This window comes from Lynx canadensis, chromosome E1 (assembly GCF_007474595.2).
Source record: "Lynx canadensis isolate LIC74 chromosome E1, mLynCan4.pri.v2, whole genome shotgun sequence".
Lineage (NCBI taxonomy): Eukaryota > Metazoa > Chordata > Mammalia > Carnivora > Felidae > Lynx > Lynx canadensis.
In genome coordinates this window covers 36226073-36294056 of record NC_044316.2, presented here as the reverse complement: position 1 = coordinate 36294056, position 67984 = coordinate 36226073, and the positions used below count along the sequence as shown (strand labels likewise).

Genomic DNA, 67984 nt, shown 5'->3' with positions numbered 1-67984 from the left:
AGCCCAGACTGTTACGAGTTTACCGAGTGTCTCTACGATTAAACATAGCCCATGATACTAATCACGTGCAGAGACATGACCCTTTGTAGCCCTGGACCCAACCCAACGGGCCCATTTTAGTCCAAAAAGACCATCGTTTGCTGAGTCGTCTCTCCTCTGGGAGGCCCCGGTTGCTTGCCGGTCCAGCAAGAGTGGAGAGACCAGGGCATGACCCCACGACCGGGGCCCTTCCCCTCCCCTCTTCTGGCCTCAGCAATCCCCTGGACAGGCAGCTCCACCAGGGCTGGGGGTGGGGGGCTGCTAGCCATTTTAGGGCTGAACTCTCCATGAACCAGGAAAGGAAGGGGGGGGGGCAGCAAAGCAGAGCCAGCAGGAGCAGGCTAGGGAGGCCAGGCTTCTGGGCAAACCTCTCTGGCTGGGTAAATATTGAGCTGCCTCATCTCCAAGGTGGGGGTTGAAATGGAGCTGTCAGACCAGAGTAAACTGAAGGGAGCTTCAGGCCCCAAAGGAGCAGAGAGCACATGCTTTGTGGGGCTCCTTCCCTCCTAGGTTCTCTTGCAGGCAGAAAGGGCTGCAGGACTGAGAATTGTCTGGACTCAGGCCAGTGATCTTGAGAGCCTGGAGGAAATGGACTGGGGGTAGGAAGAGAAAGAGTGATTTTAATTAGCTCTAACTAGGCCAGTAGACTATATCCAACAGGATGATTCCTCCACCCACCCTCCCACCCTCCGATCCCCCCACTAAGCTTAACATTCTTTCTTACTTATGTCTTCTTCTGTCCTCAGATGAAAGGATGAGTCAAGCTGCAGTGGGATAATCCAATTTACATCAAAGACTGGGAAAGCAGGCCCAGAGAGACCGGGTGACTTCCCTGAGGACGCACAGGAGTCTCTCGATAGAGTAAACTTGCGTCTCCCGACTTCTTACAAAATTCTTTCTTTCTCTGAAGTATCTGACCCGTTCATTTCCTAATGAAGAGAACAACCGTGGACAAGGGCCAGGAGGCCTTTGAGCTAAAGTCTACAGCTGCTCGAGCCTCTCTAGTCTCCCAAGAAGGGACATTAAATAGCTTGCATCTCCAACTCCTGTCCCACCCAGGACTGACTCTGATTATTGAAAGCATTGAGAAAGCCAGGGAAACAACAAAGCTGAAGCCTCTGGAATATTGCGATTGAGTCATGCAAAGGAGGTCATTCAAGGAAGTCCTGAGACTCCGGACTGAGTCATCAGACAAAAAAAAAAAAAAAAAAAAAAAAAATCTAGTACAACTGGAGAGGGTGCCAATGTCGTGGAGTATAGTGAAAATGTGCTCCCAGAGTTCTGCAAGAAGGCTATCCTGCCAAGAGCATGGCTCATCGTGACACTGAACCAGTATTCTGTGGGGCTACCCTCAATCCTTTTGTTCGTAATCATTCTATTCCCTCACAGCAAGTCTCGTGGTCATGGTACCAGGTGGGTCTGTGGGTGCAATGCAGGAGGACCACGGCTGGAGGACGTCTGCTCCCATCATGCCAAGACCAAGAACAACTCAGCGCAAGAAAGTAAGAGAAAGGTCTTATGCGAATAGAAACATAACACAGAAAATCTCTACTGAATCCACTACCAGGCAGTGTTCTTTTTTATTATTATTTTACTTGAGAGAGAGAGAAAGAGAGAGCTGGGAGAGGGAGAGAGAGAGAGAATCTTAAGCTGGCTCCATGCTCAGCGGGGAACCCGACGCGGGGCTCAGTCCCAGGACTGTGAGACCCCAACCTGAGCTGAAATCAAGACTCGAGACGTTTAATGGATTGAATCACCCTACCAGGCAGTGTTCTAAGTAGGTCTCATATACCTCCTTTATTCCTCAACAGCCTCCATTTTATAGCTGAAGAAATGGAAGCACAGGGAAATCGAGTGACCAGCAATAGCTCACCCAGCTAATAAGGGGGGAAGGGGGGGACCGCATTGAAAATGAAGTGACACTTTAGAACCCTTGCCCTCCACCAGTGTAAGTCGGGAACTCAAAATGTCTGCCTTCTTCTTGCCCAGCCTCCCATAATGGGAGGGAGAAAGGTGCGGAGGCCGTGAGAACTGTCCCCCTCCATGGGGGAGTGCCCTGAGACCTGAAGGAAATGAGGGGGTCTTAGTCAGGTCTGCTTGAGCTGTTCTCAGCTGCTAAGGAGGGAATCCCTTCTATGGACCCATAACTTGCCCTTAGACCCCTAGACGTATCAGGGATCCAACAAGATCCGAGTGTGACAAGTAAGCGTATGTGTGTGCAGTCCTGAAGGTCCAGATGTGCCCTGGAATAGATTAAGGACCATAGAAGTGGGAGAGGACATGGCCCTTATCATGATGACAATTACTATTAGAGCCCACGTTTATTTATTAGGGACTATTCCAAGTATTTTTCACATATGAACTAATTTAATCCTAACATCAACCCTGTGCGATAGGTACAATTACAATCCCCATTTTGTAGGCAGGGAAACTGGTCGCAGGGAATTAGACAACTGGCCCGTGGCCACCAGGCTATGACAGGCGAGGTTTGAAGGAGTTGAACCCAGGTATCCCAGACACTTCCCCAAATCCTCAGCCTTCCTTCCAGACTCATCTGGATCCCCACCCCCATCTGAATCATCCCGAGATGCCCCCAGCCTCCCCATCCCAACTCCCCTCCAGCAGCCCAGCGGTTTGGGTGCAAAGGAATGTTCGTAACAAAGAAACTAACTTAAAAGTAAGAAGAACTTCAGGGTTTTTTAAATCTCTTTTTCTTGTCTCTCTTGTGCAGGAGATCAAAGGGCCTCATGTTGGGAGAACAAACGCTGAAGAAGAAGGCAAATGAAAGAAGAAAAGTTCACACTTGGGGCTGAGAAACAGATGGTGTGGAGGGAGGCTTGGGTGGAGTGGGAAGGCTCCACCGCCCCCCTCCCCCGACAGTGGGGGAGGGGTGCGGAGATGCTCCTCCGAAGCCTTAACAGACTTGCAACCAGCCCTGAGAAGAATTCTGTCTCAGGTGAGGAATCAAGGGGAAAAAATTCTCTTAACATTTTAATTTTCGGGGCGCCTGGGTGGCTCAGTAAGTTAAGCGTCTGACTTCGGCTCAGGTCATGATCTCGCGGTCTGTGAGTTCAAGCCCCGCGTCAGGCTCTGCGCTGACAGCTCAGAGCCTGGAGCCTGCTTCGGATTCTGTGTCTCCCTCTCTCTCTCTCTGTCCCTCCCCTGCTTGCGCTCCATGTCTCTCTCTCTCTCTCTCTCTCAAAAATAAAGGAACATTAAAAAAATTTTTTTAAGATTTATATTTTCAAAACAGGAGATTTTTCTCGAGTTGGTCATGGTAAATGGAGGTGTGGGGGTGGAGGGCTTTCCAGTTCTGCAGAAAATGCACTTTCAGATCTCCTGGTGAATATAATTCTCCTCACCCCCTCGAGGGCTGTGAAAAACCCACCTTTCTGAAAGCCACAGAGGAATCCATAAGTAAAGCAGTTTGGTATCTATTCTGGAAAGTTTAACAGTGAAAGCCATCAACATACTTCAATAGCGGAAAAATGTGTTTCTGTTTGTGTTGCCGTCCTCCTCCTCTGTCAGTTTTGATAGGAAAATGCACAGCGACCTTTTCTTTATCCAACTAACTGCCTTCTGTGTAGACCAGTCTGGAGTCCAAGTGGGATTTAGGGGAGCGCAAAGTGGGAACCATGTTTGCACCTAAGGAGATAGGAGACTCAGGCTCATTGTGGATTATTTTGAGGCGCCCCGCTGTTAACAGAGAATCAATTTGCCCCTCACCCTTCCCCGGGGGAATCTGAGGGTTCCTTCTGCTATGACCAAAATCAAATGCGCCGGCCTTCCCCTTCCCTCCTGTCTCCTCCATCACGCTTCCCTCAGGACCTGTCAGCCCCAGTCTGAGGTCCAGCTCCACCACCCCTGTGGCCCTGCTCTAACCACTGCTCCTTCTCCTTCCCTGCATCCTTGCTCATTTGCTGGCCCCAAGGTTGGAGGGTCCACAAATCCCTCCACCAGAAGGCTCTACCGGCTTACAGTAAATGGCTCCAAGCAAGGGGAGTTTTGTTTCCACAGACACTTGCTCTGTCCCCTCGGTCAAGGTGACCCCCTTTGGGGAAGCCAACCTTGGTGGCAATTTCAATTCAATGCAGAAAAGCAGTTAATAGATTTGTTTAAGGACAGAGGGCAAGACAGCAGCCTCTGGGAAAGCTAAGCACACACTTCCCTTCCCCTCCGGCTGGGCTGTGCAACTCTCGATAACGTTGCCGCTACTATAATGGCATCGTTTTCATTAGGAAGCAAATGCTCAGCGTTTCTTACGGACGCTCCTAGTCCTTTTCGCAGCCTCTCCTCCTTTGAGGTCAGAATTAAGTAGATGGGGTGGATAAGACAACCCCTTGGTCCCGCTCCCCCACCCCCATGCCCAGCTGTCCAGGCTCCGGGGCCTTTGGACTCCCCGGGTCACCGGAATCAATAAACCGGGCCGAGCCCGCAGGCCGATGTCAGCTCGACGGCACTGCGGGGCGAGTGAGCGATGGCGGTTTGGTGGCCGTCGCGGAGCTTCCTGAGCCCCGGCCCCCCGCCTCCGCCGACCAAAGGTTTGTCAGTGGGACCGGCCAGGAGACAATAGCTGCCCCCGCGGGCTCGCTGTTGGCTTGTTTGGAAAAGCCCAGAGGCGCTTCGAGGTAAAAAGGTCAGCGCGGGATTGGGATTTACCTCGGGGAGGGGGGGGGGAGGGGGAAGGGCCTCTGCTCCCCGCCCCCAGGCCCTCCCACGTCCTCCAACAGGCCCGCTGGGCGCTGGGCGGGCTACCTGCCCTTCTCCCGAGCCCCACCCCTCCCGCCCCGGTCGTGGCCGCCTCCCCTCTGCCGTCCAGCGGCCCGGAGACCCGGGACGTTCACCTTGAGCCAGGGAAGGGCCCTTCGGAGGCGGGCCGGCTAGGGCCAGAGTCTCCCAGCTACCCTGGCTTCCTTTGTCCCGATGTCCCCATCCCCGTTGGTTGGGGGCTTGCGGGTGGGAACTGCGGGCGTTAGGGGGTAACCCGTGTGCCCTTCTGGAGTTTGTCAGCGACCCATCCTCTTTCTCTGAGCAAGAATTGATTGGGAGGGGGCACCTTACATAGCTTCCCCACCCCCACCTCACTCCTTCAGCAAACTTTCAGTGTGAAGGCCCACTCCATGCCAGGCCTCCCTCTGGGCCTGGGGGAGAGAGCAGGGGGAGGGAGGGGGTAGAGGGCCTTTGCTTTCCCCCACACTGCCTCCTCTTTTTTTTTTTTTTTTTTTTTTTAGCACCTTTTCTGTTCTCTTCAAATAATGTTTCTCGCTTTTCCTGCCTCCCTCCCTCTCAGGACCCTCTCCGGGCGATTTCCTTCCCACTCTCTTTTTCCCACCTCTTTTCCTGGCTGCTCCAATGACCCAAGGACTGACCACAGTCAGACCTGGAGGCTGGGGCCCAGTTCTGCTTTGGTCCCACCCAGTAAGTCCTCTTTATCCAGCTGAGGTCTTCCAGCTCAAATCTTTCCAGCCCAACCAGCATTCACCAAATCTTCCCCCATGTCTCCTCAGGGCTCTTGGAGTATGACGCCTCTTCCACCCTGGGGAGGGGGGGGGGAGGTGGAGGAGCAGACGGAGTCGGGAAGAGGGAAAAACACAGACTTTATTGAAATGAGGTAGCTGGAGGTACAGAGAGAACCCGGCTCGCTTGGGGCTCAGGTTTCCAGAAACTCCCGTGGCACCTCCACTGTTTCTAAGGTTCAGAGAAATGCTTGCTGCTTTTGGGAGCTCTCACTGCACCTGGGCCTCCCTAGGCTGCCCCAGGGGTAGAGGTGGATGGGGAGGAGGGTCCTGGAGGCAATAAATAGGGGAGGAACTAGTGGGGGCGTGCCAGCGCCTTCCGGGTAGAGGCTTGCTGGGGGCAGGCCTCGAACAACGTTCCAGAAGTCTCCGGGAGTACCAAGTTCCAAAACACTTTGGTGGCTTAGAGATGAGGTCGCCGGTGGAAGGAGGCAGGTCTCAGAAAACAACTTCTGGAGGCTGAGTTAGTGCAATACAAATGTGCCAGGAGGGGACAATAAGGTTGGGGGGGCAGTTTTTTTGGTCTGTCACAAGGCAGCTGGTGCTGTTGTAAGGTCTGTGGTGACTGGAGAGATTAAGCATTGGTAACAGGCCTGCACCCAAAAACCTCCCTCAGGAGAAACTTCAAGGCCTTCCCTCTGTCCCGGCCTAGAAGGGAGAGTTAGGAACCGAGGGCTCCGGAAGAGTCCTTGAGACTCAAAGGCACTGACTGAACACACGGAACTTGGAAAGAAGGGAGAATTCAGGAGGGTGTGGCTGGCTTCTACCCCACCCACGTGCTGGTCCCCAGATGAAAGGCGGAAGGAAGCCCTTCCCTCCACAGTTGACACGTTCCGTGTCTCCCATGCCTCTGGTCCTGTAGGGTCCCCAGCCATCAACACCCCGCCCGGACCAGAGAAAGGCGTTTCCCCAGTCTCCCCAAAAGCAGCTGTAAACGAGCGCCCGGCCTTGGTGACGGGTGGCTGGAACGATGAAGTCGAGGCCTGGCTTAGGGAGAGCGGAGGAGAGGGGCTGGACTGAGGCGCTCCAGAGCGGAGGAGCCCCGACGGTCGGTCGGAAGGTTTCATTCAGGAGGTGATAGAGCTGGGCGAGGCCTCCGGGGAGGTGCACGTCGACTGGTCGGAAGCGTCTCCAGCCGCCTCCTTGGGACAACCCGGAGGGGCTGGGGGCACCCGGCTTCCCTCCCGCTCGCGCTTCTTCTGCTTCATGCGCCGGTTCTGGAACCAAATCTTGACCTGCGTCTCGTTGAGCTCTAGGGTGGCGGCGATCTCCACCCTCCGGGCCCGGCTCAGGTACTTGTTGAAATGGAACTCCTTCTCCAGCTCGGTCAGCTGCCGCGTGGTGAAGTTGGTGCGGAGGCCGCCGGGCGCGCCAAGGCCCAGCTCAGACACCTTCGCTAGGGGGGGCGGGGCGGGAGAGAGAGGGGGCCACGTCAGTTCTCTCACCTCTTTCTCCTTCCCCTCTCCTCCTCCTGGGTCAGCTCTAGCTAACCCCCCCCCCCACCGCTTCCTTCCAACTTCAGCTCTCAATGTGCCCTTGGATCACCAGACACCCCCAAATTCAGACCAAGCCCCCTTCTACCTCCCCCATCTCCCCCCCCCCCCCAACATAAGCAGGTCCTGGGTCTGTGCTGGGCACACAGATCGAGAAGCAGGGGAGTGCGGGGGGAGGGGGGCGGTGTGGAGACTTACTCCTAAACGTAACCGGGCACTTGCTGGGCACTCGCTGGGCAGGGAAACCCCAAGTGACCTGAAACTGGGCGGAGCGCTCTTACCTGCCTCTACTGGACTGCTCCACCTGTCCTGCCGTCCCAGGCCTAGGACACCCTCAGTGCAGGAGAAGCAGAGCTGTTTGGGGCCCCGGAGAAGGGGTGGCCACGCCTGTCTCATACCTGTCTTGGGTGGGTTCCTCTTAACCTTCATCCAGTCGAAGGTCCGGGCTGTGGGGGTGCTGGGTTCTGACGGGCAGGGCGATTCCTTGTCCTCGGAGAGGAGATCAGCATAGGCCGATGCAAAGCTCGCCGTCTGCTCGCTCCCGAAAGGGGGCTGCGGGGGAGGGTACGGCCCCGGGCCCGCTCCACCGGTTCCGTAGCCGTCCGACAAGCCCCCTAGCTGGGCCCCGTAACTCGAAGGATGGTAATAGCCTCCGTCTCCTTCGGGTTGGCCCAGAGGGTAGTACTGAGAGGGCCCGTAGCTGGGGCTGCAGGCGGCCGGGGCGTACCCCGAGGTCGCCGAGCTGGGGAAGGGCACCCCGAGCGCAGAAGGCGGCTGCTGGGGGGGATAGCCTGAGTTCTGCTGGAGCGCGGGGCTGGGCAGTCCCCCGCCATAGCGGGTCTCCCCTGCGTAGCTGTCAACAGCCGGAGCCGAGCTGGGGGGGAAGGAGGTAGGGGCGCTGTGGGCGCTGTGGGCGCTGTAGGCGCTGGGCCCCCGGTTACAGAGTGGGTACTCTAAGAAGGAGTTCATCCTATTATAGTCCATGCGTGGAGGCCGCAGGAGGGTCGGCCCGTCTGGGGGAGACACCCTCTTGCCCTACAACCTTTCGGCAGTATGTCACAACGCTGAAGCTTGCATCCATGGCCTGGCCCAGCTCGCCTGGGCCAGGGCTCCCCCAGGAAGGGGGTAGGGAGTGGGGGTGGAGGGGCGCATGTGATCTCTCCCAGGCCAATGGGCGCAGCGGGCCAGAGTTTGGCAGCCCCAGCGCCCATCCATCACCCCCCAAACATTAGCATGACAAAGACACTTCAATCACCCGCAGCCCATCCATCTGAGAGCGACGTGGAAGCGTCAAAAACATCTTTCTTCAAAGACTTTTGGAAAGAAGGGACCAGAGGGAGAGGGGGTAAAAGTTAGAGGAATATTCAAGACTTTCCTCCCCTCCCAACCCCCAAGGCCTTCAATAGGCTCCTGGGTTATTAGATTTGGACAAATTCAACCCAGCTGCCCCTCACTCTTTCCACCCCCCCAAAGGAGCCTTGCCCCCCCACCCCCAAGGCTGTAGACTGGGAGGTGGGGTATCTAGCCTCCTTACTTTGCCCAGAACTCCCACTCCTGGTCTCTGTCTCCCAATTTATCTTGGGGTGATGAGCTAGGACAGCGGGGGGTGGGGGGGGAGGTATGTTATCTTGGGCCAAATGGATACCTGTGAAGGAAGGGGGTGCAAAACACCTAAGGGCGAGGCAGGGCCTAGAGTCTAGAGGGAGAATTCATTAACCGAGAGGTGGGAAACGCATTTCAGGGAGCAAGACAGGACGACAGAAATGTGCAGAGGGGGGCGAGAAACGCCCCATTTCTCCCTCCACGTCTCCGCATAAACGCTCTCTCCTCATTCACACATCCATTCCTCTCCCTCAGCCTCACTTTATATTCTCTCTGTCTCAATCCATCTCTCCATTCGTCCGTCTCTCTCCATATTTATATTCGTTCCCTACCTATCCATCACCTCATCTCTCTAGATGTATTTATCCTCTCTCTAGCCATCCATAGCTGTAGCTGGCTCACTCACTCAGACTCAAATAACTCCTTGTATCTCTCCAGAGAGCCACAATGGGCACAGAGCTAGGTGATGTTTACAGGGGGAAGAGGAGGGAATTTTTATTCTCTCTCTCAAGTGTTCGAAACTAGCGTAGCTCCTGTGTTCCCCCTGGTTGCCTCCTCCCCCTCTCTCCCTCACCACCTTCCATCCCCTGTCCCTGCCCCCCCACCCCACCCCCACTCCCCCACCCCACTCCCATCCCCCCACCCCCCACCCCCCCCACCTCCCGCCACCGCCTATCCCAAACCTCAAATTCCCAAATTCAATACCAATTGCAGCTTAAAGATTAGTCCAGTTTTCAGGGAACTTTCTAGAATAGGGCGAGGGAATTTGTTTGGAGAATGGGAGAATCAGTGTGGAGGTCCTGAGGTTCGGGAGTGGAGTCTCACCCCTCGCTGCTCCGTGTCTGTCGGGTTAGGGTTGGGGGAGGGGAGGAGAACAGGAAGTGCCTCCTTCTCTCTCTTCAGACCCAGATGGGCCTGGAAGCGAAGCTCTTAGGTAGACCCCATTGATTCTCCTCCTCCAGACTCGGAGGACAAGAGCTTGGCGCAATCCAACACCCACACTCATTTGTAACCTGTCAGGGTGTCTGCCTGACCCGAGGCCTGGGGCCGGGGCTAGGGCAAGTCCAGGAGGGCAAGAGTTCAGGGAAGGGATCTCTGTAAACAACTGAATTCAGGAGAGGAAAGGAAGCAAGCAGGTGAGACAGGTCCAGAGAGGACCCTCAAAACTTCTCAGGTTTCCCCAAGCCTTAAAGGGCAGGGTGAGTACTCATCCTTTGCAAAGAACTCCAAAGCTGGGTCTCTCTCCCAGTCTCTGTCTCCATATTTCTGTTTCCCATTTCCCCTCACTTTGCCTGTGCCTTATGGTCCCTTCTCCCGCTTTCTATCTTTATCACCAGAATCACACTACATTTCTCTTCTCTTGATAACACTTCATCACTGCATCGCTTAGCCCCCAACTATGAAAGAGCTCACAGGCCCCTTGTCCCTTTCCCTCCTTACATGTACTCTGCTTGGGACCCTGCTTCAGACCAGAACAAGTTGGGGGGAGGGGGACCAGCTGGTAACTTCTTTAAGGGAGATACAATGGGGGAGGGGGAGAGAATGTTCACTGCCAAAGGGGTGAGGGCAGACAAAGGAAAGGAGAATCCGAGATGGGGGCAGGGGTGGCCTGCAGGGGGGTTGAAAAGAAAAGGAGTGTGGAGGTGAGAACAAGCCTATTTTTTTCTGTTTTCTCTTCTTGGGTCTACAGATGTCCCTCATGGTTCCCTCTCACTTTAAGATATTCTCCACCGAGACCTTTGCAGAAGAAGGGTAGATAGAGGGTTAGGATTTCTCTTCTAACCCCAAATCTGATTGAGGCCTGTGTCTGACCTGGCTGCCCAGCCTCTGAGAGTTGTCACTTCACTCTCTACCTTTCTCCCTCAACCCAGAGAGAACCCGCTCATCTCGTCCCTTGCTTTTCCAATTAAGGGAACAATTTGAGGTCTAGGGGAAGCAGTGAATTCCAAACCAGTTTAATAAAACAGCAGAAATCTGTCTGGGAGTTGGGGAAACGCAGCCTCCCTGTAACAGCCCAAGTGACCAATAGTCTATCACTAATGACAAGATGAAAAGGGTTGGGGAAAAAGTGTCTCAAGTGAAACCGTCGATTGCAGAGATGGTTTTGGCCTTAGCTCTCCAAATTCAGTATAATCTCTAACTCATCCCTGAGTCTTGCTCCCTTCCCTTGTGTAGCAGAGAGATTAAAACTTCCTCAAATTCCTGCTGGCTCTCCCAGCCCCAGCAGAAATGACTGGGGGGAGAAAAGTAACTTGGCTCCCTATGTGTTCCCAAGTCCCTTCCTCCTCAAAAGAAACCGCACCAGACTCTGGCCTGAGGAGAAGGTCTATGAAGCCTGAATTCTTTGCTAAATTCACAGCTGATTATAAAACAAAACAAAACAAAACAAATGAACAGACATAATCCATAGCTGGAAAAAAACCTATGGGTGTAGGATTTTCTGATTGACCAAACTCAATTCACCAGAGAAGTTCTGGGTAGACCCAACACGAAAGTGAAATAAAACGGATTGATTTCCTCTTTTATATACTGTGTGTCTAAATAGTGGAGCAAGGGGAACATAGGCATGTTTAGAGCTGAAATTATCTTTGAGAGGTGCCCCTCCTTATCACACCCAGGATGCAGGCAGGGGGGCCATTCTAATCAGAATGGGAGGATGTGTTAGAAGTTTACACCTGATTCTGGCCTGTGTGTGTGTGTGTGTGTGTGTGTAGGAAGCTGCCTTTGCTGGGGGTTAGCAGGAGCTATCTGCACAGTTTTTTCATAAGGTCCCCAAGTGTCTCTCTGCCTGCTCTCCCCAGCCCAGTTCTTGAAGGCCAAGACCAAGATCAAAGGTTGGAACTTAAGAATTAAAAGGGTTGTTATTTTTTTTTTTTTCTCTATAAGAGATGGCTGTTTGAGGAGAGGTTGGAGTCTGAATTCACTGGTGTTTCTTTTAATACAAGCTGATTAAATTGTCACAAATCTGGTTGAGAATCATAGACTGTGGGCAGTACCTATCATAAGGGGGAAGACTACTAGTTTGGGGGCTGGAATACTTGGGTTCAAGTCCTTGCTTGGCCATTTCTTAGCATTATGACTCCGGACAGATTTCTTGGTCTCTCTGAGTCTCAGCCTCAGAGAAGAAGAATGGGTTTAATTCTACTGACTTCACTGCATCCTTGGTGGGATTAAAGCAAACAAGAAAATATAAACAATAGAGAACTCTATAAATGTTGATATTAACATTACATTCACATTCTAAAATACTATGAGACAGTTTTCTGCTTTTTACTATAACTGGCATATTAAAATCTGGACAGATGTGATAGGAAAATAGCATGTGTGCTATATTTTCATGTAACGGATCACCATATATTATACATATGTATTTTATCATATGCAAATTTCATCAAGAATTGAGAAGTTTGGCTCTATTTAGGCACAGGATTCTCTTTTAAACTGCAGAGTTCTTTGGAAACTAAAGCCTAATATTATATAATCTACAAAGAACCCAAAGGATTAAAATTGTAGCAGGAAGGTGAAGTTCGATATTAGCAAGAATTTCCTGATCTTCCAAATATTTGGAAAAAGTTTTCTAAGGAGGATGTTATCTCTCCTTCCTTGAGGAATGTAGCTTAGAAACTGCCTTTCTGGGTGGAGTAGGGGTTGAACCTAACTTCTGTATTCTAGATAGATTTCATCTGGAATGAAAGGTAAATCAGAGAGTTGGAATCTTCCTAAAAGGAAAGATTAGAGTGACACAAAGAATTGAAATAATTTTCTCCTTAATTGGGTTTCTCCAAGTGCATTAGTTGTGGCCAAAATACCCACTTCGAAAACTTTATAGAACAATGACCAAGATGAATTTGTACCTGGATGACTGTCCAGACTTTTTCTATAGTGTTTGGGAATTAGAGAAGGTTTGAGGAGGGCTCTTTTACTTCTGACTCTGTTCTCAGGAGGAAGCGGTTTTTTAGATGTCCTTCAGGCACTAAATATCTGCTTCCCAGCTGAGTGTGAAGAGGGGGGTGGGGGTGGGGACAGGAGGGCAGAACTAAGCCGGAGAGGTCAAGGGAGGATTTGGGCCACACCAACCACAGGAGGTGGAAGGGATCCCATGGGGGCTAGAGGCCACTTTCTGCAAACTGAGGACATGTATTTGACTAGAAAAAATACATCTTCAGGAAGATGTACAGCACGGCCACGGAATGCTTGTCAGAAACTTAGGGGAAAGGTGGGCAGGTGAATTCAGCAGGGCTATTTAAGGAGACCCAGAACTTGTACCTGTGCTCTGATGCCCCAGCACTGAGACAAAACCTGTCTAAAAGGGACTTTTAAGATCTAGTACACCGTGTCAAAGAAGAAGTTTGGTGGCTCTTTTTGTATAAAATGTCCTACTGTTTTTGAAACAAGAGGAAACATAACCAAATGTTGGGGAAGGTGACAAGGGACGAAAGTCAGAGGAAATCTTGGTTAGGACATTTTGGAATACCCATGTTTATTGAAAACTTGACACATAACACTATACCCAATTCATGCTTGCTGAAAAGGTTTCTTTCTCTACTAGTTTAAGTAATGACTGGCAGGGGGGTGCCTGGGTGGCTCAGTGGGTGACTGGGTGGGGGACTCTTGATATCGGCTCGGTCGTGATCTCACAGGGCTGGGATGAAGCCCCACGTTGGGCTCAGTGCTGAGCACAGATCTTGCTTGGGATTCTCTCTTTCCCTCTGTACCCCTCCCCTCCTTGTGTGGAGGCGCGCGCGCGCGCGCGCACACACACACACACACATTCTCTCTCTCTCTCTCTCTCTCTCTCTCTCTCAAAATAAATAAACATTTAAATAATAATAATAATGATTGGGGCATGATGGTTGGTATTAAGTCACAAATTCAAAATTTGTTAAAAGGGTCCTACCAGATACTTGGGAGGCGGGTTATTGTCAAACATCAAAAGTCAGCACCTCCATTTGAAAGCACGTGACACCAGCCATCATAAGTACTTCATACGTTGTTCGCGAAGACCAGCAAGTATTACTTTGGTCGGATATTGATGCAGAGGATATTAGAACGCATCTAGCTCTTCCACTTATTGTACAGATGGAGAAACTGAGGTCTGGAAAGTGGAAGGGACTTGGCCAGGCATAAGTTAAATTTTTTTGTCAATGACTCCGGGTTGTCATGATTGCAAATAATTCCTCAGTCTAATGGTCGTTTGCTTTCACCATAATATTGAGTCATTCGTCTTAAGAAATGACTCACCGAGAGCAGGGCAGACTGATCCGCAGTTTTGGGGACTGCACTGAAACCTTCCCACTCCAACCACAGCCAATATAGAACTAGTCTGTGCTCCAGACCACTCACAATGGTCCTGCCCCAAGAGGAGCCCTGCCCCAATCAGAATGGGATAAGTGAGTGTGGCTGCCTGGTATTACCTTCTAGCTTACCATCACTGGTGGTGGGGCAGAAGGGGGGGGGGTCCGGGGAGAGGGTCTACTGCTTTATCTGGGAATCCCTACCCCTTCTCCTTCCTTCTCCAAAGCCAGCTGGGAAATCTCAGGCTAAATAGGATGGCCGCAGAGATGAAATAAGGAAAAGGAGCTGATCTGGGACACAGGGGTCCCGAGTACCAATCCTTTACGAATCCCAAATTGCCAGACATTCCTTTGATTTTGAAATTGGGTGGGGAGATTGAAAACACGAGTCATTTCCTTCTGGAAATGCACTGTCTCTTTGTTCTGCTGGAGGGGCATCAGAGACGGTGAATTTTGTGAATATGGAAAAATAGAGACAGAAAGTGTCCTGGGCTGCCTGTGAAAAGAGTTCCAACTTCTCTCTAATAATCAACCAGGGGAAATGCTGGCAGTGCTCCTGATTCCCTGGATTCATTGCTTCCCACTCTCAGGATACACAAAGTACCTAGATCTAAACAGGTAGATCCAGCCTTTGGCTGGACTCCCCTGGCCCTCCACTCACTTTGGCAGGGAGGAATCAGGACTGGTGCAGCCTCAGGAAGGAGCTGAGATTCCCTATCCTTTGGTCCACTGCTTTGAGTTGGGGGAGGACTGGGAGGGATCAGCTGGGTAGAGAGGATCAAAAATTCTTAAGCACGGGAGGAAGGCAGGAAGCAAGGTGGCACTATGATCTAATAGTGCTTCTCAAATTTTAATGTGCATATAAATTACTTGGGGATCTGCTAAATTGAGACTTTGCTGCAGCAGACTTGAAGTGGAGCCTAAGATTCTGCATTTCTAAGTAGCTCACAGGTAGTGCTGATGCTGTGTGTGGGTCCATGGGGCAGCAAGGCTCTAAGAGAACGGAAGCCTCAGAGGCCCCAGAGTGTTACAGACCAAGCCATGATCCCAGGATGTGAATTCTCTCCAGCAGAGCAGATCCTGTATTTTTGGCATTGATGAAGGGTGCCCTCCTTTTGACCACCAAAGAAAGCTGGAAGGTGGGAAATTAGCAAGATCCTTCTGGTAGTCTTGATCCTTGTAACAACCTGCTATAGCTGAAAGAGCATTTTTAATTAGACCAAATTATCTAGTTTGGCTGTCCATAGAAATCAAAGCCCCAGCTGAAATGTCTGTTTCGTTTTGTTGGTGTAGAGATGTCTATGTGCTGCGATTTTTAAGATGTTAAGCACTGCCTATGGGCATATTTTATGGAGAAATAAACACACAGCCCAATGAGATGTATAGTGTGGTTTTAATATATTGTATATTCACTTATTTATGGGGAAAATAAATACACGAGCCAATAAGCTGTGTATTATTACTTTAATATATTGAATTTATTTCATACCTATATATTTTATGAGGGAAAATAAACTAATAAGATACATGATATTATTATAATAACACATCTAATTGTTCTATATTAATTTATTTATGAAAGAAATAAGTGCAACTTAACATGACATAAGATTATTTAATGCAGGAGATGAATTCTATATTAAGACAGTTTAAGGGATTAAATTCCAGCTGAATAAGATGTGTGCACTTCCCACACTGAGGGGCCAGTTAAAAAAATATGCGAGAGCCTGTCTAGTCCTATGTGTCGCGACCTGTGTTGGCTCCTGGCTTTTCCTGACAGTTGTTGCCTCCCCGTGCCTGGTACTCCAAGTCCCCGTCCTGCTGGTCCAGGGGAAAGTCTGGGAGGCCCAGGAAATAAACTGCTTTTCGAGAATGGCAGCATCTGCTGGGGAGGTAGCCCTGCGGTGTCTGTTTCTGAGCCAGAGAAATATTAAGTAAACCTAAGAAGGATGGATGGCTTTCCAGGGCCCTTTAAATCTCCGCGTTCCCCGGAACGAACCAGGAGGCAGATGGGGGAGATCGATCCTGGCTTCCCCGCTCGCCGGGTTTGCAAGCAGCCGGGCCGGGTGCGGTGGGGGATAGGAGACAGAGCTGAGATGGCAAATGAAGCTGTCGGTAAGACAGGTAGGCCTGCATCTGGAGGAAGCGGCGGCCGGGCTTTAGATCCAGAGCCAAGGGTGCACAGTCAGACCCCGCGAGGCCGACCCGGGCCTGCAGACCCGCCGCTCACCCCTGCGCGGCTCACCCCTGCGCCGCCCACGCCGCGCGCACTCCACGTCCCCCGCGCGTCCTCCGCCTCCGCTGGCCTCTTTTTTTTTTTTTTTTTTTTTTTAATAACACAAAAACGAAAAGGAGGTTCCTGGCTCCCTTTCCTCAGGGGGGCCTGGAAGGTCCGGAAAGGAGAAGGAGGGCGCGGGGACAGAGCCCCGAAGCGGCTGTCATGGCGGCCACCGACTCTCCCCGCGCCCTCCCTGCAGCCCGGCCCCAGCGCCATTTTGAGCATCTTCACGGCTGTCCTGTCGCCCTCCAGCTCTCCTCGCTCCTCCTTCCCGCCCCCGGAGGCCTAGCGCCTGCAGAGGCGGCGCGGGCCTCCCCGGGCTGGCGGCCCCGCCGCTCCTCGGACGCCCTCCCGACCCCGAAGCCCTAGAGTGGCTGCGGGCACCGAGGAGCACTGGGGTCCGGGCCTCGCTCCATTTTTCCGCGAGCCTCCTTCCTGACCCGTTTGGAAACCTGCTTCCCGAGAACACCCCCCAACCCCCACGCCACTCGGCCCACGACCCCTGGCCTCGCGTCCCCAGGCTTCTTGTGTTCCCGAAAAAGCCTTTCCACCCGGCTTGGGGGCACTGAAGCCAGAAGCTTGGGGAACCCTAGGAGCCCTCCCGCTCCGGCTAAACCTCTGCGCCCCCTGCTACGACCCCCGGTCGCGTCCCCGAGGCCTCCTCTCCCTCCACCCGCCCACCTAGATCTCTAAGCAGAGCCCCGGAACACCGACGCGGGACCCAAGGCCATCTGTTGGAGGGTGTGCAGGTGACATAATTCCAGCAAACTCCCCACTCCTCTCGAGCTGCGGGTCGAGAAGCGGTGGCCAAGTAGGGTCGCTTTTGTACCACCCGGACTTAGCCGACGCGGGGTCGGGCAGCCTCGCGCGGGTCCCGAGGGAATGAGGGCGGGCCTAGGGAGGTGCGGGGCAAGGGGCTGGGGTTCCAACACAAACACTCGTTTTCGTATTATAAAGACATTTATTTAATCTATGAAAATAATGTACAATAAATACTTTCCCCTTTTCCTATTATTAAAGAATTTCAATAAATAATCTACGGGTCTAAAACTTAAAAAGAGAGAGAGGAAAACAAGTTCCTCTAGTTCTTTTTTAAGAAAGCCCCCCCCCCAAGAGTTTAATTATTCCTGAGATTTCGTTGGAAGGAGTCTACCGAACGGAATTTGTCTGTGTGTTTTAAAAAGACACCCGAGTGCCCAATATTTTAGAGAGGAACGAAAGGAAATGGATTAAACACGAATTCAGTAATACCTGAATTTTAGCAAAACACAGAAAGAAGTCTAAGCGACTTGGGGGAGAGGGGGGTCCTCGGGTTTTCCAGCAGACGGGACGAGGGGACGGGGGTCGAAGCGGCCGGGAGGAGGAAACAGGTTAGGGGAACTGCAGGTCGATGGCACAGAGGGTGCTGGTGAAGAAATCCAGCTCTTCTTCGGAAAAGGGAACCGGGCTGTCGAGCGAGCCCTGCAGGCTGGGGGACAGGCCTCCGGACAGCTGGACACAGGAGTCGGCCGCGAAGAAGTTGAGATCGGGCAGGAAAGGCGAATCCTGCCGCTCGGGGAAGGCGTCTTCGGGCAACGGCTCGGGCTCCAGCCTGGCGGCCGCGCGCAAACTACCCCCCACGTGAGCGGTCAAAGGCTGGGGGCCCGGGGCGCCCGGGAGGGCCGGCGCGACCTCGGGCGGGTGACAGCAGGCTTCCCGCGCCGGCCGGGAGGCGGAGGGGCGGCGAGGGCTGGCCGCGGGCTCGTCGGCTGGCTCGCCGGCGTCCTCCAGGGCGCCTGGGCAGGCCGGCTCCCCGTCGGGCGGCTCGCGGTGCTGCGTCTGCCGCTTGTGCTTCATGCGCCGGTTCTGGAACCACACCTTGACTTGCCTCTCGGTGAGGTCCAGCAAGGCCGCGATCTCCACGCGGCGCGGCCGGCACAAGTACTTGTTAAAGTGGAATTCCTTCTCCAACTCCAGCAGTTGCGTGTTGGTGTAAGCAGTGCGCAGCCTGCGCGCCCCGCTGCCGGCGGCCTCCGGCAGTCCCGGACCATCTGCAGGGAAAGAGGGCTGGGTGTCAAAAGCGGGCGGTGTCCCCTGCTCAACCTCATTCAGCTTAGGTGAAGACCACCCCAGCCGCCAAAAACAGTATCAGCAGCACCCCCCCCCTTCCCGCCTACCGAAGCGGCCCGCTCTCACGGCTTTTCCCGTCCCCCTCTCGCCCGCAGACCCTGCCCGGGTCAGGGCACAGCATTCAGAGAGCCGCCCACGGACCACGCAGGGGGTAGGGAGCGGCTGCCTTTTGCCCCCAGAACCTCAGAGCCTCCATCCCGAATCATTGGCGTGGAGCCCTCAATTTGGCATTTTCGAGCTTAACCCAGAGAGAGGGGGTTCATTAACAAAGATTATTCCTCACCTCCTGTCCTCCCTGGCTTTCAAATTCCCCTCTTTGAGAGCAGGGAGAAATGGGATTGAATCCCTTCCTGCGCCCAGGTTCAATCCCCAACACCGCTTTGATTCCTCCGTACAGATAAAGGTGAAAAGCTAAATCAAATCCTTTTTCTAACAGAGAAAAGGCTCTTCCCCAACCAGCCTCCAAAATCTGCTATAGTGTTAAGAAAGAAAGAAAGAAAGAAAGAAAGAAAGAAAGAAAGAAGAAAGAGAAAACCAGGCCTGAACCCCAGCAGTGTATTTTTCTTGTTCATCCCTGGACTGGATGGGGCAAGGATCCCCAACAGGCTCGACACCCTTTTTACCTCCCCCATCGCTCTTTCTCCCCCTCTCTTCTAGCTGCCCCTCACCCCACCCCTACCCCGCTAACCGACCTGCTGGCGATCCGACCCCGGAGGCCGAAACGGAGGAGGCGGCTGGAGGAGACGAGGCGGATTGGCTGGGTTTCTTGGCGGATTTCTTCTCTTTCATCCAGGGGAACTCGGGGACCAAGGGGGCGGCGGGGAGCGGCGGCGGCGGCGGCAGAGCGGGCCCATCTTCGCCTCGCTTTTGGCTCCTGGGTCTCTGAAGGGTGGAGGCGCCGGGCTGGAGGCTGGGGAAGGTTTGCTCGAAAGGAGGAGGAGGAGGAATTAATGTCGACTCCTTGATTGATGAAGTTTGAAATGTCTCCAAGACAGCGGGGAAGGAAGTCAGACACTCGGCGAGCGATGGCTGGCTGTTTATAAACCCAATCTCCCTCTCAAATTCAAAATTCATGGCTTTCAATGGTGGGGGAGGGGGCCTGCTGGGGGGGGCGTCAGGAGGGAGGATCGGAAGGGACCCCCCCTCCTGCCCCCCCCAGGTTTATGTGATGGAGCGATTTTGGGAGGGGGAGATTTCGCTCTTTCTCTCTCTCTGTTTTTGTTTTTGTTTTTTATTTTTATTTTGGGCCTTTATAATTGTATATTGCTGATAAATACAAGCGTATGGGGACTCTCTCTATTAAACCCAGGACTCCGGCGAAATTGCAGGGAATTCATGGTCACGGGACTGGCCTCGGCCAATCGCTTGTCTGGGCCTGGTGGAAAACAGAGAGCATTATTTGCTTTAATTGATTCAAAAACTCTAGAGAACCACGACCTGGACACCGTGAGCCCCCAGTCCTACACTCCCTCTCCCCAGTGCTTCCCTTTCTCCAGAAAAGCTAGAGGAACCTTTCTCTCACCCCCTTCAGAAGATGGGAGGCTCCAAAAGGTGGAAAACAAGAGAATCTAAGGGAGAAGTCTTCCTCTCTTCCAAATATTTTTAATAGAATACATTAGTGCTTTCTTTATAATGCCAGCCGTATTATCTTCCCCACTCTCCCCCCATTAAAAAAAAAGAAAGAAAGAAAGAAAGAAAGAAAGAAAGAAAGAAAGCTGAGTGAGGATCTCAGAGTGAAAGAAAAAGATAGTAGAAAGAGACTTCCATCCTTTGGGAAAGGTCAGTGTTAAGGTGCAATAAGGAAGAGGAGAGATTTACAATCATCAGCACCTCCATCCCCATCCCACCCCCCCAAAAGCAACAGATAAATCTTAGAAAATCGACAGACACTCCCAGGCTGACACAGAGGAGTGAGATAGATGGTGAGGGGCTCTTTGGGGCCTCTGGCAGCCAAAGCTGTGTGGTCTCAGTTCCCTTCTCTGCCCAGTGTTTGCAGCACTTGTCCACCTGCCTTCCTCACCTGGAGCCATCTCACTCCTTTTCAGGACCCCACAACAGCCAGGGTGTAAAGTGCCTATGCTCTCCCTCAAGCCTCAAGCCCGTATCTGTATCTATATCCAGGGACATGAACAAGAACCAAGGTAGTAGGAGATTTAACTTAGAGCACTCTCAAACCTCAGGCCAGTGTTTGGGGGGAAGGAATCCCCGCCCAGGACAAAGAGAATCCCCCTTCCTATTTTTGCCAGTGTGCTAGTTTTAATCATCATCATCATCCCTGGCAAGAAAGAATTCTCTGAGCACGGAGAGGGTGGCAACAATGACTACTGAGATTATATTCCATTTAGGGGGCAGGGGAGGATTTTTTTTTTTAATTTTATTTTGAGGGGATCAAGACAGTCTGAACTTTAGAGAGTATTGTAATGTACTGGAGAGAGGGGACACAAGACTCGCCCCCCCCCCACCCCGGAGCAATTGGTGGGAAACTAGATCTCAAAGCAGAAAATGAAAAGTCGATCTGGGGGAAGATTTTTAAATAAGTGGGTCAGAGGGACCGAGAGGAGATGAGGCGATCAATCTTAGCCCCCTGACAGCTCCCTCCGATGGCATCAAAGAATTTGGCTCTTTGGGAAAGCCGAGGGAACAGCCGAAATTCCACATCCCTTTAAAAGGCCTGGGGGTGGGGGTGATAGCAAAAGAGAAAGGTGATTCTGGGAGAGCAGGGAAACAGATGGGCAATGGGGACAGAGGGAAGGACGCTGAGTTGGGTGGAAAGTTTGTGTGGAGAACTCCCACGGCTCTGGCCTCCCCTCCCCCTCCTCCTCTCGGCTGCCCAGCAAGGAGGAGAAGGCTGGTTAGCAGAGAAATGGCAACTCAGCCGGGAGCTGGAACTAGAAACTTTCTGTCAATGTAACAGCCGCGTGGGTGGCGGTGAGTATTCATCCGCGTGGGTGGCGGTGAGTATTTAAAAAGGACCGAGAAGGCCAGAGGAGAGCCAGGAGAGAGAAAGGGGATTTGTAGGTGGGGGCTGCAGGGACGGGAGGTGGACCGCTGCGGAGGGCTCAGAACAGAAGGAGCTGCTCTGAACTGGGCAAACTGGCCAGAGACCGTTGTGTCCAACTCCACTCCAAAGAAGGCACTTTTCGCCATTTGGGGGGGGCGGGGGACGTGGTGTGGATGGGGCGGGGGAGGGGAGGTGGGCACAGAAGAATCCGAAGAGTAGTTGTCTGGAAGTTGTGCAGGGAGGCCTGAAAGAGGGTTCTCCCTCCATTCACCCCCTTGAGAAGCCCTGGAAGTTTTTCCGCAGCCTCTCCAGCTGGCTGCAGAGTAGAGCGCTTCTCTCCGCATCAGTTCAGGCCGAGACTGTCCCTGCAGGAAATACGGCTCTCTTTAACCCTGCTGACAGATTTTATGGCCAGATTAGAGAACAGCAGAAAAGTTGGGTGTTAAAAGGGGCCAAGAGAGCCCTCCTTCCCAGAGACACCGCTTCCCCGCCTCCTGTTATGCTGTGAATCTTACAGCACAGATATTTTCCCCCACGACTTTGGCTGCTTAGCTAGAGCCTGGAAGCCCGCAGAAAGAAGGGCGGAGGACACCAAAGCCAAGTGGGCCCTTATTTTTCGTTTGCAATTCCAGCTTCAGGCCAAAGCTCTGTTTTTCAAACTCAAGCTCAATTCCTTCTCTTGGCCTGCCTCTCTCGTGCTAGATAAATAATCAATCCACTCCACCCCCAGAGCCAAACATGGCGCTCCATCTAGTTACATCATTCAGAAAATGTTATTCAGGGAAGAGGAAGAGAGAAAGACAGAAAGAAAGAAAAACCCTTGAGCGTTATTTGATCCCAATCAAACTTTGCACGCTCTTATGCCTTTAAATTATAGCCTGACCCGATGCTAAATTGCTTGCTGCTTGGATGAGCCGAGTCCAGTTAAAACCCTACTTGGTGAGGGGGGGGGGTAGAATTCAGGTTGCTTTTTTATTGTTATTTATTGTTGCATAAAGACTGTAATTACTAACCTTGGACTGCCAGGATGCAACATAAAAATGAAAATCAGCCCTCGCTTTAAGGCTGAGGGCCTGGAACGATTCTCACTGACACTGCCCCCCCCCCACCCCACTACCACCAAATATATGCTCCTAATTAAGCAATGCGGGCGCATCGCTTACAATTAGAATTATGCATCTCTTCAGCAAGCAGCCATCGCTTCTCTTTCAACGAATTAGCTCCATATTTCAGCCGCCCTGTCTCTTCGCTCTTATCGGCTCCAGCGACGCGGCGGTGACATTTCATCTTTGACAGACCCTCTCTATCCTCGCTCCGATGTGATAAAACTTTTATGGAACCACGACTAAGAAATGAAGTTTTCCCAAGGATCGTGGAAACGGAGCTGCACATTTGCCTGGGGACCATTTTATTTACGCTTGGATCCCACCGCCTCGCCCTCCCTCCTCCCTCTCTCCCCTTTCCTTGGCAGGGAAAATCTAAAGCGCCTCCTCTCCCTCCGCCCCGAGTTTTATTTAGTGATTTAATTTCACTTTAGTTTTAAGGTTTGACCTGAGAAGTCTAGGCCTCAGATTTTTTTTTTTTAATCATTTTCCTTTGTTTTCATTTTAGACCCAATGGTGGTTGGGCTTCGGGTCACGTGACGACTTCTTTGTAGCTCCGGAAGAGAACTGTGAAGTTTAGGTTCCTTGGAAGAAGCAGTAAACGGCCAGATGTTGTTGTTGTTGTTGTTGTTGTTGTTGTTGTTGTTGAAGGTGTGGCCAGGAAGTTGTGGCCAAAGGCACGAGAGGACAAAAGGTCAATGAGAAAAACGGAGAGGCCAAGATAGGGTCTTCGACGTCCTTCTTTCCTTGGGGGAAGTTTGGCAGTCAGCAGCCTCCCCCTGCTATGTAAATCGGACCACCAGGACAAGATAAAATTGATAACAGAAAGTTTATTCAAGAATTGTTTGACAGACAACCCTTTTAAGTGAGGAAAAAAGTAACTACGGAAGAACAAAGAAAGTTTCGAGAGGGAATTAACTCTAACTCTACGAATTCAGGACTATACAATGACAATAGGAGCTGAGTTCATGCCTTTTAGAACTAATTACAATTGCTCATAAGTACGCGTTTAACATAAATCTACAGCTCTTTTCTAGAGTACAATAATAACTAAAATAGCTGGTTTTACATGACAGGAAACACAACGTCCTTTATAACAAGTAAATACTAAAAAAGTACAATTTGTCATTTTTTTTCCCTCATATAAATACATAATGTGGGGGGGGATAAATAATACAAAAAAGAAAATATTTTAACAGGCTATAACCAATAAATATATATGAAAATGTTCACTAGAACACACACTTCTTGAGCGATGCCGGACTCCTGCAGACCCAAGCATCTCTCACAGTTGTTTTTATATCCATTAAAATGTAAACTCTAAGTGCAACAAAAGTGTCCTGACAGGGGGTTGAGCGAGGCGCACAGGCCCAGCTGCAGCCCCTGCCTGGGACAGACAGTTTGTTAAAATATACCCTGTTTTCACGTTAAGTCAAGAGAGCAACAGAAGAAAAGAAAAGTGTAGAACCTCGTGTCGCCCGATTGCTTTCTGTGGAGAGAGGGGGATGGTCCTGGAGCTGAGATGGGAGACAGCAGAATGGACAAAGCTTCAGTCCTGACACCTTGCCTGCTCTGACCTCCCAGCGTTCCATAAAAGAAAAAATATATATATATTTATAATATAGACAGCTCTGACTTTCAGGATCTCTCGCCATCCCTGAGCCCTCTGAAAACTGTAATAGATGGGGGCGGGGTGTAGACATGAATGTCCTAAAGCAGAAACTATGGGGCTAAAAATGGAGGGAGCGCCCCCAGAAACCTCACATGGGTGGGAGGAAACTTGAGGCTTCAGGAAAGTGGGAGGGGAGCGTGCTTTGGGCCCTTGGTTTTGAAATGGGCTCTCTTTTTTTGTTTGTTTTTTAAAGGAGAACTGCAAGGAAAAAAAAAATCAAGATTTGGAGGAATTACTCACAGAGATGGAAGGTAAGTTGGTTGGTTGGTTGGTTGGTGATGGCCTAGCCATCTTGTCTGCTTTTTAAAATGTGCTTCTCTGCCTTGTTTCCCTATCTCCTAACTGGGTATTGCTGGAGGCCTAGGGTTGAGGGGATCATCTCCACAGTCGGCTGTGGATTTCTCTCCAGTGGGTTGGCAGGCGGACCGAACAAGGACTGGAGGACCTTACAAAGCAACTTCTCAGGCCAGGGGGAGGGGAAGGGGCTCCAGCCCGGGTCTTCCCAGCAGCAAGTGTGGCTCTCGCCTCCTTGCCTCCCTATTTCAGACCTCCAGGCTGCCCCCTCAGAGCGCACGGCCTGCGCCCCTCATAGCTCTCACCCACCCCAAGACCTCGCCCCTCCGCCACCCCGGCCCCCCGGCCCCTCTCCGATCACAGGTGTGTTAATTTGGGCGCTTCTTGGATTCTACCCTGAGGAGGAGGCGCATGGTGAGAGGAGAGGTCTGTGTAGGTAGGGTGGGGATCGCAGGGTCCGTGGTGCTGGTTGGGGGCCATAGGGGGCGCCCCGTTGTAGTCCAGGTTCCCCGAGGGGTGGTGGGAAAGGTGGTTGAGGCCATAGAGGGAGGGGCCGGCAGGGGGCGGCAGCGGATCCGCGTAGCCGCCCCCGCCCACGTACACGGGGCTGCCCTGCATGGTGGGCGTCCCATAGGCGCCCCCGTTGGCTTGGAGGACGTGGGGCTCGTAATCGGCCGCCGGAGTCGGGGGGTACTTCTGCGGGGCGCCGCAGCCTTTGAGAGGGGGCTGGTAGTTGGAGGGCAGCGCGTAGGCATTCTGGTGGGCTTTGCCGAAGGCGGGCGGGGACGGGCTCTCGTAGCTGGGGGTCATGGAGTGTAAGGCGTTCATGAAGCCGGCCGTGGACTGCATGGGTTGCGGGGGGCTGCCGGCAGGGGAGGGGCCCCCGGACGACGAGGCCAGGCCCTTGGCCTTCTGGTCCTTCTTGTACTTCATGCGCCGGTTCTGGAACCAGATCTTGATCTGCCGCTCGCTGAGGTTCAGCAGGTTGGCCATCTCCACGCGGCGCGGCCGGCACAGGTAGCGGTTGAAGTGGAACTCCTTCTCCAGCTCCACCAGCTGCGCGCTCGTGTACGCCGTCCGCGCGCGCTTGGACGCCGCCGACCCCGGGGGGCTCTTGTCCCCTCCCCCGCCGCCGCCGCCGCCGCCCCCGCCGCCACCACTGCCGCCGCCTCCGCCGCCGCCTCCGCCCTCCGCTGGATCCGAGGGGGAGGGGTGGGAAGGGGACAAAATGAAATAAAAGATAATTACTGAACACGCCGAAATTGAATGCATGGTTTCTTAATAAATCCAGGCCTGGACTCGGAGCTCCCGCCGCCCTCCCCTTCTCGTCCCCGCCTCCTCCTCACCACCCCCCCAACGCCCGTCGCATTAGCGGACACTCTATAATAGTGGCATTTATTAAGAGACCTGTTCTCCTCTTGCTGCCCCAGCTTATGAAAATTTGATCATGTCACGCAGACAGAGCCGCATGGCCATTTATTTAGAGCTGGGTTTTCTCGCGCGCGCTTTCTTCCCCCATCACCAACTCCAGGTTCTGGGAAGACACCCCCCCACACACACACACAAACTTCCTGCCGGGGTCCTGTGGACTAGGTGGGCGGCCGAGGAGAACCCCTGGGGGAATCTGAACATTCGGGGGCAGGGCTCCGAAGTGTGGGTCGAAGAGGCTGCCTTGCCTGGAGGCCGGGACCCCGGGCGGCCCGAGCGATTGTGATTAATACCCACAGTAATCATACTTAATAATAATCAATCGTTGGCGACTCTGCGTCTACTGGCAGCGTCTCGTGGCTCTGCGGCCTTGCAAAGGGCTGAGTCCGAGCGCCTGGCCTTCTGGAGCTCTCGGCAGCTCAGGTGAAGGAAGGGTGGCTGGAGGGAGAGGGTGTTGGCGGGGTCAGGGGTCATCAGGTGGTGGGGGCTACGGGAAAAGCGCCGCTGCAGGGCCGCCACCTGATATTGTTCCCCGGCCGCCGCCTGGGCGCCTAGGGGCTGGGTGCTAGAATAACAGTGACATTCCTGGCCTGGACAAAAGCTGACGACGAGGAAGGCAGAGAGCTGGTACCTGTGCCGGGGGAGCTGTTTTTCAGCTTGGACGTTTGCCTTGACTCTTTCATCCAGGGGAATATCTGTTTGGTGAGGGTGGAGTTGGAGCCAGGAACGCACTTGGGGGTGCCGGCTTTGCTGGGCCCGCCCCCATTATTGCTGTTGCTAGTGGTACTGGTAGGTGCGGCGCTGGGCGGGGGTGAGCCGGGCGGGGCGGGCAGGGGCTCGGGGGCCAGGCCGGGCCTCATGCAGCTGCCGTTGAGCTCCTTGCTCTTGGCATGCGGGGCGGCGTTGCCCAGGGACTGCAAGGAGCACGCCGAGCGCTGGTAGTCGCCTTCCAGGTGCGTGGCGGCCTGAAAGGGGGGTTGGGGGGGACCTTCGTAGCCGAAGCCATTGCTGCCAGGGTACGAGGAGTAGCCTCCGAAGAGTGCTGCCGCGGCGTTGTCGTAGTAGGTGGCTTTCTGCATCGCTGAGCGAGGCCCGGGCAGTGGGTGGCAACTTGCAAGAGCCTGATACCCTCACGACCGGACATTGGCACCCGCGGGGGTCACGTGAGGCGCCGGACCCCCCCCCCTCCCCTTTCTGCCCCCCTCCTCCCGAGTCCGTTGGGAGCTGCTGACCTGTGGGGTGAGAGAAGAGACACAAGGGGGAGAAGAGGACTGGGGCTCGAATCCATCTTAGGAGCTGAAAAGGGAACTGACATCAATAGGGTTTTTTCTTCTCCCCAACCCCAACATCTTCAAAGCAGATGCTGAGGCCACTTTCCTGACCTGAAATGGATTTTTCTTATTTCAGTGCTTTAATTAAAAAAAATTTTTTTTTCCACTTCAAAAATAAGGATTCTACTCCTTCGGGGACTGCCTAGGTACACAATCTTACTACTGGAAGGCCATTGCTTCTTTCCTGCCTGCAGGCTAGTCCCTGACCTCTCCTCCTCCCTCTCCCTATCTCCCCCTACTAACTCTGGGATAGGGTGGCTCAAGGAGGGGGGGGACTAGGAGACTCCAAAATAAAAACATCATCAACACCCTCCTGTGAGCTGAGAGGCCTCCTGCCTGCTGTCTTTGCCTCCCTCCAGGTCCATCTAGGTCTGTCACCCAAGCAGAGTCTAGCCTGGAGAAAAAAACCCCAAGGATCTCCAAAAGAGACAGAAAGGAGAAGCAAGTTGAGCAGGGAACCTTCTCCTGTGAGGGATCCTCTCTTTCCCTACCCACCTCACGAAGAAGACAACAACAGCCTGCCCTAGAAACTTCCTGAACATTTTTAACCTCCAGAGCCAGCAGAACCGAGCCTCCTCCCTGGCCCTGGAGGAACCACCACCTCCAGTCTGAGTCTTTGCTCAGCCAAGTCTGGGACCCAGCAGCTAGCAGCTAGCGGCCCCCATGGGGCCCCCAAATGGAGCAGGATTGTTTCTATTTCCCTGGCCAGACGGATTGGTGCAGTGACCATTTGGCCCAGGTCTCTCCCCGCTCCATTTTTTTCATCAGACCTAATTTTTTCCCACCCTTTCCTTGACAGTCTGTGTCCTTTGATTTCCCCAAAAGAAGAAGAGAGAAAAACTGTATAACTGCTGGACTTTACTACCAAGAGACGCAAAAGTACTTCCTAACTGAGGACATCTTCTCCCAAAGGAAAAAAAGTCCACAGAGCAATTAGAACAATATTATTCTCTGGGTTGGAAACAGGGTACCTTGTTTACTGAAGTTTTCTGAGGCAAAAAAAAAAAAAATCATTATTTTAATGCAGACGCTTAAAACTGTGCAGAAAAAAAAATAAAGGTTCGTGCTGTCATAGGATTTTGTATATTTCTTCTAAAAGTTCTGACTGCATTTTTTTCCTCCCTGTCTTCCCCAATTTCTCATCATCACATTTCATAAAACCTCCAGAGTGACCCTCTCTTCTGACATGTGAGTTTAGACTACTTAAATCTCATTCAGCCCAGCTGTTCAACCCCAAAGAAAACTAAAAATAGGCAAATAAAATAAAAGGAGTGCAGGTGAAGAAGTCCCTCCCACACATAAATCCCCTTCTTAATGGCACAGATACACATTCAAAAGGGAGCCGGGGAGCCCTGAGTTCCGATTGGTTTCTGGGAAGAATTTGTTTCTGGGAAATACACATGGGTCTGCAAACAGCAGGTCCTTCCAGGGAGGAGAACTGGAGTTCAATTGACCAGGCTGACCCAATCCCTTTATTATTATTACCATTAGCCTCTGATGATTTAACCAAAATTAGCTTCAGAGCAGCCCTGGATGAAGGGGGAATTAATTAACAGGCATCAGTTGAGTTTGTTATTAATAGAGAAGAGAATGAAATAAAAACGTTGGAAGGGGTTGGCTGGCTGGGCCCTGGCTTTATTTAGTCTAAATGATTGTTACAGCAGTAATGATGATGATGATGATGATGGTGATGATGATGATAAAGCAATAATCTGACTAGACGCCTGGGGCCGAAATTCCTGTCGTTCCCCCTGCAATAAACCTGCAAACCATCGCAGGACAGAGGCCAGGCGAGTGTGGGAAGCGGAGAAGCCAGAGACGTAACAGGAAAGAATGGAGACTCCGCTGGCGGCGAGAAAGGGCCGGGAGGTTTGTGGACTGAGCTAGCCCCTGGCTGCCGCCTCCGGGCTGTCTCGGCCACTGCTGCCGCGGTGGCTGGTGACTAGCTATGCTGGCCCAAGGAGGCGAAGAGAAAGCGTTCAGGACGCCTCAACGGCTAGCGGCGGCAGGTTCCAAGCACACCGGGCGGAGGGCAGCAAGTTTGGGCGCTGGAGGTAACCGAATTAAAAGGCGCCTTAGCAACTCCGCTCTGGGACTTTGCCAGGCCCGGATCGACCGGAGGGCGCAGAGGCCTGGCTGGTGGGACAGTGAGAAGAGGTGAAGGTGCTGAGGGGATCTGAGATCTGGGGATCCAGGAGAAGAGGGGGTGGGGAGCAGCTCTACCAAGCCAAACATGTCTATTTCCCTTGCCTCCATGTTGGAAAAATCCAGGCTCCATATGGCTTCTCGGGAGAGAGGGAGGGAGGGAGACGGTGGCTCCCGGCTTCCCCCCAGGGTCTCGTTGGAGGAGGGCGGTGAGCCACCCCAAGAACCCCACCTGTCCAGGCACACCCCTGAAAAGAGCCGAGGACAGTAACAATAGCTGGGGAAGCCCGGAGAGAGGGGATAGGCCACCTTCCAGGACTTAAAAAAAAAAAAAAATTAGTGGAAGGAAGAAAAATAAAAGAACAAGAAAGGAAAGGAGAGAAAGCTTAGGCTCTTCTTAGCAGCCGGGGGGAAATTCAGCGCTGGCTCTGGCTGCTGAAAGAAAAAAGAGGAGAAAAGGAGAGAAGAAAAAGGGGGGGGGGAGAGAGAGGGAGAGAGAGAGGGAGGGGGGGAGGGGGGGGGAGGGAGAGAGAGAGAGGGAGAGAGAGAGAGAGGAGAGGAGAGGAGAGTCGCTGCGTGGAAGGAAGCTTAAAGCTTGTGAACTCTTCTTGAACCGAGATTGGAGTCATATGGGCCATAAATCATTGAGACATACTCTCCGCCATTCACAAACTGATAGCCTATTTCAGTCCAGCTTACCTTAGCCACCGACGAGGGGAGAACAGGCAGACATAATATATATTCACATCGAGCCCCAGCGCGAGCGGCAGGCGAGAAATCTCCCCTCCTTGAAGGCAAAGGAAAAAAAGACCACTGTTTAAAGCTGCGTCGCCCCCCCCCCAGTAGCCACCCCGGCTGGGGAGCCCGAGGGGCAGAGCGGCCGGTGGAGCCGCGCGGCGTCCGCTTCAATTCACTCGGCTTAGGAGCGGGGGTGCGCAGGAGGGAGGGGGGTGGGGGAGCGGGGGAAAAAAATAGAAGAAGACCGAAAGGTGCTGGAGCGGCTCAGCTCGCTGAGAATCCAGCTCCGGGCTCCGGCTTGGCCAAGCCGCCACAGTGTGGTTGCCCTACAAGACTGGTACGCCCTACTCTCCGTAACAATGGCCTCTGCTTTTGCACAGGGAAAAAAAAAAAAAACCACACACACACACACACACACTCACACACACACTCACACACACACACACAAGCTCACACACACCCCCACCACTCCCCCTTTAGTAAGCTTAGATGCCAGATAAGGAGGGAAGGTGGTGGTGGTGATGGGGGCCGGGGAAATTTTTTAACGCCCCCCCCGGAAAAAAAAGTGAGAAAGGAAAGAAGGCAGAGATTTTTGTTTGTTTGTTTGTTTGTTTGTTTAAAGAACAGGTAAATTTTTAAATTGAGATTTTGGCGGGGGAGGAAGAGGAGAGCACGGGCAAGGGAAAGCTGGTGGAGTTCACAGCTCCCCCCCCCTCCCGCCCCGCACCCCACTAATAAGCCATTATGCTAACTGAGAAGTAGGTGGGGAGGCCTAGTCAAAGGCACCCAAGGTGTCTGGGGGTGGGGGTGCTGGGTGCCTCTCTGCATTCATTGGCAATGGCAACACCAAGGCTTTTTTTTTTTTTTTTTTTTTTTTAAGTAGTTTCACTCCTCTGGGACTGGTGGCTGGGTCTCCCGCCCTCTCACCCTGGCTTCCCCCCAACCACACTCTGAGTCTCCCAGTCTGTCTCTTCTCTTCCCCCACACCCTCCCTACTCCTCTTCTCTCCCTGCAAGTCTCCAGGCCCAGTTTCCAACCGGTAGGGGGGACAGCCAGACGTTTTTTAAAAAACACCCCCCCTTTTTTGAGAACAGACAACAAGCGGTGAGTGATTATTTTAAAAATCCGGACCATCTTGCAGCAGGAGGGGGGTTGAGGAGAGGGTGACAAAAGGGGGACTCTGTTTAGCTCGAGCTCCAGACACGGCTGGCAATAGAGAGGCTGTAAGAACTTAACAGAGAAGTTTCTGTTAAGATTGTCACCTCGGGATAGGCAGAAGGGGCTAAGAGGTGATAAGGACATTTGTACTTCTGAGAAGGTGAGAAGAACTACCAAAATGGCTTCATCTTAAATGCGCTGGCAGAAGAGAAGGGTGGTTATTAGTATTGTTCCGAACAAACCTGTTTGTTTCTCTTAGCTCTGCAAGATTTATGACTCTTGGCACAAATGAGGAAGACTACAAAAGCTAAACTTTTCTTAGGGTGTGTTTGAGAAGGGCAGGAAAAGGCAAGGAGGCCTGTAGGAGGGAGACAAGAGCCAAGAATGTAGGTGTCTGCAGATTTGGGGCGGGGGTGGGGAGAGCCATTCCCACTGGAGGAAAGAGACAAAAAAGAAGACCAGGACGTTTCCCAAAGCAGGAGTGTTTGCAACTCTGCCTAACTGCTGAGTCGGGACTTAGGGGATGAAATAGAACGCAGAGAGTCTCTCTTTTCTATAAAGGCAGCTTGGAAAACTTGTTCTCTTTAACTTGGAGTAGACAGAGCCAGCCACTACCCTGTGACCTCCTGGTTAGAATGCTTGCCTTCTCCCATCTGGACGCACCAGAGGAGATGGGACTGGGAGAACAAAGGTGAGAGATGGTTCCAGCTATTGTCCCCCTCCGGGAGAGGGTGGCTGTGTCTGGCAAAGCTCCCCTCACACCCTATTGCTCCCCACTCACAAGCTCTGCTTTGGGCTGAGAAAGGGTCCTATTCTCCCAGGGTCTCCTCCAGCTCCTACCTCTTCCGGGCCTGCTAAGTCAGTTTTCATGGGCTGAAGCAGCCAGTTTTGGGGGGCCTTGCTGAACAGGGTGAGTGGGACCCATGGCCTCCCTGCCCTCCAGCAACAGGAACCACATGCAGAACCTCCCACTGTGATGCCCCAAGGACCCTACTACCACCTGCCTAGAGAGCTGGTGGCTGAAGGAAGGGGGGGGGATGTGCATGAGGATGAAGGGTGGGGGCCATTTTTCTGTTTATCAGTAGTACCAAGAAAAGAAAATGCTCAAGCCAGAGCCGATGCTGCGGCTCAAGCCAGGACCCTCAAAGAGAGCCATTAGGGCTGCCTGTGTACGTGGCTGCACAGAGCCTGTCCTGAGATTTCTAGACCCTGGTTAGGGGCCTACAGTGTTGGTACCTATGCAGCTTTGGGCCTAGTGGGTTGGGGACTCAGCCCAGGGAGGCTTCCAGAGGCTTAAGGGAACCAGCACCTTTGGGTCTTTTCTCTGACTCCCCCAAATTAAAAGTCGAAAATGGACCTCAGATCCTCCAGCTCTCCTAGCTGTTGCTACCACTGGCTAGAGAAGGTCATTGCAAAATTGAGAGAAGAGGAGAGCCTGGTGGCTATGGGGCTGCACAGCTTTGCCTCAAGGAATAAAAGAGAGCCTAGAGGGCACCCAGCCCAAGGCGGGCCTGTGAGACTGGGGCTGCGATGCTTTCCCCAGACAGTAGCGGACCCCTCCCCTCCCAGAGCCTCCTCAACTCATTGTGGTCCCTTCTGGTGACACAAGGAGCTGGGGCACGGTGGGATGGGGGCGAGAAAGAGGACTGGGGCTGGAGAAAGCTAACCTGGAGAAAACTTTCAGAAGACACGCACCCCCCAAATGCGGTAAGAGATGGAGTGGGGGCTTCTTATTAAACCCGGAGAACAAGGTCCATTTGAAATGCTTGGGAGGCAATTAGATCCCAGTTTGGTTTCTTTCTTGCCTTTTTCCTTCCTTTCTTGGAGATTTCTGGCGGGCCGGTTGCCCCTGATCGGGGCTGGGAGATGGGAGGCTGATGGTAAAGAGGCAGCCTGGCCGGCACCCATTCCACTGGGTGGGCAAAGGCAGGGCAGTGAGGAGCTGGGCCAGGGGACTCGGAGTAGGAGACATCAGAGGGGTGTGAGGGAAGACCGGGGTTTAGAAAAAGACAGGGGAGAGGAGTTTCTCACTCCTGACAACACAGTGGTGATTTAGGGGCAGACCAGAGAGAGGAGTGGCCAGTTTCTTCCTGGACCCAAGAAGGGAAACTTGGGCAACTTACCGTGTGCGTGTGTGAGAGAGAAATTGAAAAGGAAAACTCGAGAAAAGATTAGGACAGATTTTATGATAATCTAACAAAGGCAGAAATTAATAATAAAGGTAAATATTAGAGAGAAGAGCCCCCTTCATGGGCATAGTTTCCTCTTCCACTCCCTACAGCACTCCCCTCCTCCATTCCTAATCCCTACTCAATATCAGGGGACAAGGAGCACTTTAAACCTCTTTAAGCCATTCCTGGCGCCCACCCTCCCAGGCCTTAGAGGGATCATGTCTCTCTCTCTCCCCCCTCCCAATAAAACCCATTAAAGAGCAAACGAAAATTCTCCTCTCAATAAGGACAAAATGGCTGGCTCCTTTAAAATCGATTTCTGGTTTCAGCTTTGGGGAGACCAAGGATCTGGCCCCCAGCTCAACCAACCCCCGGCTCACTGAGAAGCGGGGACCTGGGAGCGGGGGTGCGAAGCGATTCGAGATCTGTTTCTTTCTGGTCCTGTCTGGGCTCCGGGTCCCACACTCTTCCAGCTTCACTGCCCCAACTTTGTGGCCGCTGCGGACTCGTGTGAAGTTCACACACACACACACACACGCACCGGAATGTCCATCTCTTCTTGAATATTAATAAAGATTTCAAAGCTGGCGGTTGTAAAATTAAATTGCTAATGAAGATGGCTCTTGGTTTGTGGATTCCCAACCCCCACCTCTCTAAGATGCCCTTGCGGGAGGAAACAAAGGGGAAACGGGGCAGGAGAAGATTCGGTGCCTCCGCGGAGGTCAGTGTAGACCCGGCTCAGCGGAAGCCGGGATCGAAAGAAGACGGAGTACGGTCAGAGAAGAAAAAGGCAAGCTGTGTTCTCTCTGCCCCGAAAGTGTAGGGGCGCGACGGGGAAGCAGGAAAAAAAAGGGGGGGGGCAGCCACGTGGGTTCGCAAAGTGTCCCGGTGACCACGGAGGCCGCCTGAATGCGCTGACCATACGGAGCCGATGGAGGTGCCGCGGGGCCGAGTCTGGAGTCCGGAGCAGGCGGGCGCCCTGGGGGCTCAAGAACCCGTTCTGAATCCAGGGTCCCCGCCGCATCTGGAAGCTCAGTCCCGGCCTGGCAACCCCCCACGCTGGCGGGTGTCGAGACAAAGGTGGGCAGCCCGGAAAAGGCAAGAGGGAGAAGGGCGAATCTTGGACAGCTTGGGGAGGAGGTGGGCTGCTGGGGAAGGGAGGGAGAGGCAGGCAAGAGAGGACAGGGGCCCAGCCTGCTGCCAGCGACTGCGCAGGTCTCTCCTGACAGATTGGATGTCTCTCTCCCTGTGACCTCTGTTTAGCAGACAATAACTCACCGGATTAATGACCAATCAGCGGAAGGCCTTCCCAATTGCCTCCAAATATAACCCCCCACTCCCCCACCCCCCGAGTCAGAATAGGATAGGGCCAGAGTCTGGACCTGCCAGCCCTTTGAGTCCCCGCCCCCCACCTCTCAAAACAGAGCTTCTGATTTCCAGAACCCCAAAAAGTTCTGCCCATCTCTTCTCACTCCTCCATCAGAACTCATGTACCTGGCCACACTTCCCAAGGCAGTCTGGAAACCTCTGGTCCCCTGCTGGCCTCCCATGTCCCTGACCCTATAAGAAATCTCCCTCTCACAACTATGCAACTTCTGAGAAGCCCTCTCCTCTTTCCAGTGTTATCTACTTTCAGTTGGGAAAAGAGATGAAGACAAGAGCAAGAATAGGGCAGGGGGTGGGGCGCCTGGGTGGCTCAGTCGGTTGAGCATCAGACTGAGCGTCTGACTTCAGCTCAGGTCATGATCTCACAGTCCAGTCCGTGAGTTCGAGCCCCGCGTGTCAGGCTCTGTGCTGACAGCTCAGGGCCTGGAGCCTGCTTCAGATTCTGTGTCTCCCTCTCTCTCTGCCCCTCCACTGCTCATGCTCTGTCTCTCTCTGTCTCAAAAATAAATAAAAACATTTAAAAAATTAAAAAAAAAAAGAATAGGGCAGGGGCTCATCCACCTCATAAGCCTCCTGTCTTGGCTGCCCAGGGAGGAGACCTGATACAGTGCTGTGGCACCCTGTGTGTGTCGTCTCCCAAAAAGAGAGGGCTCAAAGGCCCTGGGGTCAGAGTGAGGCTGGGGGACAGACAGTGGCCTACCATTACAGAATCTAAATTCTGAAACCATAATTCAGTCTTTGGGCTGGAGTAGGAAGAATTTCAAAAGCTGAAATTTGAACAGCTCCAGACTCAGCCCGGTGCCTGTCAAGGAAAATACCTTGCTCTGTGAGGGGAACCCTCCTCTTCCTTAGCCCCTCACCCCCAAATGCCAATCCCAGTCCAACCCAGCTAGCCAGCCCCTCTCCACTGCCTTCTGTTTCTATTGCTCTCAGCCTGGGCTTCTCTGCTGAGAATAAAGACACCTTCAAGAGGAAGAATGGTCCAGATTCTAATAGATTTCCTAGAGCCAGTCAGAGTAACTATCCACTGCTCTGGGTGAACACAAACTCCCTGTATATTGCAAATAAGCGTGTGCAGTAACTTCTATACCCAGATGCTCTCAGGACCCCAAGCACTAGAGAGTTACCCCAGGTTACACCTAGGGAGAACTCAGACACTGTCCTGCCCTACCCCTGCTACTGTTACAGACAGGGACACTGAGGCTCAGAGCCAGGAAGTGGTTTGTCTAAAAATTTGGCATAGGCGTAGCAATTGGGAGGCTAGGCTTCTAGCCATTCCAGATTGGCTATGTGCTCTGAAGCAGTGAACTCCTGGGGCCTCAGTGTCCCCTCTATAAAGTTAGAGAACATGTGTGGAGGGGAGGGATTGGGCTTAAATGATCTCTAAGGTCCTTTTTTGGACTGACAGCTTGTGGTTCTCTGTGTGCTAACGTAAAAGCGAATGACCATTATTGCACAGTAGTAAACTGAGTTCAGACAATAATGGGCACCATCTCTGGCAAAAGCAGAATATTTCTTCTTGGGATTTAAATGGGACACCCCCACTGCCCAGCCCCCACCCCATTCCTGGTTGTCCTTGCCCCCACAGAGGCTCATGCACGGTTTTAACCGCTTTTCTGTGTGTGTGTGTGTGTGTGTGTGTGTGTGTGTGTGTGTGTGTTGTGCGTGGAGGGGGGGGTGGTTTTCTACCTTCATCACCAAATCAAAAGTGCTATTTTTGGACAGCAACCTGAACAGTAAATAATTAATTTGTGTAATTAGAAGGGGAAGGCTTTGACCTGGCAATTTTTAACCAGGAGTCAATGCACCCATTGTACCAGCCTGGCTTTCCCACCCGACCCCCAACTCTGCCCACACACCTACCGGCCTCCCTAACTGCCCCCCCCACCCCCACCAGTTGGAGACCAGCATTCCCAAGATGACCAGCAGGGTTCAGAGTCAGATTCTGCTCCCTCCCCAAGAAAGTTCCATTCTTTGCCTCGCTCCCTCACAGAAACAGGCCCTCTGGCAGCACCCCTCACAGCTTGCTTTCCCGACCCCCTAATGCCCCTAACCCCCAACACGGGTTCCAGGTCCAGGCTCTCTGCTCTTGGGACACATGAAATCCACCTCCCCAGCTCGAGATGCCCAACAATGCAGCGGAGTTTGCATTTCAAGAAACTCCCATTAATATCAATTTACTTCACTGAAACCTCGGGTTCTTCATCAAGTTGATGATTTATGATAAAATCAATTAAATTACGGCCACTTAGGGCCCAGCCGCTTCCTCTCAGATTTCATTGGTGCGGGGCCCAAGTGTCTGGTGGAAAAATGCAAGTTTAGCTGGAGGCGAGGAAAGATAATTCTGCGGCTGAGAAAATTTAATGCAAAACAATTTCCAGGCAAAGCCAGGCTTCTAGAAAGAAATGCAAGAGCCACCAGTTGGCCTGAGGACATAACTATCTGGGGCCAAAATATTTCTCTCCCCACCCCCCCAGCATCCTGCATGGCTCCCTTCCTCTGTTCCACTTTGTGCTCACTTGTCCCTTCCCAAGCAGAGACTTCGGGAGAATTGGAGAAGTAATGGTGAACTCAAGCCTGCCAAGGCCCAGTGTCCAAGCACCGATATCGGCTACCACCCCAGGCCCTTTTCTTCTCTCCCGCTCCCCTCCCCCCTCTCCACGCAGCCATGCTCACTAATTCCTTAGTCTCCCATAGCAAAGTTAAAGGTTCAAAGGGAAGATCAGGCAGCGTGGGCAGATGGCACAGAGGGGCCAGGGACCAGGCCAAGTGGACTGTGCTGCATGTGGCTGTGGGAGGAAAGAAAGCACGGGGCAGGGGGCAGGGGGCAGGGGTGGGGAGAGCCTGGTGAGAGGACCGGGCAGCAAAGCGCGGAAAGAGCTATCACATCACAGAGTACCAGGACCAGAGAACACGGAGCCTCCCTCCCAGCTCCCTGTGTGCCCACTCCCAAGGCGATGCTGTACCCCCACAGACCCCAGCCCGAGCGCACGTGTGCCCCAGTGTGCGGACGCTCTCACACAATACACAAACACACCTCCACGTGTGCACGCTTGCACACTCTCCTTCTGCATCACACAGACCCACCGCATCCTGCGCCTGCAAAGGGACGGTTCCCACCATCTCCCCACATCTGGGAAAATAAATCCCAGCCAGTGAGCCTGGCATCGTCTCCCACTACAAGGAGAGGGGCTCCTCCCGCCTCTGCTCTGTTTGGTTTTTGGTTTCCAGAGCAGTCCCGGAGTAAACATAGCTTCTCTGAAGCCATAAATCACCCCCTCTCCTACCTTCTCAGTTTAACACCCGGCCTCACCGCAACCCCTTGTAGTTTCAGCTTCAAATAACCCGCCAGGTGCTAAAAGGCTCACCAGGATGGCAGCTGGGCTGTGGGAGCAGGGCCCAGCTGTCCCCCCAACTCTAGGAGATGCCCCCACATTTCCTCCACAACCCACAGCTTCCGGCTCCCCTGGAAAACCCTCCCCAGCCTCCAACACTCCCTTCCGAAGCCGGAGAGACCCCCCCCCCCACCACATCCCCTAACCCGGCTCCCGTCCACACACCCGCGGCGGGGCGGCGAGCAGCCCCACATTCCTCCACATTGCCCTGCACACCCGGATCCCTCTACCCCCTCAGCACCCACCCACCCGCCTCTTTAAGGTGCTCACATCTTTGTCTGCCACGATTCGGATCCAGCCTCTTTCCCGACCCAGGAGAGAGACCTAGGGGCTGGGGTCTCGGCCGCCCCACACGCACACCCTTAGCCGGACCTCCCCCCGCCCCACACTCCCCGCGCTGGGCCGCGGGGCTGCGCACCCCCACTTACCTGGGCGGACTCCCGCTAGGGCGCAGGCCGCGGGCGGCCGGGAGCAGCGGACGCGCGGGAGTCGACTGCCAGGCCCGGGTCCCTCGGCCCCGGCTGGGGCGCCCCGGCCGCAGCCGGCCGCATCGCGCTGGTGCAGACCCCGGCGGCCCCCGGAGCGGCCGGCGGCGCGGGGAGAGGCCCGGAAGCGCTCGCCCCCTCCCCGCCCCCGCCCCCGCCCCCGGCTTTGTTCGGCCTTCGGGGCGGCGGGGCGGCGAGGCGCGCGCGGAGGCTGCGCTCTCGGGGCGCGGCCGGGGAGGGGGGCCCCCCGGGGCCGGAGGAGCCCGGAGCGCCCCCTCGGCGAGGGCCCGCGTGGGGGCCGCGGGCGGCCGCGCGCGCCTGGCACCGAGCCCGGTCGGGGCCGCGAGAGCCGGCCGAGCTGCCAGGGGAGAGGAGCCGCGAGTGACAGGGGGCACGGCGAGGCGCGGGGAGCGCCGGGGGCGCCATGGCGGAAGGCGGGCGCACGGGCGGCTCTTCAATGTCACCAGCGAAATGGGTTCCATATGTCCGGCCCAGCGGAGAAGGGAGGGGAAGGCAGAGAGTTCTGGGCAGGACGGGACGGGAGGATGGGGGTGGGGGTGCGCAGTGGGGAGAGAGAGCGGTGGCGAGGGGGTAAAGGGACTGGTGCGAGAGAGAGGCGCGAGAGGCTTTGCATTTTCCAGGTTCCCTGGAGTTTTCTAAAGCTGCTTAGGCTGGTAGGAGCTTGCTTCCCCTTTTTCCTTTTCTTTCCTGAAAGATGGGGGAGGGAGGAGATCAGTGAGGGCAGCGTCCGTCGGTTCAGGCTGGGGGTTCCAGGGAGGAGATGTGGATTGGAGGTGAAAGGGAGAGTTCTTGGGCGGCTGGCAGATCAACTTCTTCTCCGCGTCCCTACAGGGGGAAAGGAGGGACCAAACCCGCCAGGGGGAAGAGAGGCCGAGGAAGGGTTCCAGGGCCCAGGTGTCTGACCCAAATCCACCGCCTGCTACCCCCCCCCCCCACCGCCGCGGTGGAATTCTGTTTTGGGAGATTCCAGCCATTAAGTTACTGGCGGGAGCCGTGGAAAAGTGCTAAGGTAGTCTTGGCCATTCCCTGACACTTCAGTTCCTGCCCCAGCTGCCTCAGACCTGATTTAGCACCCCCAAGGGCCTACTCGAGAGGCAGTTGCTTCTGGGACGGCCCCAGCTTTGGGCAGCTGCCTGTAAAGAAAGCACCGAGTCTGGAGGAGCTTCCAGACCCCTGCAGCCCTCCCCTCTCCCTGTGGCTGCCCTCCCCAAAGGGTTGGGCTCTTTCTCCATGTCTCTCTCTCCCTCTCTCTCCGCACCCTTTCTAATAACCATCTCTGCCGTCTCTGTCCCTTTCTCACGGCCTCTTTGTCTTCTCATACTCTGCCTCTCTATCTTCAGGGAGTTTGAACTGAGTCCCGGGAAAGACTTAGTAGCTCCAGAAATTCACTTCTGGGCTCGCTTACTAGGCTGCCCCTCTCCTTGGGGGCAACGTGGCCCTTGGCCTGAGGGCCTTTTCATCTGTAGGGGTAACACATCCTTCCATCACAGAGACATTCTCTTTGACAGAGAAGGGGATAAAGTGAGTGGTTCCCTTCCCAGTTCCCTCCTTGTCACTTAACTCTGTGTGTGTGTGTGTGTGTGTGTGTGTGTGTGTACCCATGCAAGTTGTGGAGCTCCTAATCCCAGGACAGCCTCTCTGCCCCTCTGACTGGCCTTTGTCTCTCCCTGTCATCCCCTCCTTGGGCTCTGCCTCAACTCCCCCCCCTCATAAAGGGATCTTACTGCTGCTTCTCTCTCTGAGGCCCTCTCTTTTCCTTTCATCCTCTCTCTTCTCATCTTTTTATTCAGTTCCTCTGATGGCTAAAACATTGGCAAGCCCAGCTTCTTACAGGCAGGGGGATACACACTATAATTACTAGAGAAAGTGGACACCAGCAGAGTTGGGAAAGAAGATGGAAACAGCCAGCAGCTTTCCGAAAGCCCCTGCCACCAAATACGTTCTACTCCAACCCCTGAACAGCACAAAAGCAAATGGGGTGGTGTGTGTGTGTGTGTGTATGTGTGTGTGTGTACGCGCGCGCGCGCACACACAGAACTGATAATAGGCAGGATGCTTTGTGGCTAAATAAACCAAGGGTGTGTGTGTGTGTGTGTGTGTGTGTGTGTATTTAAACAACAACAACAAAGTCATTGCAAACTTACGGATTTGGGGGTAGGCCTATATGCCTGGGCATCAGGCCTCACATGGAGAGATTCAACAAGGAGCCAGAAACTAAAAGATAACATAATGGTGGAGAGGGATGATCTCTCCGCTTTTGTCTCCTGGGGGAAGACTCTTGAGTGTGAGTTGGGGAATGGGAAGGGGCGGGGGGGGGTATCCCCAGGGCCAAAAGAGACAAAGACCTGAAGGGGGGGCGCTGAGAGAATGGAGAGGATAAGAGGGGGATCAGACATCTACGTCAAAGGCAAAAGCAGCAGGGGGAAGAGGGACAGAGAAGGAAGGATGGTTGGTAACCCGGGGTAGAAGCCTGTAGGACTGGCTCCCAGCTCACCTACCACCCCCCACCGCCCAAGCTGTGACCTGTCCCAAGGAGCAAATCCTTCAGCCTTCCCCTTTTTTTCCCCATCCTCCAAAACAGGCTGAATTCAGAAGCTAATAAAACACAATTCTACCCTCTTCCTTCTTCCTCATGTCCCTCCTCCTCTCCAAGGAAGAGGTAATCCTTCTCCCTTCTCAGGGATTCCAAGACTTTGGCCTAAATTCTGGAACACTGATCTGGGGGCGAACTCACCCTCTCCACATTTACACCCGCCTTGCAACTTCCCAGGTGAAGGAGAAAGACATACTCCCCTCTCACACCCAGAGCGAGCATGGATGTGTGGGATGCTCCAACACTGAAAGAGAGAGGGCCTGAAGGGTCAGAGCCTCTGTCCCTCAAGTCTGCCTCCCCCCAGCCCTTCCCTCCTCCCCCACAATCTCCAGTCCTGTCAACAGCTACCCCTGAATCCAGATTCTCCCCAGTTCCTTTTATCCAGACCAGATAACACCCCCACCCATCCCAGCCTAGGGTCTTGATCTCTTTTACCCTAAACGCTTTTCAACCCAGACTCCCACCACGCACCCACAAATCTGTCTATTAACAAGGATGGGGCTCCGTGCCACTTGGAGCAGAGCATGGGAGCGAGTTCCTGGATGCCCCAAGACTGGGGCCTAAGCCGACACTCCACGAGGCTGATGCCATGAATAATTAACACCTGGGCGCGGCGTCACTCTAATTTTTTTGCTCGAAGGTTTACACTAGCAGGCAGAGTTAAATATCACAGATAATCGTGGCTATAAAGTCACTTGGCCAGGCTCCAGCCAGAAAAGGAAAAGCCAGCAGCCCCGATCGGACTTGGCAAAGGTTCTGGCCCTCTGCTCCTCACCCATCACAACTTTGGGGCGCAGTGTAGAACATCCCCAGAAGCTATTTCTGGCTTTGCTCTGGACCCATCAGGCTCTTCCCTAACGGGAAGGGACTGACCACCCCCCCCCCACAAAACCCGAGGGGAAAGTTACCAGCTCTCCTCCTCCCAATATGCACCCCATTTGCTCCCTCTTTGGATGGGGGCTTGGGGGGGGGGGAACACACCCCGTGTTCTGGAACACTCACCAACTTTCTGGGACCACCTGATTCCCGGAACATTTCTTTTCTAGAAAAACTTGGAGAACTTCTCTTTGCGTTAGCCCCAAACACACATAGTCCCTCACTGCTGAGGAAACTTTCTTTGTTTCAGGAGGTCGAAGGAAGGCTACTGGGGTGTGAATTCATTTCCTTGTTTTGTTAGCCAGGAGGGTAAGCAGCCAAGGCTTTCAGCTTCTCTCCCTGCCCTTCACCCTCCGACCCCCACCCCATCTCCCCCAATGTGGGTAGCTCCTTCTTCACCCTCGACACCGTGCCACACACATCAACCCTATAGATGACGCTTCAGTACCATAACTGAATCCTTCTAGCCCCTTCCAATTGCAGAGGGCTTCAATTTGCTCCCCATCGATTACAAAAACCTTTGCCTTCAACTCCAGTAATTTCTTCCTCCACCTGCACTTCTCTTGCCCCCAGGCTCCTTCTGCCTTCAGAGTTGGGTCCTTTACCCTGGGCTGCAGACGGAGCAGCCAAACTCCTGGAGGGGAACCACTGAAAAATGAGGCTCTGTCTGCTGCTTCAGGAATGCTGGCTCTATCAGGCTTGCAAATATAATTTTTATATTAGGTCGTGGTCTTTGACTGGGTTTATATGCCAATGAGGCATTTCTGGTTTACCAAATTTATACAAATCTTGCCTTAATTGATAATCACAGATGCTGTAATTTAAGACCTCCAGCTATAGAGCTTTCATATTAACTGCTGATATATTACTGTAAACCGTCTGAAATAACCAACTCCTGGGAGCAGAGCAGAGAGGGAGGAGTAGCTCCGAGAGCCAGTCTCTCCCGGCCGCAGAAATGGCCCAGCTTCCACATCATTTTCCGTGAGAAATGATTTATCGAAGACATGGCCATAAACAACACAACTCGCTCACAAACACACACAGACGCGCGCGCGCACACGCGCTCACACACACACACACACACACACACACACACACACAATGGCTGGCATGCCGGCCGAGAAGCTGACATCCATATTGCTATAAATCAAGAAAAAGGTTGGAGGAGAGAGGGAGAGGGAGAGAGGGAGAGAGGGAGAGAGAGAGAGAGAGAGAGAGAGAGAGACAGAGAGAGAGAGAAGAGGAATATTCCTAAATTCTCTATGCAATGCCTCAATGGGTATAAACACACAGAGCACCGTGTGAAGAGAAATGGCAGGAAATGAAGATGGCTATTTGTCACATTTTACGACAATAACATTAATAACAAACAATAAATTTACATGGACATATAAGACGCGGTAGGTAGTGAGAAATCCCTTCTACTTACAATACCCCAGCCCGCGGTGTGGCTCCGGCTGCGGGGCTGTTTTATTGCTGCCTCCCTCTCTTTTTCTCTCTCTCTCCCTCTCTCTCCCCCTCTCTCTTTTTTTTTCTCGGGGTACAGGCTTGTTTTTCAAAGGACAGTTGAATTGCACGTCAGAAACAGGGAGACCGAGCCTGAGATTTTCCTGACGAATACATATCTATTCTGCAACCTCGGCATTAATTATTTAATGAATCACGTGACCAGGAGGGGGAAGGGGGTCTTTCGATTTCAGACTCAAAGGACCACTATGACCTTCCCCTTCAGGAGGAGAAATTTTCCTGCAAAATAGGTTCCCCCCAACCCACCAATGGAAGAGTAGCAAGTTCTTGTCTCCCACATTCACATCTATACCTACTCTACCTACGGCTCCCTAACCTCCCCCCAACCCCCGCCCAGACACACACTTACCTACAGCCCACCTCTCCTCTCTCCCTTCTCCTCCTGCTTCTGCTTAGTTCGTGGAGGTGCAGAAATAGTCTGCAGGGGCGTCTGGGGGGTGGGGGTGGGGTGGGCGCAGAGCCCTGCTCCAAGCCTCTGGATTTCTCAGCCTCCAGCTCGTCTCTCTGCGTCCTTTAAGATTAGGATTCCCCCCAACTCCATTCTCTCCCTCACTCCTAGGATATTTATTTTAGTGGGACCCACTCCCCCTCTCCTAAAAAAGCAACAACATTTCTAAAGGGACCAGCTTCAAAAGAAGCACTCCCCACAAGTCCGCGGTACATAGGCATGAAGAATGGGGCTTCTGGCTTTAATGCTCTTTCTGATCTTTTGTGGTACATTTTGAAGGGGCAGAGAGGGGACAGGATGAAGAGACGACTCTGGAGCTCCCAGAGCTGAGAATACCCGCAAGGGGGACTTCCCCCCCCCCTTGTGTTACTACCACCACGAGGAATCAAATTCTACTGACCAACTGAGAATATGTTCTAGACACAAAGACTCAGACTAGGGTTTCTACACAAAAGAAGTGGGCACTCAGGCTCTGTCTACCTATGTCACACACCATCTCGATGACCCCCTCCACCCCTGACACACCAGGGAAGACGGCTTAAGATTTGAACTAGAGGGGAAGGAAAGGGAAGAAAGATGAGGCTTTGAAGTCAGTCTGGCAGCCCCAGGGTCCCTATTCCCCAGGTGTCAGTACCCTGAGCTCCCAATCAGCAGACAATGGAGACCGATCAATGGGCAAAGAGGAGGGGGGTCGCATATTAAAGGGTTAAACACAGGGATGATAGGGGAAATCCATTCCCTAGGCCTGGAGAGGGAAGCGGACACACAGTCCTTCATCTCGGATGTAAACAAAACAAAAACAAAAACAAAAACCCAAATCCCCCAAACCTTCACTTACAGCTTGGCCCCAGAATGGGCAGACCAGTAGCAACCAGAATCGGAGTCCTGGGCCATCGCGTGGGGTGGGGGCGCAAAGGGGAGCAGAAAAGACATTCCTGCAGGAGCCCCTGTCCGCACATTCCCAGTCTTATCTTCGGCAGCAACTGGGGCAGCCTGGCCTCCGCCGCGCCGGCTGGAGCAGACAGGAGAGAGAATCAATGCGGCTTAGGGTAGGGGAGCAGGGGCCGCGGGGCCGCCACTGGTTTGTTTGGAGAGGTCTGACCCAAAAACAACTCAAGGGGGAAGAGGCTGAGGACCCAGATGCCTTAACCACCCGCAAAGAAACAGCCACCCTGCACTCGCACTCGGCGGCCCCCGTAAATTCCAGCTGTGGCGGCAGCTTGGCCCCGGCCGCCTCCTCGGAATCCCGCTCCTGACGACGCACGGGTGGGGCGCCGGCGGGGCCCAGACTCTGTAGGGGGGTGGTCGGCTTTGATTGTCCCGATACAAAACACAGACTGGGATTGAATTCAGCCGGCTCCCGAGGTGGGCCCTGCGCCTGGTTCCAGCCAGGGCAACTCCTTGCAAGGTCCTGGCCACAAATGCATTAAAAACGGTCCCCTATAGGAAAACAGTCCACTAAAGTCTGAAAGAAAAAAAGGAGAGAGACAGAAAGAGCGAGCCAGCGAGAGAGAAATTGGAAGCACTATGCAGGAGCAGGGGAAGACAGCAATCTCTGAAACCTGAGAAATTGTCTTTAAGGGCAAGGAAAAGAAACCGCAAAATGACACGAAGACACGCTGGGCAGGTTCTGTTAAAATGCCCACACTCTTTTCGGATCCTGGGAATGTCCGTGTTCAAATAAACAAGCGCCTGAGCGCGCGCTGAGCGCTTTCTTGCCGATAAAGCGAACGTTCATTCTGCGAGAGAGAGGCAAGATTGATTTACGAATCTGAACGCGCCGGTTTTATGGCTGATCACAAATCCGTCAGCGCTCAGCTCACGCTGGGAAACTTCCCAACTCCGTTTTCCAAGCAGACTCCCCTCCCCAGCCGGCCACTCTTCCCAGGGAGACCCACCACGGGCGCTGGGGTGGCCTCCCCGGGCTCTGGCAGGACTGAGGAGCCCCTCTGCCCCAGTAAGTGCAAGGAGGAGGGTGAATCCGGAGGGCCCAGGGGCCTGGTGGGAAGAGAGGCCAAAGATGAGGATGGGGTGGCCACCAGAATTGTAGAAGGTGAAGGTGAGTCTGTCTAGCTGGGGAGACTGCCCAGCCCCTGAAAAGACTGGGGTCTGGAAGTGAGGGAAAAGGGAAATCTGGAAGCTCTGGCCTATGGGGCTGAAACCCTTGAATGAACCCCAACTTTCCCTTCCATGGTTTCTCCCCTCCTTCCCTTTGATGGACCCCTCACTCTGCAGAGAGCAGCTTTGTAAAGTCCCAGGTGACTAGATCTTTGCTACCTGGGACTATAAGAAGGCCCACAATTGGTTATCCGCCCTTATGAGTAATGGGTGCACGTCTCCCATGAACCTCAAACATTTCCAATCCAGGAGCAGCCCAGCTCACCTTTCTACCCACTTCCTCTCCTGCCCCAGGCCTCCAGCCCCTGCATTTATCATGCCACTCAGGGACAAAGGAGATGATACCAACCAACGCCAGTTAGTTCTTGCCTGAGACTGAGTCCCCAAGTGACAGGAGACGATTGAGACGATTTACAAAATACAAACCAACATCCCACACACATCCCAGCAAGGTTCTGTGTCTCCTGGTTTTAAGTGAAGGAACATTTCCTCTCTTCCCAGCTGGAGTCTCAGTCTGTCCGTGTCTCTCTCTCACCCTCTCTCTCTCTCTCTCTCTCTCTCTCTCTCTGTCTCTTTGTCTCTATCTCCTCTTTAAAAAAAAATTGGTTGCTGGTATGGATTTTCAGACACATCAAGTAGAAAACAGAATTGGAAAGGCTCCATGTTAGCAAATTCTCCACGCATCTCTTAAAATTCAAAGTTGCTAAAACTCTGGTTGATGTGTCAGAACTGTCCTTGGAAATGGTCAGGACAGCCTGTACTGACCCTTCTCCCATCTCTCCTGCTCCCCTGGTGGGAAGGTATCCATGGGCTGTGTGAGAAGCTGGGGTGAGACTGGGGATTAGGGGAAGGGGGCACAAGTGATTGCAGGAATAGTCTCCTAAACAAAGGAACTTCAGAAAAATGGGTAAAGAAGCTGTGAATTTGGATATCAGACCTCGAGCGACAGTAACCTCCAAGGGACTGTTAGTGGGGGAGCCTTCCCTCTCTTTAGAACCCAGGGGCTTGTCCCTTAAGCCCTCTGAAGCCCTGTGGACCTGTCATATCGTCTCCCTTTGTCTCTCTTCCCTCCGCTCCCTCCAAGCGAAACAGGAAACAAGAGATGAACTGGACATGGGGGGGGGCGGTGGTTAGAACCCGGCCTAGGGAAGGAGTCCTACACAGAGATCCAGATCAGCACCCTACTCCCTTCCCCCAACTGCACCCCAGGGCTAAAATTTTCACTCCTTTTCTCCCCAGGGGACAGTAACAGAAAAACAATCCAGAAATTCCCAGTTAGCAAAGAAGGGGTTGGGGGCTAGAGGGAGATGACGAAGGTGGGGCCACGACAACAGCTCAAAGTACCCCTCCCTGCAGAGGTAGGACTTTCCCTCCTGGGCAGGAGGCAGGAGCCAGCCCACTGTCCAGTCTCAGAGAGGTCAAGGGGCTTCCGAGGTCATTTTGTGGTTCTAATACTGAGCTAATCGCCTAGAAAACGTGGCCTCTCCATGAACTCTCTCTCCTGCCAGCCTCCTGCCTCCAAACCCTTAGTGAGCCCCAGGGTAAAAGAGCCAGCACATTCGGGCACAGCCCACTGGCTACCTCACCCTCAGAAGCAGGGCCCCAGAAGGGGGAACAGAGACCCCAAAACAAGAGAGCAAAAGGAAACCAAATTGAACACTGAGCCTCCAGGAAGAAGAGGGGGGCAGAGTTGAAAAGGAAGATTCCGGCATCAACGAACGTCGCCTGTAAACGGAACAGTTTCCTGCTCCAGAGTTGCAAATATTTGTCTAGAATCCCAAGCTAGACACAAAAAGAAGGAAAGGAAAAACAACAACAACAAACCGACATCTACCTATACCCTGCTCCAAGCCTGGGGCATTCCATCCAAGAACTGCATTCCATTTTTTCCAGGAGGCGGCAGTGACAACATCTCACCGGTAAACAGACATATGGGACGCAAGCCACCAGTGTAGACAAGCGAAGTCACAGAACACACGGGCCACATGTGCACATCACCACACACGCACACATGCACACACGCTAGGCCCCCCCCCCCCAGGCCCGCCTGCATTTTCCGAAACCCGAAAAAGCACTTCTGAGAGCTGCCTCACAAACCACCCTCTCTGGGGTTTTTCAGGGGTCCTGACACCTCAGTCCCAAGCAGTTCAAACACTCTCCAGGTGTGAGGCCCCTCTCTCTCCCTCTGACCCGAGCATCAGTCATCATAAAAGGCAGCAAATCTGACCAAGCATCCACCATAAAAAAAAAAAAAAAACGCGAAGAAAGTTGAAAAAGGAAAAGAAGGAGGCGAGAGACTTTCTTCTTTCCTTTGTAAAAAGAGCTCATAAAATGATCAAAAAAAAAAAAAAAAAAAAAGGCAGCCCAGGCAGGGGCTTTGTTACCTTTGCGCCTCTCGCCTCCTCTGGCCTGAATTCTGCGGATCCCATTCATGACGAAGGGCTTCTTCCAAACTGAGAGAAAAAAGTTTTCAACTTTATGGTTCCAAATTTTTTTCCCCCTCGCAGATCCGGGAGAGCCAGCTAACACTTTTTTCCCCCAACAGCCGGTCTGCGGAGATTTGCTGTTGAATAATAACAAAGGAGAGAGGATACGTATTTAAAGAAAAGAAGTGATTAATGGTTTTCTGTATAATTCTCACATTTTTCTTAGCTCTTGTCTACACAGAATGGCTGTGAACTTTAAGCTCCATAGAAATCTTTTTTTTATTCTATTCATACCTTCCAAGGAGCAGCTTTGATTTGGTTCTATAGAGACATTCCTGGGGGGGCATATGCTTTTTAAGGACTATTTTCCCCCTCCACTAAGGGCGGTATCCCTTTGGCAGTTAAACATCACACCGCGATTCGACCAAAACAAAGCTCGCCTCCAGGTCCTGTCAATTTTTTTTTTTTTTAAATGAGACCTCCAGGAGCATTTCAACGGGCAGTTCCAGCGCCCTTTCCCGTGCTGTGGACACCAGCCCTGTGTGTCCCAGGCCCTACCCAGCCTCAAACTCCCGGGCGCTGCAAACCGGAGGAATACAAAAGAAATAACAGTAAAAAACGTGCTGGTGGAATCAGCTATGTTTATTTTCTGGAGGGAAGATGGGACTGAAAAACGACTTTTAATTGCATATGCTCTCTCGAGCCCCAAGTTTTTTGGAGGCGGGTGGCTGTATCCTGGGCCACCACAAGACCAGAGACCCCAAGGCTGGAGCCCTCGGACCTTAAGCACATCTCTTGGGTGCTGCCCCAAAACGGCCCAAGCCCGACAGAGCTTGTGAGGGTCATCGGCACCCCCACCCCCTTCCCCCACTCCATTCTAGGGGTGACTGGGACCTCAGAGACAGAAAGCTATTTGGTCCCCGGTCGTACTTTCGATACTTTCTATGAGAAAGAAAATGAAAATTAATACAGGAGCAGGGCTTCACAAAAGAGGCCATTTGTCTTCTTGATTATCTATTTGCTTGTCAGAGTTTGAGCTATGGCACCGGCTAGCTCCTTTGTAATATAAAAATACTCTGAAAACCTGCAAACACCCAGAAACATCTGTGCAAAAAATTAGACTCATTAAAGCTTTAAACACCTCAGAGGAAAACGATACCTTCTTAGGCGGGAGGAAAGAGGCCGGCCTCGCAGAAATCCTCCCTCCGAACCTTAATAAGCAAAGAGCCGTCTGTCTAGAAAGAGACAGCTTAACCGCATTTTATTTGCTTATGACAAATAAATCACGATATGAAAGGCTTTGCCATACTTAAGCCTCTCGTGTCCTACAATGAAACATTTTCCCCCCATTAGGGATTGGAGTCGGCCCTCCCAGTACTTTCAATCCATTTTTGGACTGGAGGGAAAAAATTAAAAGCCCCAAACAAAACACACCCACCCCAAAAGGAAAACAAACCAGCTACCACAATTTGGAGTCCTCTGAGATAGAAATTCTCCTTGGACCCTTCGAAAAAAAATCCTCAACCACATACAATGTGAGGCCGAATGGACTGAGATGCTTAAAATATACGCTGGGTGGCATTCGTCTGTATCTTTACATCAAGGTTTCAACAAAAACACGCCGTGCTGGTCACAAGAAACCAAACATTTATTTCTATTGTCACTCTGTACAGGACACAAAATTTTCACGCCAACCAAGGGTTCTAGACTCAGGCAGCCCCAGAACTAGGAAGGGACCTGGTTTGGAATGTCAGAGAGAGAACAGGAGACAGGACGCGCATGACATAAAATAATAATAATAATAATAATAATAATAATTAATAATAATAATCAATGCAAAACAATGATAAACTATGGGAGAGGTCTCTGCAATATGTCTCCCAGACCGGGAGGCCCCACCACATTTTCTGTGCTAGTCTCACATTCATTTGCAGCGGAGGAGAGAAGGCCTGGCTGCACAACTCAATTGGCCAGAGGGTTGTGCCCAGCTTCCAGAACTCAGCTGGCCCCTCACTCTGCCAGGAATGGCTTGACCTTCCAGAAGAAGGCCCTCTCGGGTCTCCGGGTCTCTTTTCTGTTGGACTCAATTTCCCTGCCTGGTCCTGCGGTGCCAAGGCCACCCCCCACCTCCACGTGTCCCCTTCCTGCTGCTGCCCCCCCACCCCACCCCTTGGTGGAAGGGGGTGAGCAGTCAGTGTGCCCATGGAGGGGCACCGAGGGGGAGGAGGGTGTGTGTGTGTGTGTGTGTGTGTGTGTGTGTGTGCGCGTGTTACCGTGGCCAAAACACTGCGCTATCTGGCAGTCACAGGGTGCTTTCGCTGGGTGTCAGGAATGGGGGACAAAGAAAGAAAATCCAGGCTGTCTTCCAGCAGCGGCAGCAGCAGAGGCGGCGGCGTCGGAGCCGGGCCTCATTTGTTAGCCGGGTGTCGAGGTAATGGTCGCCACCGAGGCCCGTCCTCTCCGCGGCAGAGTAAACAAGACAGATGGGCCTGGGCCTGGCGTGATTAAAGATGAAACGTGGATCCATCTTCGCCAAAGCTGAAAACGAGGAGTGCAGCCTCCTATTTCTCTTTCTGTCTTTTTCTTTCTTCCTTCTTCTTCTTCTTTTTCTTCTTCTTCTTCTTCTTCTTCTTCTTCTTCTTCTTCTTTTTTTTTTAAGGAAGAAAGCAAGAGACTTGAACCTTGCTTCTGGGGGGCCTCGCCTGGCTCCCTATTGTCATTTCTATAAATAAAGCTTCCCCTCCCCCTCCTCTGCGTTTATTCGTGTAATAGATAAAGTAGGGGGAGGGCAGGTAGGCTTTTGAGGACCCAGGCCCCAGGGTCCCCTCCCGCATCTCCCCCTGCCGCTCCCCCCCCCCCCCGCCCAGCGCTCACAACCCACCCCCGCCCCGAGGTTCGCGGCTCCCGCGCGGGGGGCACTAGAGCGCGGGGGGGCCTCCGTTGGGCCGGCCAGGGGGCCCTCCGGCTGCGCCTGCGGTGCCACCCGAGCGGATCTTGGTGTTGGGCAACTTGTGGTCTTTTTTCCACTTCATGCGCCGGTTCTGGAACCAGATCTTGATCTGGCGCTCGGAGAGACAGAGCGCGTGGGCGATCTCCACCCTCCGGCGCCGCGTCAGGTAGCGGTTGTAGTGAAATTCCTTCTCCAGTTCCAAGACCTGCTGGCGAGTGTAGGCTGTCCGAGAGCGCTTGGGCTCCCCGCCGGCGTAATTGGGGTTTACTGGACACACACAGAGAGAGGGAGAAAGAGAAAGTTTTATTGCCCCGAAAGGGAGGAGGGAGAGAGCCCTTTCTTCCAGCTAACACAGCGTCTCCCTCCCTCCCTCCCTCCCTCTCCCGCCACCTCTCCTTCCTTGGAGGGGGGGGGGCGGTGGGGACGAAAAGGGAAGAAAGCGGCCCCCAGGAAGAGAAAGAGACCTCAAAGTTCTGGAGGGTTATGTTGTCTCCACGTTGTTGTTTGGGTGTCTGGAGAGGGGGGTGGGGGCAGAGAGGAATCTCCACAAGGTTTTAACCGCTCCTCTCTGCCCCCTTGGCCTGGGGCCCCGGGATGGGAGAATGAGGGGTGAAAGAGGGAGGGGGGCTTCCCTAAACCTTTCTTCTGTTAGTTCCCACCCTCTGTGCTCAGATTCCAAGCAGCGCCTGCCCCCAGTAAAAACTTTTGCCCACTTCTCGAGCCAAGGAGCCAGACTAGAGGAAAGAAAGGAAAAAATAAATACTGGGAGTTGACTCAACTCTCCGCTCAAATACAGATTACCCCCTCCTCCTTCTCCTCCCCCACCTCTCCCACCCCTCCCCAACTTCCAACTTCACTGAGACTGCATCTCCCTGGCGAAAAAGTCGCTGGTGAGAATGGCAAAGAGGATGGGGAACCGACTTCAAAGGCGCGGGGCCCACCAGGCCATAAAAATTTATGGGGGATGTAATTATGTGGCTCTGAAAACAGGCGACCGTAAATCTCCGGCAATGGCGAGTTTATAGCGGGGACAATTGGCTTCCCCCAGCTCCCCCCCCCCATGCCTCCGAGGTCCCTTTGGTGTAAAGCACCGGGGGTGGGAGGGGGAAGGGGTGCCCACGCACTCACCCGTGCTCACGTGAACTTTGCGCATCCAGGGGTAGACGACGGGCTCTTTGCACGCGGAGTGGGACGGGCTGGGGTGCAGGGGGTTCTGGGCGCAGGGAGGCGGCGGGGGGCTGCTGCTGACCGCCTCGCAGCGCTGGCCGGGCTCCGGGAGGAGGGCCCCGGAGGGCGGCGGCGCAGGAGCCCGAGGGGACAGCCCGGGCGGCGGCGGGGGCGGCGGCGGAGGCGGCGGGGGCCCGGGGTCCCGGCAGGCCGCGTAGCGCTGCACGGTGCACGCCGCGCGCCGCCCGAAGCCCGCCTCCGGCTGGAAGCCGCTCTCTCGCCTCTGGCCGCCGGCGTAGTACCCCGGCGAGTGCTCGCTGGGTAGGTAATCGCTCTGTGAATATTCCTCGCACGGAGGGAACTTGGGGTCGACATAGTTTGAGTTGATCAAAAAAGAACTCATAGCCATTAATTTCTGGGAATTGCCCACAAAATATACTAAAATTTATTCCGACCCCTGACTCGTTTTCCTGTTTCCGAAAGCCCTCCTACTTACTGTCAAGTGAACAAAGTTAGGGGCCCACGTGATCCCCGGAGCCAATGGCCGCCCCGCCTGCGATTCCCGGATAAGGAAATCTGCTCACCCGGACCCTACTCCAGCCAAAGAGGTTTATTTCCCCTTCTTCTCTTTCCCCCTCCCCACCCACCCAACACCAGGATTTACATAGGGCTCCTGCGGGGCGACCGCCTCCTCGCCAGGCTCTCTCCGGGATCAGAGAGAGAGAGACAGAGAAGGAGAGAGAGAGGGAGAGGAACAGGGCAGGTTGCCGCTGGAGGGCCTGTTGGGGCGCTGGGCAGAGAACAATCCCGGATCCCCTCGGAAGTTGGGGCTCCCGGTGCAGCCCCTCCTGTCCTGCCTCGCCTCCACCCCGCATTCTCTGCCTTCCATAGGCCCCCATCCCCTCCTCAGGACGGCGAGGAGCCCAAGGAGTCTGTGTGGGGAGTTAAGTGAGAGACAGCCTGGGGGCTCTGCCTGGAGAAGGGAACCTACATTGGGGGCGAGAGGCACTGAGCATGGGGCTTTTCTCTGCAGTCGCCTGGGGAGGGGTAGGGAGTGAGAGAGGAGGCGTCGGGAGCAAGCAGGCGGGTGCACGGAGGGACTTGTCAGAGATGAATGGAACCGCGGGCGGATCGATAGGAAATTCATGCACTAATTCGGGGAGACCTCGCCTTCCAAATCGCATTTAGCTGCGCTATTAGTTTGGTTGTGTCAGTCAGTCCTTCCGTTCCTTCTCCTATCCACTCCTCCCCGTGCCCAACGCGGCCCAAGCGGGGAGAAATGACTTGGTTTCTCACACTGAACACGAGCGCTGGAGTAAAAATCTTGCAACTTTTGAGAGCACACTGAATAGCAATTTGCTAATTCCAAAACCACCGGAGCAATGCTAATCACGGTGTGCAGACTTTCTAATTGCCGCTAATGCAGCCGCCTCTGCAGTGCAGAGAAATCTCACATCCTTATGATGCTGGGGGTAGGAGCCCTGGGGGTGACCCACACACAGAATAACACCCCTTCGTAACTGCATATTTCCAGGCCCTCTTGTTCTGATCCCAAACGAAAAGGAGACCTCAACATCCGTTTGAAAAGCGATTTTCTGTGCCTTCGCCCACTGATGACGATAGTCGTTCCCCGCCCCCCCCCCCGGATTTTCAGTAAAGCCTCCCTGATCCCAGAGTAGAGAATTAGTGGGCTTGAGGGAGAGAATAAAATTAAAACACCACCAGCAATATTAACCTATTAAGAGAAGCGAAAAGGGACCAAGCCTTCCAGGGGCAGGCGTGGGAGAATTCAGGTAGATGATTCCTCTGTCTCTAACCAGTAAGGGAGGAAAAGAAAGAAGAAAGAAAAAGGAAGGAGTCTTCGTGTGGTCAGTCACCGGATGGTCCTCATTTGGGAAAAAAATTTTTTTTTCTTCGGAAAAAAAATGAGCGGAGTGTTTATGTCAACTACATATTCCCCTAGATACGAATTTGTGACCACAAAATTCCTTACACAAATTCGGATCTACAGGGTATATACAGAAGACAGACAGATCTTCTTGGCCCAGAAATTTTCCAGTTCTCCCACTTTGCGCGCCTTCTTCTCGTTTGGGGTGTGATTTCAGTGCTTTGATTTTATTTCGTTTTGTTCTACTTTTGAGTTCTGGGAGCAGGAAAAGGCACTGCGGGTCCATTTTGGGGATTACAAGGTTTTCAACTCTCTTTCTCTTCTATCAGAGAGAAATTGAAACCGCCGGTTCCGCAAAGGGACGCGAACCTCGCGGCCGCGGCGCAACCCTGGGCGGCGCATGAATTATGAGATGTAAACATTAGCTAAGCACAAAAGGAGGAAGGGTCATCCTGAGGCTGCAGCATAGTCAGAATCAGGCCCTTCTGGGTGCCCTCGCGCCCCTCCCCTCCCCCCAGGACTTTTTTTTTTTTTTTAAGAAAAACAAAACCCCAATCGGTTCCTCCATGCCCCTCGAAGCCTTTAGTTTGCCATCAAACGAATATCTAGATATTTTCCAAGGCGCCTCTCAGCAAAGGGAGGAGGGAGAGGCGGCTGGGTGTGAAGGAGGTGTCATAAAAGTCCTTTTGGAAAAATTCAATGGTAAAAAGAGAGAGAAACAGCTGTAAAGAAAAATGCTGGGAGACCAAACAGATGGGGCCCCGGATATTTAATGACGGGCAATTCCATTTACAACCTGAGAAAAAGATCAAAGGCGTTTCATTTCCGAATGAAGGGCAATGAGGAACCATAAAAGATGCAGCCAGATGATATTCTGGCCCCTCCCAAACTCCCATACCTCCTGGGGCCAGAAAAGGGGGATAATCCCTGAAGTGTGCGAGGAACCCCGCTTCTCCCACCTCCCTAGCCCCAGGCAGACTCTCTCTGTCTAAATTTGCTCATTCTGCCACCTGCTAGGGTCGCTGGCAGTGCGACCAAAATGGGGATCTGGGAAACCTGGGGGAACCTGGGGTTTCTGAATGAACTTCCTGACGGTCCCAGTAACTGCTGAGTATACTAAACTGGGAGACTGGGGACTGGGCTGGAGGGAACTGGGTCCTAGACTGAATGCTGAGGGCCAGCACAGGGTTAGGGGAATTGGCGCAGAGAAAGCCTCCGCCTTGCCCAGACTCCCTACCCATCTCCCTGAGAAATACTTGCATCCCTGGTGAGCAAGTCAGAATCATATCAATTTCATTAACAAATACAGCGATAACACACACACACAAAAACAACCCTCTAACCATCACATTCCAGAAGTCTCTGCCCATCCACAATTCTGGGACCCTTGCAGGTGGGTAGGAGGAGTGCTCCCACTTGCCAGAAACTATGTCCAGAGACCCTCTGATTTTCTATCCTAAATCCAGATTGCCAATTTTGGCCTCCGGGCCTGATTTCTAACAACAACACTCTCCCAGCCCAGCCAGGCTGACTTGCATATATTTGAAAAATCACACACACACACACACACACCCCACACCACACCACACCACACTTATATTTTAATGATCTTTGCCAAGAGAGGGTCCAATAGACCCCCCCACATGGGCACCTAGAGAGACTACTAGAGTCTGGCCCTGGGCCCACAGACAAAATGCCTGGGTAGGACCCCCACCAGCCCCGAGACCTCAAGCAGGGATCTTTCCAAGTCTTATCAAAGGCCAGTTAGTCAGGGGTTCCACGACCCATTCCAACTGGCCAGGCCCCTCCCCCACCCCATACCTCCTGTCCTTCTCAACTCGCTCGCTCTCTGAAACCCGTCCAACTCAGTCGGCTTTTCCGAATTTGGGGAGGGCCGCTAGGCCGGCCACCGGGCCTCTCTGTTGCTCTGCACTTCACAAAGGATGCAGCCCAGGTGCTCGGAGCACCCCAAGAGAGAGGTATGGGAGACAGAGACACTGCGGGGCTGGGTATGGCTGATCTTAGGGACAGAGCGCAGAGATTTTCTCTTCTGCGCGCTGGGAGCCGCCACCTGCCCATCCCACCGAGGCGCCGCACCCCCCCCCCCCCCCGCCGAGTGCAGCCGCGATGGGTGGAGGACAAGGTTTATCAGCCACTCCCTAGACGGATTTCACCAAAACCGGGGGCTGCCTCTCCCTTCCACCCTCAAAAGAATGCTAACAGGAGTAGTCATAATAAAAATAAGAAAAAGCAAAAAGCTTTGCGCGCGCATCCCGAGCCACCTCCCCTGTACTCCCCGCTCGCTCGCTGGCTCGCCGGCCGCCTTCCCCCCCGGGCAGCCACAGGTTGCTAGAGTGACCTCTCACTGCTCAGCCCCCTTCGCTGTCCCGGGCGTGCCCAGCCCGCACGGAATCCGTCTACCTTTTGTCGCCCGGGAGAGGGCACAGAGCGAGGGAGAGAAACCGAAGGGTCGAGGAGGCGAGCCCCCAGCCGGCCCGCGCACCGGAGGCCGCACCGAGGAGTGGAAGGCCCAGAGAGGGAGCGGGCAAGAGTACTCACCGGCCCTCCCGGCCGCAGACCCGCCCTCGGGCCCGCTCGGCCACAGAGGAGCTCGCTCTTGTCCACTATTGTGTGTCCGGAAAACCGAACCGCGGCTGCGGGCACAGCAGCTCCGGGCCTCCTTGGAGGCCGGAACAAGACTTTTTTTTTTTTTTTTTGATGTGTTTTTGTTTTTGAGGCGCAAGTTTTCGTATTAATCTCATACTTTGTCAGTCTTTGTTAAACAGCTAGGCGCGTCACGAGGCTCTCGAACATTTTAATAATTTTTAGACGCTGTGACCTACGGTTCACCCCTCTCCAGGCCTCCCCCACGAGCAGGCAGTTACTATAATACGCTGGCGCAGTTCGCTCGGTCATATTGAATTTTGCGCAGGTCATTACTTGGGAGAAAAATGACGGAGCAGGAATTTGATTCAGCTCATCCTCCCCAGCTCTACTTTTTTTTTTTTTTTTTTTGCCAGAACCTTCTCTTCCCTTCACCCAACCCCCACCCCCAAAAAAGTCCCATTCCGATAGGGCTCAGCCTGCCCCACCTTCACCTTGATATTCCATCACTCCTGTATTTTTGCCAGTTCTGGTTCCCAGGGAAAAGTGGGAGAGGGTAGGATGATTCCACAGGGGCTCCTTTTGGGGCCTATGAGGGAGGATGGCACCTGGAGAAGCGGCCTTCGGGATCTGGGTCCCTGAGAGCAGGCCTGAGCCGAGCCCCCTTCCCTCCTGCCTTCACTATTAAATGGCTGCATTGGTAGGGCCTGTATGCCCACCCCCTTGCATACTCAATCTGCTTTATTCCATTCCCCAGTGCCAGAGATAGCCCCCTTTCTGCCCAAACTTTGGAGGCTCCAGGGCCCCGGGAATGAGTCCTCCACCTCGTGGGGGTGAGAACTGGTCCATAGGCCAGCACATTTGGGAAAGACAGAGAACCCTGAGAGAGGAGCTGGACTGTGCTGGTCAAAGCTTGGGACTTGGCTTTCAGAGGCCTTAATTTCCCTTTAAAAACAAAACAATACTCCACTCCCCCCCAAAGTTTTTTGTTTAAAACCACTTCTCATCTATACAGTAACTCTTTTTACCTACCCCCATCACCACCACAAGGAGGTACTGGAATAAAGCAAGGAGGCATTAAAAATACTCAGAGACTTTCTTTGATTTGTCTCTCAAGGATTAGAATTGGTGGATTGTCAACAACACATTTTCCCCTTTCTGCAGCCTCCAACGGCCCAGCAGAGGTAGGTCAGGTGACTCCCCTTCCACCCAGTTTAAGTCTAGGGCGAGTGTCTGCAGGGAGATATACCCCCCTAGCCCAGGGAGATGGGAGAGAACATCCCCAAACACCTGGTTTGGCCAGGATGGCTGAGGACGCTCTTTTCCCCTTCCCGAGGCCTCTCCAGCCCAGGCCCTTTGGCTGCTCTAGGCTAGTCCACAGAACCATAAATTTGCTAGCATTCTGTCCTGGAAAGGAGGAAGAAGACACAGAGGACGAACAGGAGTTCCTGTTCAGGCTTTGACCTCTACCCCTTCTGGACTTCAGGAATTCCTTCCTGGCCTGACTCCTCAGAGAAACCTGTCCCAAGGCTGAGTAGAAATGGGGACCCACACCCAACTGGTTAGGCAAAAACTGGGGCAAATTGATGTAAAATCTGCCATTAAGTTGTTGTCTCTTCCGGCCATATTTCAAAAGGCATCTTTATGAAAACTCTCAGGACAAACACCCACAGCGCACCTCCTATACCCAATGCTTAGAACAGAAGATGAAGACATTTCATAACACAACAAACAGTCATTTAAAGACCAAAAATAGGCATACGCCCTGGTGTTATAATTACAGAGTCCCTGTAAACATGTTACTTATGAGCGCAGCCTAATGCATGGATTGGAGGTTCATTTCAGGTCGCTTGTTTCAACTCCAGTTAAAAAGATCTCTGTGAGGCCATTCAGTATTTTTCCTTCTCATTTCCCCTCCCTCCTCCACGTAGGAAGAGAGGGATTCTGGATGAACACACAAGTGGAGGTTTGGGAGAGTGCGAGGATTAGCAAGCCAGCCTTCTTTCAATATCCACCTTCTTAAACCCAAGCAATTTGGAAAGAGGAATGGGAGTTCAGAAACCCTCCAGTCTTAGTCCATAGGAATCATGGACTCCAGCTTCCTGGACCCAGCCTGGGGGCTAGGAAACCCTGAAAAACAGGCCTGCCTGGGGGCAAAGGGGGGAGTTGTGGGAGTCAGCTGTTTGGCCCCTTTAGGGGAAGCAGGGTGGGGCTGATGTTGGTGAGAATCAGGCCTTCACCTTGGAAGCCTTCTTTGGCCCCATCAAATGTCCTGCAAGGACGTGTGGGTAATTGGATTTTTTTTTTTTTAATGTGTGCGGCTGGGTAGGTTTTAATTAAATTTTATATGGTGACTCAAAGGTTATCTTTGGGAGAGAAAATTGCGCAGAGGATTCCATGCCCCCAGCGCTCTTTTGTGCGGCTCCCCCACCCCACCAGCTCCGGGGTTTGGAGAAGGGTTTCTCCTCTACTCCAGTGTCTCCCTTCCCAGGTGTCAGTCTCTCCACCCCACTTCTGCTCCCCCACTCCCCAAGCACACGTCTCCCATACCTCCAGCACCCCTTGCTCCCTCGCTTCTCCCTCCACTCACACAGCCTCCTCCCCTTGCCCAGCCCGCCCCCGCCGCTAGACGCCGCCGCCCGCTCACGCACGCTGTAAACTTTTGACCCTCCAACTTTGCGACCCCTCTGGCAATAACACTGGCCTCACGGCCCAGGGTCTCATTCTGCTGCGCCGGCTGCAGAAACCCAAGCGCAAAAACGCTTTTCGTGCCCCTCCCCCGCTCACCACCGTCCCCAACCTCCACTAAGGGCCTTAGCACTGGGGAAGAGGAGTCTTGATTATTAAATAGCTCCTTCGGAAAAAAACAAAAACAAAAACAAAAACGCCATCCCACTTCCTGCATCGACCCCACTTCCCGCATTTCCACCGGTCTCTCCTGTGGAGTGCCTGGAAAGGCTTTGGATGACCCATCCTCTCCATTCTTGTCCCCGAGTGGGGCCGCGGGTGCTGGGCGTGGGGACACACAGGGCGCGGTAAGACGCGTCGGCTGACCTGGAGGAGGGAGTTTCTGGGGTGAAGAGTGGAGAGAGCTTGGAGCAAGGGTTCCTTGAGAGCGGAGGGAGCCACAGTCCCCAAAGGGCTGGAAAGAGAGCTCAGTGTCCAGGCCGTGCGAGACCCAGCGGGCCCGGGGCCACCTTGCACGGCCGCTCGCTGGCGCCTCAGAGGCCCCAGCCTGGCTGTGAACTTGGTCTAAGGCGGACTCTACTGGCAGCTCGGGGACGTTACAGCCTCTGCTTCTCGGCCAGCGCAGAGGCCATACGGGCGACCTGCGCTCTTTCGGTTTCCCTTGTGCCCAAATATCCCCTCTCAGGACCCCACCTCTCACAGGGACAGGTTTCCTTCCTCCTTCCCTAGGGGCCCGTTGGGAGTCAGAAAACAGAAGAGAGCAAATTAGAGAGGCACAAACACAGAGAATGCAACAAGCCTGCAGAATTTCCAAAATAGAGAGATCATCCTGCATCCCGCCTTCAAGCTCCAAGGGGAGATGTTCTCACATGCTGGCACTTTCCCTCTACTTTTCCTCCAGATGCTGCCTTCCGAGCTGAATCCTTCCCTTCCCACCTGGCCCGGGGTCATCTTGACCAGGCAAGCCCGACTGGGGCCTGCGAGATCCCTTTCCTCCCTGGGCACATTCATCCCTACCCCACAGGGCTCCGAGGTCAGGGATCGCTATAATCAAAGACAGAGTCAAGGTTCAGAGGCCGAAAACAGGGCCACAGCTATGTGGGCTCAGCCCGTAACCACGCGGACTGCAAGGCCAGAACCCGCCGGGCAGCCTGGGAGCCTCTTCCCCCGGGAAGAGAAGCTAGAAGAAGCTGCAGCGAGTGCATCTTCCTCTTCAAGTGGAAATGTGGGGAGAGAAGAGACAGGACAGAAGACGCCTGAAACAGGGAAACGGAGAAAAAAAAAGGTGGAGAAGAGATTAAAACTTGGAAAGGTGGTGACATGCCAGGTGCGACCGGTCCCAAATCGCTCCCAAGTCCAGTCCTCTCCCGTCTCCTAAATCCCCCACATCCTCTGGGAGCCCGAAATCTGGGTCTCAGTAAATTCACCAAAAGGAAGAACGAAAAATCCGAAAATCAGCCTAAACCTGTCGGCAGGCGCGTCCCCGGCCCAAGCCGCCGCGGAGGTGGCGGCAGCGCGGCCCGCGGCGCGTAATGTATGCGGCAGCGGCTCCAGCGGCTCGGAGCCCCAAGCAGGCCGGCGCTTCGGCCCCGTCTGCTGACCTCTGCGTGATCCCGGACTCTATGAATTATTGATGAGATATGAGCGTTGATTTCCCCTTTCAGGATGCAAACTCCATTATATTGTTAAAATGGCGATTTAATCGTTGAGAATAGCTTTGGTGTGGGTTTTTTCCCCCAACTCATTTGCGCCTCCTTCCTTTTCATTTAACTGTCTTAATTAAATCCTTTAACAGATTTTAATCACTTTTTGGAGGGAGGGGGAAGACGAAGGGGAAGGCCATCACCACCACCACCACCACCACCACCAAACACTAAAAACAAAACAAGCCCCCAAACCATAAAAAAGCTTCTACCTGGAGGAAGTTGGAAGGAAGGTGGGGAGGAGGCGTGAAGCCCTCTAGAAAGGTCGTGCTGCGAATATCCACCAAAGGATCCATCCCTTGGAGGGCTGGGGCAGCCTACCTCTGACAAGGAAGAGTCAGGCCTGAGGGGTGTTTAATTCCACCACCCCTGAGAATATTTGTGTGTGGATTCTGACTGTGGGGAGGAAGGCACGCTTGCCCCTGCTGAGAAGTGCGGGGACATCAAGCTTGGGGAAGGCCACACGATTCTGGTGGAGAAGGACTCTCCAATCTGGGCCCTGGGGGCACTTAGGGAGAAATGTCCATTTTCCTTAAGGGGCCCCTATTTCTCCCCTCCTCCTCCTCCCCAAGCAGCTCAGTTTCCAGGCTGGTGTCTGGGTTAATTAATATGGATGTGTAACAGCGCTGCAGCAATCGATAAATCCTGCTGTGGGCAGATCCCAGCCTCGAAATCTGATTACTTCTAGAAACTCCAAAAATGGAGAGAGTGACCCTAAAGCATGGGAGGGGTTCTCCCTAGCTCTGTCCTCCTTGGTCGACCCAGTTGGTCCCCAAGCTGAAAAGCCCATGCAGGGAGAGCCTTCTCCTCACTGCCCTGGAAGGGGTTGAGTTTGGGAGAGTGGTCTGTTTTCTCTCTTGCTCCAAATCCTTGGCTTCTGCCCCAGCATTCAGACCCCAGGGATAAAGGAACCGGGCCGGGGAAAGGAGCTTCTACTTGGATCTTGCCCCCACACCCTGTCCCCACCACCCCCAGGGAATACATTCTCACAGCCAGGGAAGGGTTAAGTGTCCGTGCTGCAGTTATGGAGAGGAAGCCGCCGATGAAATATGGGCGCTAAGAACTCCAGGGCCGGCTGGCTTTCCTGTTTACACTTCTTTATACTTCCTCCCGCCCCGTGGCGCAGAGAAACAAACCAAAACAAAACAAAATAACCAAATAAAACAAAACAAAAAAAATCAAAATCAAATTGTCTGCAGAGTGCTGGTCAGGCTGGCCTTGGGGGGAAAAGGGCAACTGCGGCCTCAATCCCTGGCTGCCTCCTCCGCCCTGCCCGGGGTTGAGGGTGCTGGGCAGTTGCAAGGATGGGCATAAGGATCTGGCCAGAGGGTACCAGCCTGTAGCTCACAAGGTTGAGGCCTGGGCTCAGCCGGGGAGGGGAAGCAAGTGGGTGAGAAGGGAGAGAAGAGTCCTCCAGACTGGGGAACAGCTTTCCCAAAGAACATCTTGGAGGGAAGGGCAGGGCTGGGGGGGGGTGAGAGGGGGGGGCTATAGCAAAGGAGAAGAAGCTCCTTGCACCAGAAACCCCTTCCCACCTCTCACCCCCTCCCCCAACACGTCCTTGTTGGGTTTTAAGGGAGACCATTGCCCAGACAACCTAAAGTAGAGAAGAGGAAAACCCAGCCAGAGGGTCTTCAGGAGCCGCTTAGAGGAGGAGACCAGACCCTTCAAGGGTTTTGGCCTCCGGGGAGGAAGCGGGCAACCCCCGCCTCGGGCTTCTTTTTGCCATTCCGGAAAGTCTGTCTAGATATGCCCAGCAGATGTCCCTGGGACACCAGCCCCACACGTTTCTTTATCAGAGTTTGCAGAGCTGACAGGGAAGGGGGCAAAAAAAAAAAATCTTCAAGGCAGGCCTGGTGGTCTGGGGTTTCTGAGAGAAGGAGGAGGCGTTGGAGGGAGGCCAGGGCACATGGCAATGGGGTTTCCCAGGAGGCCCCAGGTCAGATTCTGCCCCTGCTGCACTCTTCCTCTGCACCTTACTCAACTCATTTGCCTTGTCCAGAGTGGGAGCGTGGGGAAGCTATGCCTCCAAAATATATTGGTATCTTAAAGGATGCTGAGGATCCTTTGGGAACTGACCGGAGTCTCCTTTCCAAGGGATACCAATGCCTCATCATTCTTGGGGAGATTCATCTTCAAATCAGGGTGAGGACACCAAGCTCTCTGTCCTCTTTGCTCTCAAACCTGTGAAGGCTCTCCTAAGTCAGGCCTGGGCAGGGACTGGAGAGCTCAGGGAACAGAGAGTGGCTGCAGGGAAGAGAGGAGAGAGGCAGAGGGCAGGCATCCTTTAATGGGAAATGAAGGGAATCTTGTGGCCCTCTCCTTGTCCCAAAGATCAGAAGCCCCTTAAGGCGCCACATGTCCAATTTGAGGAACTATCCACAGGAGTTGATAAGCTGGCAGGCCGGCAAAAAACAGGAGTAACAGGGTGGCAGACCCCTGTTAAAAGGGGGGGTGGACGGTGGTCAGTTTGGTGGAGAGGAGGCCTCTGGTTTTTAGAAGAGGGTGACTTACCCTTAGAAAATAACAGGCCCCCTGGGGGTCAAATGATGAAATCCCTCTGGTTTGTGGTGCCACAAAACAAAGGGGCTTTTAAGGGTCTGGTGGAGAGAAAAGAAGAGGGCGAGAGAGGAGAGGAAAGAGAGAACCTCTGATTTTTCTCTCCCAGCTCCTGCGTCCCTTCTTCCCCCCCACCCCCCGCCCCCTCCGGACAGTTGGGGTCTGTGTTCTGGAGCAAGTTTTATTTATGGAGGGACTGCCAGGGATCTGCTTCAACATCTAACTCCTCCAGGCAAGGGAAGAAGCGCTCCCCTTCCCCCCCCCCCACTCCTGGCCAGGAATTAGGTTTGGAATTTGAGGGGATTGTGCCCCTCTGACCCTACTTAGAGCCAAGCAGAAGGGTCGGCTTGGAATTAACAGGCTGAAGCTGGGTGCAGAAGTGCCGCGCTCCCCATCCTAACCCCCTCCAACAGGCCTTGGAGAAAAGGCAGGGACCCCCTTTCATAGGGTTCAAAAATCTGAAAGCCAAAGGGAGCCCCAGTGCAAGGCAGCCCCCAGCAGCTGCGCTAGCCTTCCGGGTGCTTTTTCTCAGCTCAGATGTATCCAGATAAAAGTGCCCAGCCGCGCGCGCCCCCACACACCCCTGACAAATGAATGTCATAAAGTTTCTTTCCTGGGGGTGGGGAGATGTCTGTCTGAAGATATCCAGCAGTGAAGTGGCCCCCCCACAAGGGGCCCTTGCTTCAGTAATACACACCCTTCCCTCTTGCCCCCTAAATTTCCAAGGGCACCGAAGGAGCCCCCACGAGCCCCTTTCCCCACAAAGAGCCAGACACTCCTGCGAATACAAACCAGGCACCCCAACCGCTGAGGCCTTATGGAACCGAGTGCCCCCACTTCAGACACCCAGCCTGTCAGGACTCCGTGCAAAACGCAGACTAAATTTCCCCCACCTTATCATCTCACAGCCCTGCAGCCGGAGGCAAGATTTCCTTCCCCAGTTCCAAGCCCCAAAATTGCGAGGGGAGAAAGCGAAAGCTGGAAGCCACTTACCGCGGGAGCGCCGGGGGCCTGGGCTGCCGCCACCGCCTTCTGGGCTGGGAGAGCGCTCACCTACCTCTGCCCCCTTCCCCACCACAGCGAGCAGTTAAAGTGTCACTTAACATTCTGGAGAATGTGAAATATACCGCGCGGTGTCAACTCCCCAAAACCATAAAACTAACTTTATGGACCTCACGTGACTTTCTCGAGCCAGTGAGGGGTATCTGTCTGACTTCTCGGCGATTTTTACGATCTAACTTCGAGATAAAACCCCTATCCATTTGACATCTAAATGTCATAGCGACTTTTGGGATAGTTTGCTATGGACAAAGGGGGACAAAGTCAAGGGGTGAGGGGGAAGGAGGGCCCAGTAGAGCCTCTACGACCCTTGGCTGCCTCCTCACCAGTTCCCCCTCCCCCCCCAAGTCCTGTAAGAAGTTGGGCCAAGCTGGAAGGGATTGACCGGGTAAGTGTCCAGACTTGACTCTTGTACTCAGGGTGGAGGCGGACTTGGATGGAGGAAGACTGGGCCCTAACCCTGGGCCACTCGGGCTGGCAGGGGAACAGGGGTCTTTCAGGAGGGACCCCAACTCCTAATCAAGAAGGAAGGTCAGCTGGGCCCCTGGAGAGAGGGAGCCCTTGATAAGTATAGAGAAGACTGAGGTTGAGAGAAAACCTTTGAAAGTGAGCTGATTTTTTTTTTTTTTTTTTTTTTTTTTTTTTTTTTTTGGTCTTAGTGGGTGGCAGAGCTGAATTGGGATTTGGGCCAGGAGCCAGGGGATCTGAGCAGGCCTGTACCACTCCCAAAAGGCCAGGAGCCTCCTAACACGACTTAGGCCTAAACTGCTTTCCCTGAAGAGGTTTCTAGAGGCTTTTCTGGCTGGCTGGTGGAAGGCCAGGGTAGAGTCCAGCTCGGCCTTTCCCTTACTCCAGCCCCGTGTGGGATTTCTGGGCCTCCCAGTCCCCCAGACGGGGGAAAGCCTATCCCTTGGCCCAAGTACCGCTGACCAAGCCAGGGATGTAGGTGGCTAAGAGAGGCTGCTGGCAAGCACCCTGCTTTCCCTTCCCTACACCCCAGATCTGTCAAGAATGGTCTAGGGTGTGCCCAGTGATGGGAGAGGCAGGCCCCCAGAGAAAAGACAAGTGGGAGGGCAGTGGAGTAGGGGAAACATTTATTTGACTTCAAGGAAAGCTACAAACAAATACCAAAAGCGAATCACTGAGACAGGCCCGGCAAAGGCAAAGACAGATTTCACACGTAGCACAGCATCCACTCACTCACTACAAATGGTCTTAGAAGCGAACTGGGGGTGGGGGGTGGGGAGGGGATGGGTCTGACCCAGACTATCCCCCTATTTACAAGGTTTGGGCCCTCTACTCCAGACCCATGGACTCACAGAGAAATACACAAGACATTTTACACTGAGGATTATTTTTGTTTCCCTACACTCCCAGGCCAGGCCTTGTGGGGCCTACCCAGGCGGCAGGAACCTTACTCTCAAGGTTTACCTTCCCTCTTCTCCATATCACCCTCTTTGGCCCTCCCTGCCCCCTTCCCACCCCAGGACCAAGCCACTGGGAGACTTGGGCCTGGGGAGTGGGGAGGGAGGAGGAGGAGGGTGGAAAGAGACAGTCATGGACTCCATCGCGGAGGCCAGCTCAGCTGGGCCAGGGCGCTGCGGCACTACCCCACCTCAACTGCTGCCCCTTAGAGAAGTTTCAAGCTGAAACTCAAAATACAGCGATCATCCTTTTATAAATAAGTTAGAAGAACACAGATGGGGAGGGGAAAGTTCACATTAAACATGCGAGTTTCTTTCTTTCCTGGGGGAAGGAGTGCAACCACAGACACGAACATTCAGAAATACTGGCGGATTTGGGGTGAGTGGAGGGGCGTGGGGAGCATGGAGGGAAAATAATAATAATTATTATTATTAACAATAATAACAAGATTAACCAGTCCAGGAGAGAGGGAGCCACAGGAAGACCTAAGACCGAACGAAAAATCGTAACACAAGGCCGGGGCGAGGCAGGCTCGTGGGAACCGGTCCCCAGCGGGCAGTGGCAGCGCAGGGAGGCTTGGAGGGGCCAGGGCTGGGGGCGGCAAGGGCTCTCGGGCCACCCAGGGCTCCTCCCGGCGGGCTCAGGGCTGGAAGGCGCTGCCGGCTGTAGCCAGGCTCATACTTTTCAGTTTGTTGTCTTTCTTCCACTTCATGCGCCGGTTCTGGAACCAGATCTTGATCTGGCGCTCGGACAGGCAGAGCGCGTGGGCGATCTCGATGCGCCGCCGCCGCGTCAGGTAGCGGTTGAAGTGGAACTCCTTCTCCAGCTCTAGGGTCTGGTAGCGGGTGTACGCGGTCCGGGCCCTTTTCCCGTCCGGCCCGGTCATATCTGGAGCAGACAGAGTAGAGCCGCGAGGCAATGTTATTCCGGTTAAGGGAGGGGGGCACTGGATGGGAGAGGGGCGTGGAGCAGGACCCAGGCGTCCCTGGCACCCAGCTCACCGCAGCTCCAATCCTCCCCACTCCAGACGCCCGCATCCGAGCTCGCTTCTGCACCCCCTTCTCCTGCAGCCCCCACTTCTGCCGGCAGTGAATGCGCCCGGCTTTGTCTCTTGCTCCCTCCCTGTGCCTCACCCTTCGCTGGGCTCAGGCGGCCGCTCGCCCCGGGAGGGAGGAGAGCGGCTGCACTTTTGCCCTGGAAAGCTCGTTTTACTGCTCGCCCCTCCTTTGCTAGCAGCAGCCTCAAAATTTCGGGGGTAAGCACGACCCTTCCCCACGTTACATAAACCCCATCC

At 53.5% G+C, this 67984-nt stretch overlaps 5 protein-coding genes and 1 long non-coding RNA gene across 8 annotated transcripts in view; 1 reads left to right on the top strand and 5 right to left on the bottom strand.

Annotated features, from left to right (window-relative positions):
* Nucleotides 1-6622: 6622 nt before the first annotated feature.
* Nucleotides 6623-8032, bottom strand: HOXB1 (homeobox B1). Its single transcript, XM_030295244.1, has 2 exons — nt 7447-8032; nt 6623-6951 (listed from the first exon to the last, which is right to left on the bottom strand). The coding sequence occupies exons 1-2, from the start codon at nt 8030-8032 to the stop codon at nt 6623-6625; spliced, it is 915 nt and encodes a 304-aa protein (XP_030151104.1).
* An 8564-nt stretch (nt 8033-16596) lies between these two features.
* HOXB2 (homeobox B2) lies at nt 16597-19634 on the bottom strand. Its single transcript, XM_030295243.1, has 2 exons — nt 19024-19634; nt 16597-18252 (listed from the first exon to the last, which is right to left on the bottom strand). Exons 1-2 carry the CDS (start codon nt 19403-19405, stop codon nt 17594-17596), a joined length of 1041 nt encoding a protein of 346 aa, XP_030151103.1. The 5' UTR covers nt 19406-19634; the 3' UTR covers nt 16597-17593.
* Nucleotides 19635-20863: 1229 nt separating this feature from the next.
* LOC115500672 lies at nt 20864-28198 on the top strand. Of its 3 annotated transcripts, none has more exons than XR_003964599.1 (4): nt 20864-21259; nt 22944-23129; nt 24301-24358; nt 27960-28198. It is a non-coding gene; the product is annotated as an uncharacterized LOC115500672 (long non-coding RNA). The 3 variants fall into 3 exon arrangements; XR_003964597.1 differs by lacking the exon at nt 27960-28198 and adding an exon at nt 25354-25416; XR_003964598.1 differs by lacking the exon at nt 27960-28198 and adding an exon at nt 24654-24713.
* Nucleotides 23246-51506, bottom strand: HOXB3 (homeobox B3). Its single transcript, XM_030295239.1, has 4 exons — nt 48606-51506; nt 30005-30092; nt 26461-27061; nt 23246-25594 (listed from the first exon to the last, which is right to left on the bottom strand). Exons 3-4 carry the CDS (start codon nt 26906-26908, stop codon nt 24759-24761), a joined length of 1284 nt encoding a protein of 427 aa, XP_030151099.1. The 5' UTR covers nt 26909-27061; nt 30005-30092; nt 48606-51506; the 3' UTR covers nt 23246-24758.
* Nucleotides 51502-53407, bottom strand: HOXB4 (homeobox B4). Its single transcript, XM_030295246.1, has 2 exons — nt 52726-53407; nt 51502-51864 (listed from the first exon to the last, which is right to left on the bottom strand). The coding sequence occupies exons 1-2, from the start codon at nt 53171-53173 to the stop codon at nt 51566-51568; spliced, it is 747 nt and encodes a 248-aa protein (XP_030151106.1). The 5' UTR covers nt 53174-53407; the 3' UTR covers nt 51502-51565.
* Nucleotides 53408-66355: 12948 nt separating this feature from the next.
* HOXB5 (homeobox B5) overlaps nt 66356-67984 on the bottom strand; it is a 2842-nt gene continuing 1213 nt past the window's right edge. The window contains exon 2 of the mRNA XM_030295245.2: nt 66356-67578. Within this exon, the coding sequence (XP_030151105.1) occupies nt 67331-67578 (248 nt within the window). The 3' untranslated portion in view covers nt 66356-67330. The remainder of the gene's footprint in view (nt 67579-67984) is intronic.

What these genes read in the sequence shown, in the direction of transcription:
- HOXB2 (XM_030295243.1), bottom strand. Translation starts at nt 19,405, where the DNA reads ATGAATTTTGAATTTGAGAGGGAGATTGGGTTTATAAACAGCCAGCCA. An exon ending in CGGGGTCGGATCGCCAGCAG is followed by an intron (nt 18,253 to 19,023) that starts GTCGGTTAGCGG and finishes CTTTCCCTGCAG; the next exon opens with ATGGTCCGGGACTGCCGGAG.
- HOXB3 (XM_030295239.1), bottom strand. Translation starts at nt 26,908, where the DNA reads ATGCAGAAAGCCACCTACTACGACAACGCCGCGGCAGCACTCTTCGGA. An exon ending in AAACAGCTCCCCCGGCACAG is followed by an intron (nt 25,595 to 26,460) that starts GTACCAGCTCTC and finishes CCTCGGATCCAG; the next exon opens with CGGAGGGCGGAGGCGGCGGC.
- HOXB1 (XM_030295244.1), bottom strand. Translation starts at nt 8,032, where the DNA reads ATGGACTATAATAGGATGAACTCCTTCTTAGAGTACCCACTCTGTAAC. An exon ending in GAGGAACCCACCCAAGACAG is followed by an intron (nt 6,952 to 7,446) that starts GTATGAGACAGG and finishes CGCCCCCCCTAG; the next exon opens with CGAAGGTGTCTGAGCTGGGC.
- HOXB4 (XM_030295246.1), bottom strand. Translation starts at nt 53,173, where the DNA reads ATGGCTATGAGTTCTTTTTTGATCAACTCAAACTATGTCGACCCCAAG. An exon ending in CAAAGTTCACGTGAGCACGG is followed by an intron (nt 51,865 to 52,725) that starts GTGAGTGCGTGG and finishes GTGTGTGTCCAG; the next exon opens with TAAACCCCAATTACGCCGGC.